The 72,089-nt window shown below is 35.1% G+C and overlaps 1 protein-coding gene and 1 long non-coding RNA gene across 2 annotated transcripts; both read left to right on the top strand.

Annotated features, from left to right (window-relative positions):
* Positions 1-40,322: 40,322 nt before the first annotated feature.
* On the top strand, positions 40,323-49,467 carry LOC107858652. Its single transcript, XR_001671171.2, has 3 exons — positions 40,323-40,473; positions 40,552-40,636; positions 49,157-49,467. It is a non-coding gene; the product is annotated as an uncharacterized LOC107858652 (long non-coding RNA).
* Positions 49,468-67,625: 18,158 nt separating this feature from the next.
* LOC107860972 (calmodulin-like protein 30) lies at positions 67,626-68,697 on the top strand. The gene has a single exon (XM_016706396.2). It carries the CDS (start codon positions 67,723-67,725, stop codon positions 68,299-68,301), a length of 579 nt encoding a protein of 192 aa, XP_016561882.2. The 5' UTR covers positions 67,626-67,722; the 3' UTR covers positions 68,302-68,697.
* Positions 68,698-72,089: the final 3,392 nt, after the last annotated feature.

Genomic DNA, 72,089 nt, shown 5'->3' with positions numbered 1-72,089 from the left:
ATTCATGAAGTGTCAAGTCTTGTCAGTTTCATGCTATCGAGTACTGGGGGTACTTGTACCCAACAATTTAGTTGTCTGCCTAGAGCTAGTGTGAGTTTTCATGATACTCCCATTCAAGCCATGATCATTAGAATTCAGTTAGTTACATGACTCAGGAATCTCAGTAATCTCAGTCAGTTATCTGATCTCAGTAGTATTCCGCTAGTCAATAGAATTTAATGAACTATATTCAAATCAGCTAAAAGATACTATCAGTAATAGTTCAGTTTAGTTTAAATCAGTTTAGTGTCTCTTCAGTTGGGAGTAGGATTCAGCACCGAGTGAACCCAAGGATGGGGACTCACCTGTTAGCCAATAGAAGGTGTGATCCTTAGAAGCAATCCTCGCATTCCAGAACTACATAGACAGCGTAGGTTGAGATGTACCCTACAAGTTTAGGGACTAGACACCTCATTTGTGTTTTCCATACTAGAAGGGGTAGACGGAAGAGCTCCCTGTCAGAGAGGGTTTACTCACAACTTGTCTTTACCCGTGGCATGGTACTGACACCTTTCCAGCTGGGTTATAGGTTGCACCCCACCAATTCAATTTCGGGGCATGTCGGTTAGATTATTACCTCCCACAGTCTTAGTTTTGGATCCAGTCTCAGTAATAGAACTCAGTTCAGTTCTACAGTTTCAAAACTGTCAGATACAGTCATTCAACTCAGTATGGAACTCAGCTAGTTCCATCAGAATTAGGACTGTCAGACACAGTCACCCAGTTAATAGTATATTAATTATATGAAATTCATATTACTAGTATTCAGAGTTTAGGTCTATCAGATACAGTCAATCAGACTAGTTCTTCATAATCAGAACTGTCAGAAATAGTCATTTCTTTATCAGTAATATGACATCAGTTCCTCAGTACTCAATAGACTTAGTCTTTGAGTATCCCAGTATTCGTACCCAGATATCAGAATTCATGAGTCAGTGTTGTCATAATCTCAAATACAGTTACCTATTCATGCATGTATTCTCACGTTCATGTTATTCAGTCAGTTAGTATTGTTCATTCATATGAACCATTACATTTAGCCTACCTCACTTGCATACCAGTATATTCCTTCATACTAACGCATTTGCGCTATGGTGTTTTATACCATAGGTTCAGAAGTACGCACTCCAGAATATCAATAGCATTCCAGTTTCAACAGTCAGAGTCAGAAGTGAGTCCTAATCATTCGAGGATGTTATTATTTAATTATTTCATTCTTTCAGTACTTAGTTTATTTTAGTAGATGGGGTTAGTTGGGGGATTGTCCCATCAACTCTTTATTTAGAAAGTTCAGTTTTAGAGGCTTTCAGACTACAACATGTTCAGACAGTTATTTCAGTTATTTTGGTATTATTATACCATATTTTTAGTTATGTATCAGTATTAAACCTTATGGAATTTTAGTTCATGTTTTTGCATTAACGATATTACCATTATTATTCAGGGCTCAGTTACAGATATCAGTCATGGGTTAGTTTGTGGTCCTTTGGAATTATGAGCACCGCGTAGCATTCTGAGTACCAGATTTGGGGCGTTACAAACTTGGTATCAGAGCCTAAGGTTCAACAACATCCTAGGAAGTCTGAAGAGCTGTATCTAGTAGAGTCTTGTTCATGAGTGTGTTGTGCACCACACTTATGTGCAGAAGGCTATGAGATATTTTAGGAATAGTTTCCCTTTTTTCAGTATTCATGTCATGCGAGTGAGCATGAGTTCCAGTCAAACTCTCAGTTTAATCCCTTTTTCTCTTCTATTTATAGAACATGCCTCCTAAAAGGGCTAACTAAAGAGGAACAGGGAATCAAACAATACCTCAGCCCATCCAGGTAGATCCTTTGGATAAGCACGTCTCTCATGAAGAATTTAGAACTGCATTCTCTAATCTAGCCAATTCAGTCACATCTTAGAATGACCAGCCAACTGTTGTTCTGGCTAACCCAGTGGCTAATTCTGTTGCAGCCAAGATTCAGGACTTCACCCGAATGAATCCTTCCCTAGTCTCCAGTTTTAAGTCGGAAGAGGATCCACAGGTGTTTTTGGACCAGGTTCAGAAAGTCACATATATTATGGGAGTACAGAGTTATCAACCTATCAGCTTCAAGATATAGCCTATATGTGGTTTAAGTAGTGGAAGGTAGACAAGGGTGTAGATACAAAGCCCATAGAATGGAAAGAGTTTGCTATGACTTTCTTTGATATGTTCTTTCCCTTAGAGCAGAAAGAATCCAAAGTGTTAGAGTTCATCAATCTTAGACAAGGTAGTATGAGAGTAAACAAATACTCCCTTAAGTTCACTCAGTTAGCCAGATACGCTCATCATGTAGTAGTAGACAGTAGATCTAGAATGACTAAGTTTGTGTCTGCGATATCAGTTAGAGTGGTTAAGGAGTGCAGAACTGCGATGCTGATTAAGGAAATGGACATATCTAGGCTTATGGTCCATGCTCAACAGATTGAGGAGCAGAAACTTAAGAAGAAGGAGAGGGAAAATAAGAGGGCCATAACTGGTAGTTATAGTTTTTCTCAGCCAGGGTCACAGGGTGGTAATCGTTCTCAACATAGACAGAATTTTTTAGCCCCAGTTCTATCTATAGCTAGTGCGCTATTACCAAAGTTCAGAAATGATAATAGAGATGGGGCACTAGACTCAAAGGCCCAGGGTAGTAAGAGCAGGGTTTTTACTCATCCACTTTGTGAAGAGTATGGTAAGAATCATAAGAATATATGTAGAGCCGGTAGTGATGTGTGTTTTGGATGTGGCGAGATAGGTCAGAAGGTTCGAGATTGTCCTAGGCCTAGCCTAGAAGTAAGCACGGTCATCCTTCAACTCAGTTCGGTCCCTCGAATCAGCAGGTTGCTTATTCCAGTGCTATCAGTGGGCAACGTCCAGACAGACTCTATGCACTTCAGTCCCGACAGGTTCAGTAAAGTCCTCCTGATGCAGCCACTAGTATGTTACAGATCCCTTATTTACATGTTTACGTTTCTTCAAATTCAGGAGCTTTCTTTTTTCTTTTGTAACTCTTTGCATCACAGTCAACTTTAAGGTCAGACCAAATGTTAACAGGACCTTTTTCCAGTCCCCACCCCAGTGAGTCAGTCTAGCACAGCCCAACAAGTATACATGAACTGTCCGATTATAAAATCTCTAAAATTTAGGCCTTCAGGTTCCAGTAGTAATACCAATATATGTAGGGAATTCATAAGGGAAGATGATTCCCGACCCATTCCTATCTCAGTCCAAAGTTTTGTACTTTAACTATCACGATACTTATACATGCTTTCCATTTCAATCCCAGGAATACAGCTTATATCCATGCGCTTTTCATTGAATGGTGTGTGCTTCAAATTCCTCGTATGAGGAGTCCAATTTCATCCAATACTGCGGATCATGTTCTATGAATTCAAAAATTCCAAACCCAGTTTGTGCAGCTCATGACTGATGCACTCATGTCATGATTTACAGTATGCTTAGCCCATACAATTCATGACTTCACTCCTAATGTTCAGTCAAACTCAAATTATACCATGTATACCCTCAGTTTAGATCCCTCAGTGAATTTTTAGTGTTAACGTTCTATCCCACAAGCCTCAGTTACAGTGTCAGTTCAGTAATCAATATTCAGTAAAGGACTCAAATAGTCCTACGGAGCCATGGCTTTCAGCTATCAGGTACTTAGCTATCAGAATTCAGTACTCCTGTACTAGTCTAACCCTCAGTTATAGAAAACCAGTATTCAGTCTTAGTTACAGTCTTAGTTATGGTTACAGTCTCAATTATCATCTTAGATACAATCTTAGTCCCAATCCTAGTTTAGTAGTCAGATCAGAAAACTCAATTCAGTTTCAAGATTACCCGACCATAGCATATGGCCATCAGTTACTCAATTATTAGAATTATAGTACCTCAGTTTATAGAATATTTTCGAATCATTATTAGACGTTTAGTCTTGTGTTCCTAAGGTAATACAGTTTTCCCTCACTCATGCTCAGTTACCTCATATTACCAAGTCAGTCATTACCTCCTATGTATAATACCCTATAGTCTCAGTCCAACTATCAAGACTAAGTACAGTTCAGCCTTACACGCCCAGTATTCAAATATAAGTTATTCAGTTAATCAAATAAAGTTAGTATATATTTATGCATTCATGCTCAGCACCCACATAAATCTTTACGGTAGTCTCAGTTGTAGTGTATAAGGTCTAATCACTTTGTCTTAGCTTTAGATCCCAGATATCCAGCCGCGATTCAGTTCGTAGATGCCTTGTGCATTGCCCTAGTTTTCCTCAGTATCTCAGCAAAATTAGTATTCTTCGAGGGACCTAGTGTCCCAAGGGAAAGATACACGATAATTTTCCAAACTCTCATGGCATAAAACATGCCATTATCTCTTTTTGTAATAAATCCAGTTTGGAGTAAGGGGTACTTATAAGTTGACCCTCAAACTCTAACCTCAGTCGTAAGACGCGTATTCATGGTACTCAGTTCAGATCATGATATCCAGATCATGTATCATATTCTAGACTCAGTTACGTTCACGTGTTTCCACTCATGCATATCTAGTAATTAATTTCAGGCTCATTAGCATTTTCAATTTCAGGAAACATTCTCCCTTGGACTTATCTAGTTTTATGCTCATATTTCCATGATAAACTTGGTATCAATTACCATTGCATATTCAGTCATGCATTCATGAACCAGTTAACCATGCATCAGATATACATATTCAGTATGATACATTCAGTTTATCGATCATGTCAGTCTTGGAATTATGTTTCGGTTGTTCATGTTTAGTATGTGCATCAGTTTATCTTTTCTTCCCTCTCAGTCAATCTTATTCAAGGATGAATGTTCTCAAAGAGGACATATTATAAGACCCCATAAAATCCTAAAGCTTAATTCAGTCCTTTAAGATTGTCAAGGGGTCCTAGACTTAGAAAATTCAAGCTAGGTTCCCAAACTTAGCCCATTATTGGCCTTAGAAAGTTGGAAATATTATTTCACCACCTTAACGTCCTTTAATGGTTCATATTTTTATTATTTCCTAATCAGAAAGGTCAATAGGAGTTCCCGAACAGGTTTTGGATTTATTGAAACACATTTAGATTATGTTCGAAGTTCCAAAATAGTGAACCAACGCGATCATGACGTGCCGCATCACCAATCGTATTGGTCAATATTTGTGCAGGCTGCCAGAGCTAAAACTTTGAGGCTCGATGTGATCATAGTGTGATGCATCGAGTATCACATCGCTGCCATCAATGCACTGCATCGCTTATCGCGTCGGCACCCAATTTTTGTCATTAAATGTTCGCATTTTTAAGGGAAAAAGGGTCAATTTCCCATCCTTATATAAACCCTATAACATGTGATTCATCCATAGTTCACCCAAAATATAGAGTTTTTCTCAAGTTTCTCTCAAGAACAAGATAGGGTTTTCAATTAAGGATTCAAATTCAACACTCAAATTCAAGAATCTCTCCGTCAATCTTTGTAAAATCAAGAACTAAGGTATGTCAAGTGTTGATTTATGGATTCCTTTCATCTATGAATTCCAAGAACCATCTTTCAAATTATAAAATATGATATTTATGTTGTGGGTTGTTTGTAACCATGTTTATCTTGTTGTGTGATTCCTAAATTGGAATCTTTATGTGTTTTCCTGAAACTACGTTAGCATGCAAGATGAAATCCATGAATTGAGTTGTTTATGATGTGTAATTTGATGATTTTACCTATGCCCTAAGTTATGCATGTAGGGTGTTTGACAAAATGGCTAGGAGGATAGAAATTGAGTATATAGCTCAATTGTGACTCAAATAATAAAAGATGCTTTACCCTTATGACCAAGACTGACTTCCATGATATTGTGTGCATTATAAGTATTTGATAGAATGTTCATGAGATTAGGTTAATGAAAGTATAATAGCTCTATATGCGATTCCATCCATGTACAGCATTATGACAACCATGTGTTTCATAAAATCCCCAACTTATTGTATTATGAATTATTGATATTGGTTATGCATTCAAGAAGTGTCAAGTCTTATTAGTTTCATGCTATCGAGTCATGGGGGTACTTGTACCTAACAATTTAGCTGTGTACCTAGAGCCAGTGTCAGCTTTCACGATACTCCAATTCAAGCCATGATCATTAGAATTCAGTCAGTTACATGACTTAGGAAAACTCAGGAATCTCAGTAATCTTAGTCAGTTATCCGATCTCAGTAGTATTCCATCCGTCAACGGAATTTAGTGAACTCTGTTCAAATTAGCTAAAAGATACTATCAGTAATAGTTTAGTTCAGTTTAAATCAATTTAGTGTCTCTTTAGTTGGGAGTAGAATTTAGCACCGAGTGAACCCAAGGATGGGGACTCACCTATTAGCCAGTAGAGGGTGTGATCCTTAGAAGAAATCCTTGTATTCCAGAACTACGTAGCCAGCATAGGTTGAGATGTAACCTACGATTTTAGGGATTAGACACCTCATTTGAGTTTTTCCTACTAGAAGGGGTTGACAAAAGAGCTCCCTCTCAGAGAGGGTTTACTCATAGCTTGTTTTTACCTGTGGCACGGTACTGATACCCTTCCAGCTAGGGTTACAGGTTGGATCCCACTAGTTTAGTTTTGGGGCTTATTGGTTAGATGATTACCTTCCACAGTCTCAGTTTCAAATCCAGTCTCAGTTATAAAACTCAGTTCAATTCTACAGTTTTAGGACTGTCAGATACAGTCACTCAGCTCAGTACGAAACTCAACTGGTTCCATCAGAATCAGGAATGTCAGACATAGTCACCCAGTTAATTGTATATTAATTATATGAAATTTATGTTACCAGTATTCAAATTTTAGGACTGTCAGATACAGTCAATCAGACCAATTCTTCATAATCAGAATTGTCTGAAACAATCATTCCTTTATCAGTAATATGACATCAGTTCCTTAGTACTTAATAGACTTAGTCTTTAAGTATCCCAGTATTAGTACCTAGATATCAATAAATCTACGCTATCAAAATTTATGAGTCAGTGTTATCATGATCTCAGATACGTTATGTATTTATACGTGTATTCTCACGTTCATATTATTCAGTCAGTTAGTATTGTTCATTCATATGAACCATTGCATTCATCCCATCTCACTTGCATACCAGTACATTCAATCATACTAATGTATTTGAGCTATGGTATTTTATACCATAGGTTCGAAGCACGCGTTCTAGAGTACCAGTAGTATTCCAGTTTCTGCAGTCAGAGTCAGCAGTAAGTCCTCATCATTCGAGGATGTTATTATTTGATTATTTCATTCTTTTAGTACTTAGTTTATTTTAGCAGATGGGGTTAGTTGGGGGATTGTCTCATCAACACTTTATTCAAACTCTTAATTTAATCCTTTCTTCTCTTTTATTTATAGAACATGCCTCCCAAAAGGGCTAACAAAAGAAGAACAGGGAATCAGTCAGAACCTCAGCCCATCCAGGCAGGTCCTCTAGATGAGCACGTCTCTCATGCAAAATTCATAACTGTATTCACTACTCTAGCCAATTTAGTCACAACTCAGAATGACCGGCCAGCTATTATTCCTACCAACCCAGTGGCCAATTCTATTGCATCCAGGATTCGGGACTTCACCCGAATGAATCCTCCTCTATTCTCCGATTCTAAGTCTGAAGAGGATACACAAGAGTTCCTCGACCAGGTTTAGAAAGTCACAGATATCATGGGAGTGACTTCTAGTGAGTATGCAGAGTTAGCCACCTATCAGCTATAAGATGTAGCCCATACGTGGTTTAAGTAGTGGAAGGTAGACAAGGGTGCAAATACAGAGCCCATAGAATGGGAAGTGTTTGCTATGGCTTTCTTAGGTAGATTCTTTCCCCTAGTCAGAAAGAAGCCAAAGTGTTAGAGTTCATAAACCTCAGACAAGGTAGTATAAGAGTAAAAGAATACTCTCTCAAGCTCACTCAGTTATCCAGATACGCTTCTCATGTAGTAGAAGACAGTAGATCTAGAATTAATAAGTTTGTGTCTGGGATAGCAGGTAGAGTGGTTAAGGAGTACAGGACTGTGATGTTGATTAAGGAGATGGACATATCTAGGCTTATGGTCCATGCTCAACAGATTGAGGAACAGAAACTTAAGAAGAAGAAGAGGGAAAATAAGAGGGCCAGAACTGGTAGTTATAGTTTTTCTCAGCCAGGGTCGCAGGGTGGTAACCGTTCTCAGCATAGATAAATTTTTTTAGCCCCAGTTCAATCTTCAGCTAGTGCACCAGTACCAAATTTCAAAAATAACCGTAGAGATGAGCTGCCACGCTCTAAGGCCTAGGGTGGTGAGAGCAGTGTTTTTACCCATCCAATTTGTGAAGAGTATGGTAAGAATCATAAGGGCATATGTAGAGCCGGTAGTGATGTGTGTTTTGGATGTGGCGAGACAGGTCACAAGGTTCGAGATTGTCCTAGGCCTGGCCCTAGAAGTAAGCATAGTCGTCCTTCAACTTAGTCCAGTCCCCCGAATCAGCAAGGTGCCAATTCTAGTGCTATTAGTGGGCAACACCCAAACAAACTCTATGCACTTTAGTCCCGACAGGATCAGAAAAGTTCTCCTGATGCAGCCACTGGTATGTTACAGATCCCTTATTTACATGTTCACGTTCTTCAAATTCAGGAGCTTCCTTTTTATTTTGTAACTCTTTGCATAATAGTCAACTTTAAGGTTATACCAAATGTTAACAGGACCTTTTTCTAGTCCCCACACTAGTGAGTCAGTCTAACACAGCTCGACAGGTATACAGGAACTGTCCGATTATGAAATCTCTTAAAGTTAGGCCTTCAGGTTCCAGTAGTAATACCAGTATGTATAGGAAATCCATAAGGGAAGATGATTCTCAACCTATTCCTATCTCAGTGCAAAGTTTTATACTTCAACCATCACGATACTTATGCATGCTTTCCATTTCAGTCCCACGAATACAGGTTATATCCATGCGCTTTTCATAGAATAGTGTATGTTTCAAGTTCCTCATATGAGGAGTCCAAGTTTATCCAATATTGAAGATCATGTTCCACGAATTTAGAAATTCCAAACCCAGTTCATGCAGCTCATGACTCATGCACTCATTTCATGCTTTACAGTATGCTTAGCCTACACGATTCATGACTTCACTCCTAGTGTTCAGTTAAACTCATATTATGCCATGTATACCCTTAGTTTAGATCCTTTGGTGAAGCTGTAGTGTTAGCATTCCATCCCACAGGCCTCAGTTACAGTGTCAATTCAGTAATTAATATTCAATAAAGGACTTAGATAGTCCTACAGAACAATGACTTTTAGCTATAAGTTACTTAGCCATCAGAATTCAGTACACCTATACCAGTCTAACCCTCAGTTATAAAAAACCAACATTCAATCTTAGTTACAGTCTTAGTTATGGTTACAGTCTCAATTATCATCTTATCTACAGTATCAGTCCCAGTCCTAGTCTAGTAGTTAGCTCAGAAAACTAATTCCAGTTTCAAGATTACCCGACCATAGCATATGGCCATCAGTTACTCAATTATTAATATTACAGTACCTCATTTTACAGAATATTTCTGAATCGTGATTAGACGCCTGTATGGTCTTGCGTTCCTAAGGTAATACAGTTTTTCCTCACTCATGCTTAGTTACCTCATGTTACCCAGTCAGTCATTACCTCATATGTATAATACCCTATAGTCTCAGTCCAACTATCTAGACTAAGTACAGTTCAGCCTTACACACCCAGTATTCAGATATAAGTTATTCAGTTAATTAGATAAAGTTAGTGTATATTTATGCATTCATGCTCAGCACCCACATAAATATTTTCAATAGTCTCAGTTGTAGTGCATAAGGTCTAATCACTTTGTCTTAGCTTCAGATCCCGAATATCCTGCCACGATTCAGTTCGTAAGTGCTTTGTACATCGCCCTAGTTTTCCTCAGTCTCTTAGAAAAATCAGTATTCTTCGAGGGACCTAGTGTCCAAGGGGGAGATACACGATAATTCCCCAAACTCTCATGACATAAAACATGCCATTATCTCTTTTTATAATGAATCTAGTTTGGAGTAAGGGGGTACTTATAAGTTGACGCTCAAACTCCAACCTCAGCCGTAACCCACGTATTCAAGGTACTTAGTTCAGATCACGCTATCCAGCTCATGTATCACGTTCCATAGTCAGTTACATTCAACGTATTTCGTCTCGTGCATATCTAGTAATTAATATCAGGATCATTAGCATTTTCAATTTTAAGAAATAGTCTCCCTTAAACTTATACAGTTTCATGCTCAGATTTCCATGATAAACTTGGTATCAATTACCATTGCATATTCAGTCATGCATTTATGAACTATTTAACCATGCATCAGATATGCATGTTCAGTATGATACAGTCAGTTTATCGGTTATATCAGTCATGGAATCATGTTCCAATTGTTCATGCCCAGTATATACGTCAGTTTATATTTTCTTCCCTCTCAGTTAGTCTCATTCGAGGATGAATGTTCTCAAGGGGGAGATATTGTAAGATCCCGTAGAATCCTAAAGCTTAATTAATTCCTTTAAGCTTGTCAAGGGGTCCCAAACTTAGAAAATTCTAGCTAGGTTCCTAGACTTAGCCTATTAATGGCCTTTGAAAGTTGGCAATCTCATTTCGCCACCTTAACATCCTTTAATGGTTTGTATTTTTATTAGTTCATGATCAAGAAGGTCAATAGGTGTTTTCGAACAAGTTTTGGATTTTTTGGAACACGTTTAGATCATGTTCGGAGTCCCAAAATAGTGAGCCAATGTGATCATGGTGCACCGCGTCGCTAATCACGTTGGTCAATATTTGAGTAGGCTTACAGAGCCAAAACTTCTGAGGCTCGACACGATTATGGCACAACGCGCCGAGTATCGCGTACAGCCATCAACGCACCGTGTCTCTTGTAGCGTCAACACCTAGTTTATTTAGTCATTAAATATCCGTATTTTAATGGCAAAAGGGTTAATTTCCTATCCTTAGATAAACCCAATAACACGTGATTCAGCCATAGATCATCCAAAATAGAGAGTTTCTCTCAAGAACAAGTTAGTATTTTCAATTAAGGATTCAAATTCAACACTCAAATTCAAGAATCTCTTCATTAATTTTTGTAAAATCAGGAACTAAGGTATGTCAAGTTTTGATTTATGGTTTTCTTTCATCCATGAAGTCCAAGAACCCTCTTTCAAATTATAAAACATGATATTTATATTGTGGGTTGTTTGTAACCATGTTTATCTTGTTGTATGATTCCCAAGTTGGAATATTTATGTATTTTCAGGACTGTCAGATACAGTCACTGAGTTAATTGTATATTAATTATACGAAATTCATGTTACCAATATTCAGATTTCAGGACTGTCAGATACAGTCAATCAGACCAGTTTTTCATAATCAGAACTGTTAGAAACAATCATTCCTTTATCAGTAATATGATATCAGTTCCTTAGTACTCAATATACTTAGTCTTTTAGTATCCCTGTATTAGTACCCAGATATCAGTAAATCCACATTATTAGAATTCATGAGTCAGTGTTATTACTATCTCAGATACAGTTACATATTCATCCATGTATTCTCACGTTCATATTATTCAATCAGCTAGTGTTGTTCATGCATATAAACCATTTCATTCAGCCTACCTCACTTGCATACCAGTACATTCAATTGTACTGACGCATTTGCGCTATGGCATTTTATACCATAGGTTTAGAAGCACGTGCTCTATAGTATCGTAGTATTCCAGTTTTAGCAGTCAGAGTCAGTAGTGAGTCATCATCATTCGAGGATATTATTATCTGATTATTTTATTCTTTTAGTACTTAGTTTATCTTAGTAGATGGGGTTAGTTGGGTGATTGTCCAATCAACTCTTTATTCACACAGTTCAGTTTTAAATGCTTTCAAACTACAATATGTTCAGACAGTTATTTTAGTTGTTTTGGTATTGTTATACCATATTTTCTGTTATGTATCAGTATTGAACCTTATGGCCTTTCAGTTCATGTTTCTGCATTTACGATATTACCATTATTATTCAGGGCTTAGTTACAGATATCTATCAGGGGTTAGCTTGTGGTTCTTTGGGATTATGAGCACCGTGTAGCGTTCCGAGTACCAGATTTGGGGCGTTACAAATAGCTTCTTCTAAGTCATACTCATCCTTCAAAGTAATCATGTTGACTTAACAATTTCCATGATTTGGTAAGGGATTATTGTTCACATTTGGAACCGCAGTATTTCATTGGATTACTCTCTTCTTGATTAGGGATTCAATTTGATTCTTCAAACCATTACACATTTTTGGGTCATGCCCCTAGACTCCTGAGTGATAAGAGCATCACTTGTTGCCATCACAGTTTCAAGAGGTTGGATCAGGGTTTTTTTTCCTTTGACTGGATATAACAATCCTATCGCCCTTAATTTTTCAAGTAGTTGGGCCAAAGGTTTGGCAATTGGTGTGTAGGTATGGGTATTTCTATCTTTAAGGTTTGGACATAGTCATAGTGCATATATTGGTCTATTTTGGTGGGATGGATCTTGGACAGGGGCATATGTCCTTGGCGGATTTTGGTATATTGGAGCTCAAGGTGGATTGTAATGGGGTTGAGTATTGTGCACTGGAACATATGCAACAATCTGAGGGTTGTTAGGGTAGCAGTAGAAAGAATTTCCAGGTTGGTAGTATTGTATGATAGTTTAGACATCTTTCTTCTTATTATTACCACCAATGTAACCAGACTGTGTGGCTTTACTCATAGCTTTCAATGCAACCATAGACAGGATCTTTCTTGACTTGATGCCTTCTTCTACGAATCTCCTATCTTGACCAATTCTAGAAGCTTTTAGCCTATCATTGACATCATCTTGTCAAAATAAACACCGTCTTGAGATGGAATAAATTATTTGGAGAGCTCACTTTGTCTAGTGAGGGTTGGATCCTAACATTCTCAATCCTCCAACGCCATGCATATTTTTCAAATAATTTTGATGGATTCTTCAAACTATTAGCCAATGAGAACCTGTTTGGGGTGATCTTGGTACCAAGCCTGAAGTGGCTCATGAAGTCTTCAGTCATTTCTTGCCACTCATGCCACTTACATAGGTCTTAGTGAGTGTACCAGGTCAGCGCTTCCCCTGACAAATTTAGAATGAACAACTTCATACTCAACTTTTCATTCCTTTCTACACCGACCAACTTGTCGCAATAAGCCATTAAATGTGCATGCCGGTCACTTTTTCTATCAAACACATCAAACTTTAATGGTTTGTACCCGACTGGTATGCCGATGTCTGGGTGAATGCACAAGTCATCATAGTCTAATCTTTCAGTTTCTCTGGTGACTTGCATATTTCTAAATTCCCTTTTTAGACTTTCGTGTTGAGATACTTGTTAAAACGTGGGGGTGCACCACCATTTTAGGGACTTGGTCCCTAAAAATACAATAAAGGCAATAAAATAGTAATGAACTAAAACCGGTAGAAAATAAAAGAACACGATGATTTACATCGAAACCCCTTGCTCAATGGAGAAAAACCACGGCTTACCCTCACAAACACTCAAACTTCACTATAATAAAAACTCATTAAGTACAGACTCCAAGAACTTAACTCTAAGTTCTACTGGTTGCAGTAGCTCAACTACAACCACCTCTACTCACTTCAACAGCCTCACAATCGACTAACTCTAATCGATTGACCTTAGATAACTCTACCTAAGCACTATACTACAAGGAGAAAGACATTACTCTTATAAGATGAGTAATTCGATTACAAAGCAAGACTTGACTCAAGAATAATTAACTTGAAGCTCACGCAGATTTGGAACTTGAGCAAGAAAGAGTTTTTGTTGTTTTGTTGATTAACCAATATTGGTAAAACTACTTAAATGAGAGGCATTCTTTTATATTTATAGTAGTGAATAAATTAGTGTTGAATTTTAATTGGACCAAGTGTGATAAGAGGTACACTGCACACCAGCCTAGTTAGTTGCACTAGCGGACAAAACTATACAGAGATGTGACAGTTGTACCACTTTATAATGATCCAAGGACCTGGTCCTTCAAATACAAATGATCATCATCAAAACATGATACATTAATGTTTCCCCTTTTTGATGATGATAAACCATAACCTTAGAGCATCAAAATTCATTCAATCAGCAGAGCACCCACTACTATCCATATGTGTTCCCCCTATCACCAAGTTTCCTCCTATTGTGTTCCCTCTGTCAATATTCCCCCTATTTCAGATAAATATCCACATCAACATCACACACACTTAGCATAGAACTTGTTACCTACCATAATGAATTCAGGATTCCTCCTTGTGGTCTCACTGAAAAGAAAGAATAATAAACCAAGAATAAAATAAGCATAAATCAATTAACTCATGGCTACTAGGGCAACACTAACATGAATGAACACTTAAGTAATGAAGACAAATGCTAAAGACAAAGAGGAATTCATTCATATTAAATAGGATTAGTAGCATTATAACATAACAAAAAACATAAAACATCTATCTTCAAAAAGCCACACAGGGAACTAGGACAAGAAACAGACACAGGAAAGAATGAAGAGTGGGATAATGGGGCTTAGGTAGATGAAGGTTTAGGGGACAGGGTTCGTAACACCCTAAAATCTTATCCCGGAGCGTCACACGGTGCTTAAGGCTACAAGTAGCCCCAAGCTAACCCTTTGAGCCTGTTACCATCTCTATCTCTTACTTTGGGATGTCAAATAAAACAATAATACCATGATATATTAACTCAAAACTGGAATAACTGGAAAACATATTCTAAAATATCAAATACTGAAAGTCTAAAACACAACTACTAGTCTAGTCTGACAAAGCCTCTACTACTCAAACTGGAGAGCCATTGGGACAGACCCCCAGCTGACTCAAAATGATATGAAAGTAATAATAACTGAAAATCTGAGAAAGTAGGTCCTCGAACCATGAGGACTCACCAATTGTAGGATGTAGGCAAAGGCACTCAGGAATCACTGTCACTACTAAGGCTGAGCACCTGAACTTACATTATAAGATAATGTAGCATACAGACGTATATGTGGATCAACACTTTGGGGATGTACTGAGTATATGGGGGTGTATACATTTACATAAAACAATATCAATACTCTTTAATAAAATTATGCATGCAAATAGGAATGACTCACAAGGCTTGAATAAGTCTAAAATATAAAACTCATAAATCATGAATAGTGAAACATGTAACACAAATCTCATGAGTCATTATCTTAACATTAAAATCTGTACTCTCCTCTTATTCTCAGTACTTGAAGGCTAAAGGAAGCTTTAAACAATACTTTCAAACTTATGATTTTATCCTGTGGAGAGTAAAACTTCTTTAAAACTTAAGGACTTATAACTTTTAGGAACTTTTAACACTTGGGAACTCTGGAACTCTTTTAGACTCGAGAGTTTCTTTTAACCTACATAAACCATGTGAGCTACATGGAGTCAAACGCCTTGCCCACATTGGGGAGAGCTGTTCTACCCTTGCCATTGGAATAGAACCTTAACTTAAGTGATCACTATCTCGGCCTCAGGCCCATAATTCTCAATCCTACGGTGGCACGTAGTTCTGGGGCATGAAACCTTAGAATCATACCCAACTCGGTGCTAAATACTACTCCCATACTCAGTTAGAACTTTTAGGAAATCCATCTCAAAATAACTCAAGGGTCAATAATGAAGACCAAAATATATTCCTCCTTGCTTTAAATCATAATCACATGTGGATTCCTGTCTTAGCTTAGACCCAAGGGGTCAAATCTTTAACTAAAATCTAAAAATAGCTTAGTTATGGGGTACTTATGACACAAACAGTCTTGAACAATAAATCTTAAAATGGGGGTCTATTAACCCAAATAGTAAATATCAAGTCAACATCTCAAAATTCATGCTTAAGAATGCAATTACTCATAAAGTATCTTAAAATCTATAAGTCTCATTAATAAACATAGAAACATATGCAAAATTATGCTATTTGAGTTTCAATTCATGGGAAGTATCAAAACCTTGCAACTAATGATAATGGGTGAAAACCCCCAGCTCAATTTCATGTAAAATCTCATAAATTGCAGAAAACTTATAATTTAAAATAAGCCTTTGGACACAAGGGTGAAAGGATTACCCTCGTTCAAACCCGACATACCTTAGATTGTGAAATTGGATGAACAAGCTTGCTTGAGACTCTTTTTTGAACTCTTGAGAGAGGGTTCTTGAAGCCTTTGACTTGGGAACCTTGAATCTTAACTCAATTTATAAAATCTATGGTGAGTTCTTGAATTTCTTGGAGGAAGATTTAGATTTGTTCTAGAGGGTTAATCTTGAGAGAAAACCCTAGTTTTTGATGTCTATGAAGAATGTGAAACTATGTGCTTCGTTTTGGCTATATCTGAGTGTAAAAAGGGTGGAAAAAGATCAAAAAGCCCTTTAAAAATGACTTAAAATCCCTGAATAGAATTGGCAAAGGTGGGTGCGATGGTCTGTCGAGGGATCGATGGTCCGTCGGCCCTGACCGTCACACCTGGGCCAGAATTGGACTTTCTGCCTTACTTGTGATGGCTGGGTCAGTGGTCCGTCGCTAGATCGATGGTCCGTTGGCCTTTTTGTCGTGCCTAACCAAAATAAGGTCTCACTGCCTTCTCTACGATGGTTTGGGTGATGGTCCATGGCTAGCTCGATGGTCCATCGACCCTCTCCATTGCAGCTGGGCAGTTTTGACTGCTTTCTGTAAAACATCCATATCTTTCTCTTCCGGTGTCGAATTTTGACGAAATGGGTATCGTTGGAAAGATAATTCAATTTTCCACACGATAAAAAGTCAAAAGTAGGAAAATTCCATATGATTTAAACACTAATCACTTTGGAATCCATAGGCTCTAATGACTTAGACTACAAGGAAACTTTGTGGGGTCTCACAATTTCTCCCCCTTGGAAATATTCATCCTCGAAAGTCGCTAGTTAGGATAAAAGTACAGAGAAATCAAGGGATGCACAGCTAAAACAAATTGCTAAACTGACTCTATATCTTTCTAAACTTTTGAATACCTTGGGAAGTGAAGAGAATACACAAGAATAGATACATAGCTGAACTTTTATTGAAAAGAAATTGAATTAAGGAAGAATAATACCTTCAGCTTAATCTGAACTCGCGGAGAAAAGGTACGGGTACTTGGCTCGCATATCTGCTTCCACTTCCTAAGTAGTGACCTCAACTAGCTGATTCTGCCATAAAACTTTGACCAAGGGAAATTCTTTGTTCCTTAGTCTACAGACCTGGTAATCTAGGATCCAACCGGAATCTCATCAAATAAAAGACTAGTTTGGATATCTGAGGTCTCTAAAGGACCTACTACAACGGAATCACCAATGTGATTCTTAAGCATGGAGACATGAAAGATAGAATGAATAGCTGACAACTCTGCGGGCAACTCAACTTCATAAGCTACTTTCCCAACATGAATCAATACTCTATAAGGTCCAATATAACGGGGAATAAGCTTCCCCTTTTTCCCAAACCTTTTCATCCCTTTCATGGGTGAAATCTTCAAGTACACCAAATCACCCACCTTAAACTCAAGATCTCTTCTCCTCACGTCGGTATGTGAATTTTGATGACTCTGAGCTATCTTCAACTTTCCCTAATCAACTTTAATTTCTTCATAGCCTCAAACACTACATCAGGACCAATCACAACAGCCTCACCCACTTCAAACCAACCTATAGGTGATCTACATCTTCTACCATACAAAGCCTCAAATGGTACCATCTTAATGCTAGCTTGGTAACTATTGTTATAGGCAAACTCAATCAATGGTAAGTACTTATCCCAACTACCTTTGAAATTAAGGGCACACGCCCTCAACATATCTTTTAAAGTTTGGATGATCCTCTCAACATGACCATCTATCTGCGGATGAAAGGCAAAACTCCAATGAACTTGGGTACCACGAACCTTCTAGAAATCTTTCCAAAACTACGAAGTGAACTGAGTACCCCTATCCGAGATGATGGACAAGGGAGCTCTATGCAACCTGACTAACTCCCGGATATACAATCTAGCATAATCCTCAGTTGTATAAGATGTATGCACTGGTAGAAAATGCATGGACTTAGTCAACCTATCTATAATAGTCCAAATAGAATCATGATGACGACGTGAAAGAGGTAAACCAGTCACGAAATCCATATTCACCTCCTCCCACTTCCAAGTGGGTATACCAAACTCTTCCAATTAACCACCAGGTCTTTAGTGCTCTACCTTAACCTATTGGCACGTTGCACACTTTTCCACAAACCCTGCTATATCCTTCTTCATGCCACTCCCCCAATAGATTTCCTGCAAGTCGCGGTATATCTTGGTAGTACCGGGATGAATTGAATACTGTGCACCATGCGCCTTAGCTATAATTCTCTTCCTTAAGTCACCAACACACGAAAAACACAATCTATTCTGATATCTCAACACACCATCTCCCCCTTGGGAAAAAAACTCTACCTTTTATTCTTTAACTAACTCCTTCAGTCTGACCAAACTAGCATCTAAGTCCTGCTTCTCCTTCACTTCCAAAACTAAAGAGGATTTAGAACTACTCTGCACCAAAATATTCCCTTCAACAGAATCAAGCAACCTAATACCCAATCTAGCCAGACGATGAACATCACGAGCTGACTCTTTCTTATCTTTCTCCACATGAGCCACATTGCCCATAGACATCCTACTAAGGGCATCTGCCGCTACATTGGCCTTGCCCGGATGATATAGCACACTCATATCATAATCTGTTAGCAACTCTAACCATCTCCTCTATCTAAGATTCAACTCCCTCTGAGTAAACATATACTGCAGGCTTCTGTCATTAGTAAACATATCAACATGAACACCATACAGATAGTGTCTCCATATTTTCAAAATAAAGACCATAGTAGCTAATTCAAGATCATGGGTTGGGTAATTCTTTTCATATGGTTTTAACTGTCTAGAGGCACAGGCTATAACCTTACCTCTCTGCATCAACACACAACCTAAGACAACCCTAGAGGCATCATAATACACCACAAAACCATCCATACCATCAGGAAAAGTCAACATAGAGGTTAAGGTGAGTCAAGTCTTCAACTCCTGAAAACTCTTCTCACAGGAATCTAACCAAAAGAACTTTTTGTTTTGGGTCAAACGGGTCATGGGAGACGCAATAGAAGAGAAACCTTCAACAAAATGGTGGTAGTAGCCAGCTAGACCCAAGAAACTTCTAATGTCAAATGGAGAAATAGGTTTAGGCTAATTTTTTATAGCTTTTGTCTTTTGGGGATCGACCCTAATGCCTTTGGCTGAAATAATATAACCCAAAAAGGCTACTGATCCTAGATAAAATTCACACTTATGGAATTTAGTGAAAAACTGGTGATCTCTAAGAGTCTATAGGACAATTCTAAGATGATCCGCATGGTCATTCTCAGTACGGAAGTAAACAAGGATATCATCTATGAACACTATGACAAACATATCAAGATACTGGTTGAACAATCGATTCATGAGGTCCATGAAAGCCGCTGGAGCATTGGTTAGCCCAAAAAACATGACTAGAAACTCAAAGTGACCATAATAGGTTTGAAAAGCTATCTTTGGGATATCACACTCCCGTACTTTAAGTTGATGATAGCTGGATCTAAGGTCTATCTTGGAGAAATAACTTGCACCTTGCAACTGATCAAACAGGTCATCAATTATTGAAAGAGGATACTTATTCTTAATTGTTACCTTGTTAAGCTTACGATAGTCAATGCACATACGCAAAGAACCATCTTTATTTTGCATAAATAGGACGGGTGCGCCCCTAGGAGAGATACTGGGCTGTATAAAACCTTTATCTAAAAGATCTTTGAGTTTCTCTTGCAACTCCTTAAGCTCTGCAGGTGCCATATGGAAGGAGAAATGGAAATAGGTTGAGTGTCGGGAAAAAGGTCAATCCTAAATTCTATCTCTTTATCGGGCAGTACCCCTGGGAGATTTTCCAAAAAAAATCAGAAAACTCATTCACAATATTGACTGACTGAATAGTTGGAGCCTCGAACTTAGTGCCTTTAACTCTAACTAGGTGATAGATTCACCCTTTGGATATTGGCTTTTTGGCTTTGAGATAGGAGATAAAATGACTCTTGGGAGATATAGAACTCCCGGACCACTCAAAAACTTGTTCATCAGGAAACTGAAACTTGACCACACGTGTACGACAGTCTAAAGATGCACAACAAGAATGAAGACAATCCATACCCAGAATAAGATCAAAATCCACCATGTTCAACTCTATCAAATCAGCAAGTATGACTCTATGAAGAATAATAGCTGGGCAATTTTTATACACTTGCTTATCAACAACTGACTTCCTTACTGGAGTAGAAACTAGGAAAGGCTCAAGAATCTTTTTGGGACTTATTTTGAAACTCACAGCTACAAGTGGGGTTTTATAAGAGAAACTTGAACCGGGGTCTAACAGTACATAAACATCAAAGTGAAAAAGCGGAGCATACCAGTAACAACGTCGAGAGAGTCCTTCTACTCCTGGCAGGATGATAAGGCATAGAATTTATTCTAGCACTGACCGCCAGTAGTGCTAGAAGAAGTACCCTGAGGAGAGGCTGGACGGGCTACAGAAGCTGATGCACTGGTGGCCTGTGTCTAAGGTCGGGCATCTCTGTTCCCCTGCCTGGCATGCGGGTACTCTCTAAGTCTTTGGCCTATCTTACCATAACCAAAACAGCCTTACTGCTCTGCCAAACACTCGGTTGGATGGGTCCTGCCACACTTAGCACAAGGAGGATAGTTAGGCCTATTACTCATGTTGTTCTGTGACCTAGACATAGAAGGCCAATTCCCTTGATCTTGCCTATTTTAGGCGTTGGAGCACTAGCTGATGAAGGCGCTGGTATAGATGAACGGCTCTGGAACTAAGAGCGGTTCCCTCTATGGGATCTATCCTGACCATACTCATGTTGCTTGGATCTATCCCTCTTGTTTCCCTTCACTCTATCTCTTTCTCTTATCTTATCTACCTCTATCTGTTGTGCATGCATCATCAGTCTAGACAGATTCATATTCCTATTTAGCATTGCAGTCCTACACTTTTTCAGCACTAACCCAGATACACCTGTCACAAACTTGCTCATACTAGTTCAGGTGTCAGCCATCAAATCAGGAGCATATTTGGCTAACTGGCTGAACTTCAAGCAGTAATCCGTAACAGTCAAGGAGCCCTGTCTTAAGTCAAAAGCTTCTCTATTTTCATTTCCCTCATCTCTAATGGGAAGAACTTATCCAAGAACGCATATTGGAACACCTGCCAAGTAATAAGGGCAACATATTCCCCCCTATTCTTCCTCCATACAACAACCCAGTCATAAGCAATGTCTTTCAAATAATAAGATGCCAGCTCTACACTCTTTTCCTCAGAAATATGAATGACTTAGGTGATCTTTCTCACCTCCTCAAGATATAACTATGATTCCTTACTAGCCTTAGACCCATACAACTCTAGTGGATTTATCCCTATGAAATCATGAATCCTAACAGTAACTAAGTCACCTCTCTGCTGATGTGGAACTGTGGCCTAGTTATTGACCTGAACATTCATTGTGACTGCTTGGGCTAATGCCTGAAAGCCCGCCCAAAACTCAGCATGAGACACATTCTCATTCAAGGGATCAACACGTAGAAGTTGCTCATTATTGTTTCTACGAGCATTCTCTCTTCGGGGAGGCATTTTATGAAATAAAAGAGCATGAATTATTAGATAAGAGGGACAACTGTAGACATGATAGAATCTGAAAGAAAGAAACAACTTTTTCCTAAAATGTCTTGTAGCCTCTTACTCATAGATATGGTGCGATACACACCGATGATCAAGACTCTACTTAATGCGGCTTCTCAAACTCCCTAGGACTCCTTAAACCTTAGGCTCTGATACCAAGTTTGAAACACCACGAAAGCTCATCTCGGAGCATCATACATTGATTAAGGCTACAAGTAGCCCCAAGCTAACCCTTTGAGCCTGTTACCATCTCTATTTCTCACTTTGGGATGTGAAACAAAAAAATAATACCATGATATATTAAATTAAAACTAGAATAACTAGAAAACATATTCTGAAATATCAAATACTAAAAGTCTAAAATACAACTGCTAGTCTAATCTGACAAAGCCTCTACTAGTCAAACTGGAGATCCATTAGGACAGATCCCCAACTGACTCGAAATGATATGAAAGTAATAACAACTAAAAATCTGAGAAAGTAGGTCCTCAAACCTTGAGGACTCATCAACTGTGGGATTTAGGCAAAGGCACTCGAGAATCACAGTCACTGCTAAGGCTGGGCACCTAAACCTACATTATAAGACAATATAGCACATAGACGTATATGCGGATCAACACTTTGGGGATGTACTGAGTATATGGGCGTGTATGCATTTACATAAAAAAATATCAATACTCTTTAATAAAATCATGCATGTAAATAGGAATGACTCACGTGGCTTGAATAAGTCTAAAATATAAAACTCATAAATAATGAATAATGAAACATGTGACACAAATCTCGTGAGTCATTATACTTAACTTTAAAATCTATACTCTCCTCTTATTCTCAGTACTTAAAGGCTAAAAGAAGCTTTAAACAATATTTTTAAACTCATGCTTTTATCTTGTGGAGAGTAAAACTTCTTTAAAACTTAAGGACTTAGAACTTTTAGGAACTTTTAACACTTAGGAACTCTGGAACTCTTTTAGGCTCGGGAGTTTCTTCTAACCGGCATAAATCATGTGAGGTACATGGAGTCCAATGTCTTACCCACGTTGGGGAGAGTTGTTCTACCCTTGCCATCGGAATAGAACATTAACTTAAGTGATCACTATCTCGTCCTCAGGCCCATAAATCTCAATCCTACGATGGCACGTAGTTCTAGGACATAAAACCTTAGAATCATACCCAACTCGGTGCTAAATACTACTCCCATACTCAGTTCAAAACTTTTAGGAAATCCATCTCAAAATAACTCAAGGGTCAATAATGAAGACCAAAATATATTCCTCTTTGCTTTAAATCATAATCAAATGTGGATTATTATCTTAGCTTAGACCCAAGGGGTCAAATCCTTAACTAAAATCTAAAACTAGCTTAGTTATGGAGTACTCATGACACAAACAGTCTTGAACAATAAATCTTAAAATGGGGGTCTATTGACCCAAACAGTAAATCTCAAGTCAATATCTCAAACTTCATGCTTAAGAATCCAATTACTCATAAGGTATCTTAAAATCTGTAAGTCTCATCAATAAGCATAGAAACATATGCAAAATTATGCTATTTGAGTTTCAATTCATGGGAAGTATCAAAACCTTGCAACTAATAATAATGGGTGAAACCCCCCAGCTCAATTTCATGTAAAATCTCATAAATTGCAGAAAACTTGTAATTTAAAATAAGCCTTTGGGCACAAAGGTGAAAGGATTACCCTTGTTCAAACCCCACATATCTTAGATTGTGAAATTGGATGAACAAGCTTGCTTGAGACTCTTTTTGGAACTCTTGAGAGAGGGTTCTTGAAGCCTTTGACTTGGGAACCTTGAATCTTAACTTAATTTGTAAAATCTATGGTGAGTTCTTGAATTTCTTGGAGGAAGATTTGGATTTTTTCTAGAGGGCTAATCTTGAGAGAAAACCCTAGTTTTTTATATCTATAAAGAATGTGAAACTATGTGCTTCATTTTGGCTATATCTGAGTGTAAAAAGGGTGGAAAAAAACCAAAAAGCCCTTTTAAAAAGGACTTAAAATCACTGAACGGATAGGCGACAGTGGGTGCGATGGTCTATCGAGGGTTCGACGGTCTGTAAGCCCTGACCATCGCACCTGGGCCAGAATTGGACTTTTTGCCTTGCCTGCGATGGCTAGGTCGATAGTCCATCGCTAGATCGACAGTCCGTTGGCCTTACCATCATGCGTAAATGGAATGAGTCTCACTGCCTATTCTACGATGGTTTGGACGATGGTACATTGCTAGCTCGATGGTCCTTCGGCCGTCTCCATCACACCTGGGCAATTTTGACTACTTTCTTTAAAACATCCATATTTTTCTCTTTTGGTGTCGAATTTTGGAAAAATGGGTATCGTTGGAAAGATAATTCAATTTCCCACGCAATAAAAAGTCAAAATTAGGAAAATTCCATATGTTTTAAACACTAATCACTTTGGAAACCATTCCTTAGTCTTTTAAGAGAGAAATTAGGCTTCACTTGATAGACTCTAATGACTTAGACTATGAGGGAACTTTACGGGGTCTCACACTGGGTCTTTAGAAACATCTCCATTTAGGCACTTGTAGTAACATGATAATCCAACATCTTCTTTGTTAGGTCCGTCACTTTAACATTCAAACTCTGAACCTCATTAGTAAGTGGTGAAAACTTCTTTTTCAGATCTGTATTTTCTATACTAAGTGCTTCATTGGCACCTGGTCCCTCTGATGACAGTTTCTGATTTTTTAACTTCATTGAAAGGATTTCTGCATCCTTAGCAGCCATAGCAAATCTCATCTGCTCTAACTTCTTACTCAAACTCTCTTGAACTGCCAACAATTCTAACATCTGGGACATGGTCCCAACCTACCCTTCAACATACTTGTTTTCAACCAAAGTAGTCAAGGTGAACATTTACTTTGCTATTCCAAGAGATCCTTTTTCACAAACTATCCCAAAATAATAAAACACCCAATTCAGAAAGTATCCATAAAGCATACTATGCCTTCCATCTTTTTCATCGATTACTTTGTACATATGTTGAATCATTAGGGCAAGGATACTTACAAACTCACATTTACTAAGGCACTCCATCACATCCAAATCTACACCTGATGCAATAGTTCTTTTCTCAGATCTTGGCAGCACTACTTTGTTAACAAACTCAAACACTTATTGAAACTCACCCTTGAGAAACTTCTTTCTTACGCCAGCCATAGAAGTTTCTCCCACTTTTGAAGCATAAACCATAGATTCAGTTGAGGATTGTTGTTTTGAGACAATCCTCACATCCATAATAGGAACATCCAAAATTTTCCCTAGAGTTTATTCATCCAACTTTATTTTCTTTCCTTATACTAGTGTTGTCAGTCTCTCTCCATCTTCAGAGAATTTCACAGTATAGAATAATTGTCTAACTTTTCCTTCATAGACAGTGGTAACTGGTCCCTCTACTATATGCAACTATGTTGGGTGTCGCACATACTCTACAAGCTTAACTATTCCAGGCTTTTCAAGGATCCAGGAGTCAAATTCTCTTCCAGTCACCACTTTTTGAGATTTCAGCATTTCATTTCTCTCTTCTCTAGCCATAAAATTTTCTTTCTCATCTTTTTTTCTTCTTTTAGAACCACTACTTGGTTCTTTTTCTGTAGCTTTTCTCTTCTTGGGACTAGGTCCCTCAGAGACTTTCTTTTTCTTCTTAACTACAATGTGTTTCTATTCCATTTCAAAAGGTCTTCTAGACTTTGAAGTGAAGGACCTGGTCCTTCATTCAATATGAATTTCTTTTCTTCTTTTTTCTGTTACAGTAACAACATCAGGATCAATATCCTCACTCTCTCAAACGTCTATAACTTCCATATTTTCATCGCCCACTACACTTTCTTTCTTTAATTGTCTTCTCTTAGTAGTAGATGACTTGATAGCCTTCATGGTATCCCCTAGCAACTTCTTTTTAGATTCTCTAGTTAAGTATGTCCTAGTAACCTTTTCACCATTTCCCCCAACCTTCTCTTTACCTTTACTTTCCCTTTGTTTCTACACTAACCACTTCAGTGGTAATTCATTATTATCTGCCTCATCCTCTTTATTTGGATGTTATACAAACTCATCACCTTCAGTATTGTCTTCTTTAGGAGAGGAATCTACTATATTTTCACTACCCATTTGCTCTTTCAACCCAAAGAAACCTTCTCTAGGATCATTAGTAAGCAGAATCAAGTTCTCAGCCAACCAGTTCTCACTACTAGAAAGACTAGACTTTTTTACAAGGATTTCTTCATAAAAAATTTGAGCAAATATGGGGTTTAATTCAGGAGCAGAGGAACTAGGTATAGTTAGGGTTTGAGGTTCAGATCTTTCAGGTTCTTTTGAGAAAAGAGGAATTTGTGAAACTTTGAATCCAATAGGTGAACTAAAGGCCTAATTTTGGTCTATCACCATGGCCGAATTAATAGTGGTTTCCATGGTATTTGAATTTTCTTCTAAAATGGGTTCATTTAGAGGATCAAGAATTTCAAGGGAAGATATAGAGGGTGGAACGACCTCTAAGTCTTAAGAAAGATTAGAAGAAGAATCTTCTACTATTTTGGATGAAGTGGTATCAAGATTTTTTATTTTAGGGTTTTCAGATAGAGGTGACGAGGTTTGAACATTTTTTATTCCTTAGAGAGGCTTGAGAGAGTAGAAATTTTTGCCATTTGGAACTTTTATGAGAGTAAAAACAACTTTTTCTGAAAGGCCAATTTTAAAGAAGGTGATTAGAGAGTTAATTTGAGAGAAAATAGGAGAGACAAGTTTTGATTTTGAATCTGAAAGGATCTAACCATTGTTATTTTAGGAACCTTTTAGAGAAAATGATGTGCTTAGTTCTAATAGGTGCAACCCTTTACCTTTCTAGGGATTTAACAGCTTTTACTCAGAAAGGAATATGGCTTTTTAGACAGTCTCTTATGCTTTTAAAGTACACAATTTTGGTACTAACCTGAGAGAGGGGACCAGGTCCCTCTCTTTCTTGAGTGAATTTTTAGGGTTATGTCTGTCTCATTTGTTCTCCTATAAAGTATCTACATGTATACCTGCAAAGGTATGGTACTGAGTTAGACCAATAAGTGCATACCTTATCAAGGATACCTGTCTCCTGATCATAACCAATTTATGGAGGAAAACTGAACCATTAAGTAGGTTAATTCATTTTTATCAGTCCCAGCCTCAACCTATTTTGCACAAATTGCTCTTTATGAAGACCCTTTGTAAGGATTTCTGTTATCTGGTCCTCAATCGTGCAAAACTTTATGAAAAAAACCCTTTTCACTATATTATCTCTTATAAAATGATTTGTTACATCAATATTATTGGTCCTCTTATATTTCACGGGATTTTTTGCCATGTTAAGAGCATTTGTATTGTCATACATCAAGGGGGTGGTGTCTAAAACAATCCTAAAGTCTTTTAGTTACTGTTTGATCCACAGTAATTGAGCATAACATGAGGCAGCAACCACATATTCATCTTCAGCAATAGTTAGAGCAACTGAGTTCTGCTTTTAGAGCCCCAGGAAATTAGAGAAGAACCAAGAAGATGAGCCATTCATGAGGTGCTCTACCAATCCACTAAATATATAATAAAGTCAACATTAGCATAGACTATTAGATCAAAACTATCTCCAAATGGATAGTATAAGACCAGGTCCTTTTTACCCTTCAGATACCTAAAAATTCTTTTTGTAGCTTTCAAATTAGACTCCTTTGGACAAGCCTAAAATCTTGCACACATTCCCATACTGAATACAATATATAGCCTACTTGTAGTGATATATAGTAAGAATCCGATAATCCCTCTATACATGGTCTCATTTACTAAGGGACCAGGTTCAACATCATCTATCTTTGAACCGGTTCTAATTGGAGTATCAATTAGCCAGGTTTCTCCCATATTATATTTCTTCAGCAGCTCCTTGATGTATTTTTCTTGCTAAATCATTGTCCCTTGAGAGGTTTGATAGATCTATAGGCCAAGAAAGAAACTCAATTCATCAATCATTCTCATTTTAAATTCACTCCCCATTAGTTTTGCAAACTCTTCATAAGGGGATTAAGAGATGGCTTTAAAAATTATGTCATTAACATACATCAGGACATTATCAAGTTGCTACCTCTTGACTTCAAAAAGAGAGTATTGTCAATTTTTCCTTTTTTAAAGATATTTTCTAGATGAAACATTAAATGTCTCTCATACCAAGGTCTAGGTTCTTGTTTCAACCTATAGAGAGTTTTATCCAATTTGAGCACATGATGAGGACAGTCTACATCCTCAAAACATGGTGGTTGTATAACAAAAACTTCTTTCTTTAGATTCCCATTCAGAAAGGCAATTTTAACATCCATTTGGAAGAGTTTAAAACCCATATTGGTAGAAAATGCAATAAGAATCCAGATACCTTCTATCCTTGCAACTGGAGCAAATGTCTCATCATAATTAATCCCTTCCTCCTGATTATTACCTTGAACAACCAGCCATACTTTATTTCTGTTGATAGTTCCATGCTCATCTTGCTTGTTTCTATACACCTATTTAGTCCTAATAATTTCTCTATCAACAGGCCCGGGGACCAGGTGCCAGAATTTGCTTCTTTTAAATTGATGAAGCTCCCCCTACATTGTATTTATCCAATCAGTATCTTTTAGAGCTTCTATCATATTTTTTTGGCTTAATTTGTGACAACAAGGCTGAGAAGGCTATGAAATTTTTAGCTTGAGCTCTTTTTTGGATTCTGGATTCCAAAGAAAATATTAGATTTTCAAGAGGGTGAGAGGATTTATGCTTTAAATTTATCATTCTAAGTTGAGTTCTACTGGGACCAGGTCCCTAGAGATTTTGAATAGACCCTTCTTGTTCTTCTTCTTGGAGCTGGAGTCTGTAATTGAGATCCTGAATCACCATTGCCTTCATTATTTTCAACTGTATCACTTTGTCCTAGGTCATTATCTTCAACTATATCATCCCTTTGAATAAGAATGAGTTCTTCTATATGAGAGTCTTTATTTCTACCAGAATTTTTTAGATTTTCTGACTTATAAAGGACTACATGCACACTTTCTTCCACACACAGAGTTCTTTTGTTGAAGACTCTATATGGTTTGCTTGTTAAGGAGAATCCAACAAATGTTGCTTCATCACTTTTGGAGTCAAACTTTCCTAGCTAATTCTTTCTATTATTTAGAATAAAACATTTGCATCTAAATGGTCTGAGGTAGTCAAGCTTAGGCTTTTTGTTGAACACAATCTCATATGGGGTCTTTTTCAAGAGAGATCTGATTAAACATCTATTAGTCACATAACAGGCAGTATTAACATCTTTAACCCAAAAACTTTTGGAAATCCATTGTCAATTAACATGGTCGTGGCAATTTCTATGAGAGTCCAATTCTTTCTCTCAACAACCCCATTCTTTTAAGGAGTCCTAGGAGTAGAGAAATTATGACTAATTCTATTTACAATATAGAATTATGCAACTAGGGAGTTTTTAAACTCAATTCTATGATCAGATCTGAATCCAGCAATTTTGTAGTTCAACTTCATCTGAACTTGCTTGGCAAATGTCATTAGAAACTCATAGGTTTCATTATTGGTTCTCAAGAATATTGTCTAGGTGAACCTAGAGTAGTCATCCATAATAACAAAAACATACCTTTTTCCATCTCTACTTTGGACTCTAACAGGTCCACACAAATCCATATGTAGTAACTCAAGTAGTTTAGAGGTACTAACCTACTTTTTCTGCATAAAGAAGGATCTGGTTTTATTTTCTTTGACATAAACATCATAAACCTTGTTTTGTTTGAAAATTGCATCTTTGGCATACCACAGACTAGGTCCTTTGAAATTAATTTTTTCAGCAAAGAGGAACTTACATGTCCCAGCCTTCTGAGCGAAAGATCAGGCATTTTCACCTTGGGCACTCAAGTAGATTAACTCATAGTTATCTAAAGAATCTAGATTAGCCACATATATATTTTTGCATTTTTTAACTCTGAGAATGACCTTTCCAGACTTCAAGCTTGACAAAGTACATCCATCAAACAGGAACTTCACCTCATTACTATTTTCAAATGAGACACCTCCACTCTTAAGTGTCTTGAGAGAAAGAAAATAGTTGGTCCTCCCAGTCATATGCTTTGCACATCCACTATCCATGAACCAGTTCTAACAACATTCCCTTTCTCCTACCTGCAAAATAATCATTTGTTAGCTTTGGGAACCCACTAGAGATTGAGTTCTAAAAAAGAAGATAAAGGTGAGATTAAATATTTCTTATACCATCTAGGCAATGGATTTCTCTTTAGATTTTTAAGGGTTTGGCACCCTTAGTACAAGATCTCTCTTGCTGGATATACCTAGCACTGTTCATTTTAGCTCTAAGCTAACTTTGATAGTTTTTTATATTAGAATAATCATGGATATAGACTTATGAGAGTGCGTGTTGGACCTGCCTTGGTGTGTGCAATTGAAGTGAAAAAGAGGCCCAAAAGGCACACTAAAACTACCCAAAACTACACTTGATGGGTGCCCCTTAGTGGAGGGGACGTTTGGTTATTTTAGTTTCTATTATGTAATACACTATATAAATAACAAAGTAGGATTTCATTAGTTAGATTTTGATAATGTTTTAAGTCATAAGAACACAATTCCTCTCCCTTTGTAGGCACCAAAACCGAAACTAGGTCAAGAGATAGTGTGGAATCACTAGTAATTGAGTATTGCTTGGAAACATTAGTACTTGAGTGGTGTACTTCTCTCTTGTGTCATTGTAAGAGAGAGGTGATTATAGTGTGTAGTGTTAAGTATCCAAGAGTATAACATGTTTTTGGGTTCTTAAGATTACATCTTTATTTGTCTATCTATCTATCCTCTTTGTTTTATTATAATCGTGTAGTGTTGTTCTTGTGCTCTTGTAGCCGTGTGTTTGTTGTTCTTATAATATTGTTGTTCATCTTTTGTTCATAATCTTATTGTTGTTAACTTAGTTTGGGTTGGTTGCAAAAAGGTGTCAAACACCTATATATATTGTCATTCTTACATTGTATTCTTGAATTCGAGTGTGGTCTCCATTTGGTCCACGATTTGTTGTGATTTTGTGGATTGTTTGGAGTGTCTTTTTATTCCTTCCCTGTTTGTAGTGTATCATTTGGTATCATATCATGGCTTGATCTTATTCCCACAAGATCAATCTTGGGCTCGTAAACTTGAAAATAAAAAAAAATTGTTGAAAACTGAAAATTTCAAAAAAAATAGCAATCTGTCCATTTTTGTGTTCTTGGCCGAAAGTGTGTTCTGGTGGTGTTTTTGGCCGATATTTTTTCTTGAGTCTAGGTCTAGGAGTCTTTTTACTTGTCTTGTGTGTTTGTAGTGTTAGTTTTGTTCTTTACTAACACTTTGAGTCGATCTAAACTTGAGCTTATAATATTGACATTGTTGATGTGAACATGAAGTTGGTCGTGTGGTGATATTGTTGTAGACTTGGAGTTGGACAATGGTGTTGTTGTTGTGTTCTTGTTGTTCATCACAACCTTCATCTCTTTTTAAAACCGAAATAAAACACCAAAGGGTCTTGGCCGTGAGTTGTTGGCCTTGCTGTTGTGGAATTATTGTTCTTCTTGGAGATTGTTGTTGGTTGTTCTGGTTGTGATTGTTGTGTTCTTGAAGTTCTTCACCAAATTTCATCACCTTGTTAACATTAAAGTGAACTTTAGATCTTAGAAATGTGAAAGACAAGGTATAGTACTTGTTAAGTCTTGAAAGACCCCAACCACCAAAGGACTTTAAATCACATCTCAACCACATTCCATAAAAACAAGGGTCCATGTTTTAAGGAGAAGTACAAGTCTAGTCAAAGACTATTGAGTCTTGAAATTTGAATTAAAAAAGAAGCTCCAAAGACTGGTTTGTATTTCCCTCCATTGAACAATTTCCACCAAAGTCCAAATTGTGAATTGTGAATTAAAATTTGTCAAGAACCGAACCACTAGTGGACTACCACATCGAACTGCCACATCACTAATTAATATTCACACGATAAATTTTAAGCTCAAATTTTGATCTTCTAGTTTTCATTTGTTGTTCTTTAATCTTGTTTGTTGATTCCATTACTAACTTACAAGCTAGTACTAGATTGTAAGTCAGTTTTGAAATCATTTTTCGTGTTAACTTTCCTTTGTGTGTCTTAATTATTTTGATTCCTTGTAATACTTACTTGTGTTTTCCTTACTCTTTGGAGTCATTATAAATGTTGGATTTACCTCTCAACACTTCTCAGAGTACAAGCAAGCTTACAATACTTATGAGATTAAGTGAGAGGATCCGAGAGACAAGAAATAAAAAGAGAGAGTGAGGATATTTTTGTACAACTAACATGTTTTTTTGTTTTGTAGGTAACTTCTTGTCCATAATGGAAACCATTTTGTCCCACCTTGATGCTATTTCCTGAGACATGGCTAGGGCGAATGCAGGTCTTGAAAACTTAGGCTCGGATATGTCTACTATACTTAAGAGGTTGGATCAAGTGGAGAGTTGAAGGAACTTTCATGTTTCTACTCCTGAAACTTTACCTTAATCAATCAGTCCTCCAAGACCACACCCCAAATGACATAGACATAAGCCAAGCCACAAAATGTCCTCCAACCCAAGACCTAAATAAGTCACTTCCCCCTCAATTCAATCAAGTCCAACAAGAAGGACTTGGAAGCCAATTTTCTCCCATCCAAGATCCATAACCGAAGCTCTACCATACTAAATCATTCCTCTCAACCAAAACTCAACTTCACCAAAACCAATATATCCATGTAGAGGAGTTTGGTAGAAAGGAACATAAAATACATGGAGTCTACAACAATGCTTATACGATGGAAGATAAGTTGTGGGGAGCGTAGAGATCCATAAGGAACCCCCCACCAAGAGAAGAGGTGGGATGTGTTTCGGATTAGATTGAAGACAAGGCTCAACATGGAGAGAAAGTTGAGATTCAAAATCAAAATGTTGGTTGATACTTGTGTTATTGAGCTCTTGGGTTCCTCATTTTTTTTGTAGACTGTTTGTGCCATCTCATGTTTTGTGGGTTGTTTGAGTGATTTCCTTTGAAGTGGCCGATTGAATGAGGTGAAGTCATGAATTTGTGAAAAAATTCCTCTCAAGATGGAGAGGATGATATGAGAATAATCAAAGATATGGACTTATGAGAGTGCATTTTGGACCCGAGCCTTGGTGTGTGCAATTGAAGTATAAAAGAGGCCCAAAAGGCACACTAAAACTGTCCAACACTACACTTAATCTAGACTTGATGGGCTCCCCTTAGTGGAGGGGCCTTTTGGTCATTTTAGTTTGTATTATGTAATACACTATATAAAGAACAATGTAGGGTTTCATTAGTTAAATTTTGATAATGTTGTAAGTCATAAGAACACAAGTCCTCTCCCTTTGGAGGCACCAAAACCAAAACTAGGTCAAAAGCTAGTGTGGATCACTAGTGATTGAGTATTGCTTATAAACATTGGTTCTTGAGTGGTGGACTCATCTCTTATGTCATTGTAAGATATAGATGATTGTAGTGTATGTATAACATGTCCTTGAATTCTTAAGATTACATCTTCATTTGTCTATCTATCTATCCCCTTTGTTTCATTGTAATCATGTAGTGTTGTTCTTGTGTTCTTATAGCTATGTATTTGTTGTTCTTATAAAATTATTGTTCATCTTGTGTTCATCATCTTATTGTTGTTAACTTAGTTTGGGTTGGCTACAAAAAGGTGTCAAACACCTAGATCTATTGTCATTCGTGCATTGTATTCTTGATTCTGAGTGTGGTCTCCATTTGGTCCATGGGTTGTTGTGATTTTGTGGACTGTTTGGAGTGTGATTTCGTGCCTTCCTTGCTTGTAGTATATCAGTTTACTTTCAAGTGCCCATCTATTCCACAATGAGTACATAGAGGTTTGTGGACCTTGTTTTTAACACCATGAGCAGCCTTTCCTAGAGACCTAAGTAAGTGGGTTCTATATAGTTATCCAAGGCATTTACTGTTATTGACTCTCTACATTAAATTAGAAAGGATTTGTGATGATGTGGTCCATCTTAGGGACTTGTTAATATCTTTTCTTATATGGACCAGGTCTCTTTCTAATTCCTCATTCTTATGGAATGCAATCATGAGGTTCTTTTAAGAATCCCTCAATTTATATTCAAGATCAATTTGAATCCTTGAGGCTTCTTTCTTTTCTTTACCATCAGAATCATTTACTTTCTCTAGTTGACTCATTAAACTCAGATTTTCAAATTTCAATTTTGTGGCAGTTCCTCAGTTTCAAATAATTGAAGAGTTAAAGCAATTAATTCAAGCTCTTGATTTTCTACTTTCTCTTCTAGAGCATTTTTCTTAGTTGTCAATTCACACATAGAATTAATCAATACATTTGCAAGCTTCTTTATCTTTCTTGCAGAGTAAGTATCTAAATTTTCCTTGATATCAGAGAGAGTTACCTTATTTTCTTATTCATCTTTTATGTTTACCATAAGAGAAAATAAGGAATCATAGGCGAATTTACTGTCCCCCGTATCCAGCATAGACATATCTTTAGGTCTTTCATCTTCAATAGATTCACTGGAGGAATCTCCCCAGACTGCTAAAACCCGTTTCACTACATAATCAACTACATCTATTCTTCTTGACTTATCAGGGACCTGGACATTGTTCCTTCCTTTATTAGCTCTTGACTTTAGATATTCTTGGTAGCCCATTTTATTTTGTGGAAAATCTTTGATGAAATGCTCAGGACTTCCACATTTATGGCAAACTTCAACAGTACCTCCCTTTTTGTTGTTGCTTCCTTTTCTTTGAAATAGTTGCTCTCACAATTCTTTTGGACAAGTAGTACTCCTCGCTTTATTCAGACTTTGATGCTTTCAATGCCCATGACTTTTCCCTTTTTACCTCTTTCTTCTCTTACCCTAGCTGCTTCTTCAGTTCAAAAGTCCTTAGATTACCAATAAGTTCATACATAGTGAGGGTTTTCAGGTTTCTTTCCTCTGTAATAATATCTACTTTGCTTTCCCAGGATTTAGGAATAACTCCTAAAATTTTTCTCACTTGTTTATACAAAGTAATTACTTCTCCTAGACAGTGTAACTCATTTTTCATTGAAGTGAATTTAGCGTGCATCTCCCGAATTGTTTCTCCTTCCTTCATAGAAAAAGTTTCATACTGAGTAGTTACCATGTCAACTTTTGAATTCTTCACATTAGTTGTTCCTTCATGAGCAGTTTTTAAGCAATCTCGGATTTCCTTAGCATTTTCACTATAGAAAATTCTATTATATTCATCTGGTCCTATACCACACATAAGCAATTTCTTAACCTTGTAATTCTTCTCAACTTTCTGATGATCTTTATCATTAAATTCTCTTTTGGTTTTGACAATCATTCTTGTTATGTCTCTTTTTAAACCACTCTAAAAGGCATATGAGGACTATCAAGTATATATCCATCATCTCATTGTCCTTGACTATAATGAAGTGATACATCCTAATTTTCACCACCTATAATACTGCCCTTTAAAGCTGGGTAGTCTAGTGGTAGATTGCCCTTCTTCCAGATTAGGTGGAGCAGTCATGATCAAGAAATCACTCTGGGTGTAAAATTTTTAAAGTATCTTATCTCTGATACCAATTGTTGAAATATGAGGGTGCACCACCGTTCTAGGAACCTGGTCCCTAAGACTATGATAAAGGCAATAAAATAGTAATGAACTAAAGCTGGCAGGAAATAAAAGAACACGGTGATTTAAATGAAAACCTCCTTGCTCAAGGGAGGAAAACTATGGCTTTCCCTCATAAGAACTCAAACTTCACTATAATCAAAACTCATTAATTACAGACTCTAAGAACTTAACTCTAAGTTCTATTGGTTGCAATAGCTTTACTACAACCACCTCTACTTACTTCAGTAGCCTCATAATCCACTAACTCTAATCTACTGACCTTAAGTAACTCTACCTAAGCACTCAACTGCCAAGAGAAAGACATTACTCTTATAATATGAGTAGTTCAAGCACAAATTAAGACTTGACTCAAGAATAATTAACTTGAAGAACACACTGATTTGGAACTTGAGCAAAAGAGAGTTTTGTCATTTTATAGATTCACCAATAATGCAAAAACCACTTGAATGAGAGGCATATTTTTTTGATTTACAGTAGTGAATAAATCAGGGTTGAAATTTGATTGGACTAGGTGTCACAATGGGTACACTGCACTCCTGCACAGTTAGTTGCATTAGTGGACAAAACTGTGTAGAGATGTGACAGTTGTACCACTTTATGATGATCTATAGACCTGGTCCTTCAAAGAAAACTGATCATCATCAAAATATGAGATATCACTACTATTGACCCTTCTTCATTCGATTGGGCATCCTTCTCTAATCCCGTATACTGATCGATACCATATGAAACTCTAACAGATGCAAATGTTACAAAAGTAGGAGCTTTAATAACATATATCGGTGGCATAAGTATCTCGCAAACAACATGTGCCTCGGTTATATGTTGCATTACTAGATGGACTGATATAGTAAAGTTCTAAGTAGGAAGTGGAATATCAGGCGTAGACTTGGTGGTAGGTTAAGGAGCAAATGGGGCTTGAGCATATGAAGTGGACTTGTTGGGTTAGTGGGAGTGATCGGGGGTAATTTAACATTTGGAGCAAGCCACTATAATTTTTGTCAACTCTCACATTTAACGTAGCTCTTCTTTTTGGGATTTTGATTTCTTATGTCATGTTTGCCATTTGTTCATCATTCTGGGTATCTGATAGCTTTTGGAAACTTTTGGCGTCATTAGGATCATCACAGCTTTGTTGTATTGGTCCTTGTTAGTCATTTTTCCTTTGAACCGGAGGTTATATTGTGATTTTTCTAGTCTATGAGTTGACATAAGTCAACTTTAATTTGGGGATTAACAAACAAAAAGAAAAAAAAAGAAAACCATGTTAGTTTGGGAGATATAAAAAATGTAACAAGTATGTAACACATATATACGCCAAGTTGGTGACATCCAAAATGCATCCTAATATGGAGCCTCATTTCGATAGAGGTAGGCCTACGTTGCAATCAGATTGATGATAAAAAATCCATTTAAACATATTTTATTTGGGGATTAACATGACTTTTATTAAGCAAAAGGGGATTCAAGAGGTTACACCAAAATAAAGTAAGGGAAACTTAGAAAGAAAGTGCATGGATGGTCGCAAAGGCATACAATAAGGTTACCCATGCGACCTTTTAGGGAATGTGAAGAAAAGAGAAAGTGCAACAAGGAAAGGAAATTTAGGGCCATGTGACACTGTTGTCATAATCATCATCTAGACGCAGATACAATTCCAAGTGGTGTTCTAGAAAATCTCCTTCATTTATCAACCATTCTAGGTAGTCTGGATTATCTTCATTCTTGGATTGATCTCTAAGTTCCTCGTTTGCGCCTTCCCTTACGTCATTATCATTGTCTGGAGGTATCTTGTCATTAACTGATCCTAGAATAACCTGTCGATACATGGGGGTGGTGAGATATATGTGAGTTAGTATTTCACTCGCTATCTGACACACCGTAGTCCACCATCCCAGGGATGCTTTCCTAGATAAGTCGCATTATGGGTCCTCTTTCTACTTTCCATGCATAATACCCTAATGTGCACCAACTTGTTTGGATGAATTTGGCTGAAAGTATGTTCATCTATGTTTCCTGTAGTCTTCTGATTCAGGAACAAGGTACTTGTCTTCCATAAGTGACTTTTGTTGGAGTCATGTGCGACCATAAAGGGATTTTTGTTCTATGTTGAATTGGTGTAGGACTCCAAGTGGAGCATACAGTTGGATTCCTTTCAACTCGTTCACTTCAATAAAATAACTAGTGTACCTCCTTAGCAATCTTCTTCTTGTGATCTAAGAAAGCCTCTATTGGATGACATCTCCTGTGACGTACGTCAGATAAGCTCGCCATTCTTCCAGTCCTAGTGGTGATTCCCAAAGTCTCAACCTTTGTTCATAGCTTTGTATCCTGTTGAGGATATCTTTGAGTTGTCCTTGATCGTCACTCTTTGATAAAAATATTCCACGAACACAAATTGAAGCATATGTTATATCCACTAAAGAAATCATCCCTTCTAGAGCAAGCAGACAAATATCTGAATAATTCTGCCAGCAGTATTGGTACTAATGTCATTCTATCACAGCTAGTAAACATAGTAAAGACCAAGGGCATCAAGTTGAATTTGATGTGACCCTTTCTTCTAAGGAAAACCATAATCTTTAGGAACGCGAGTATGAAGGCCATAGGGAGAACATTCTCTCACCTTGCTTTGTTATAGGCAAACTCCTTTCAGTGATTGTCATAGCTCATTTGACATCCAAATCTATGAAATAGGTAGCTCATGTTAACCTAACCATGTATGATAATCCTCGGGGCGTGGGCTGCACTTAAACCCAAAGCATGTAAAAAGTCATTACTGGTCATGACCGATGAGGCCAACGGTATTCTTCCTTCAAGAGGAAATTCTATGAGGCTAATGATGTCTTCTAAAGTTGGGTGATTTTGAAATCTATAAAATGAAACGTCACGGTGGTCGGGTCCCAAAACTCAACCAATAGCTTTATGAGCATCTCGTTGGCCTAAATATCCATGAATGACATCAAAGAACCTAAGTGTTCTCTAACCTCAGCTTCATGCATTGTCAGAATGTTTCACCACCAATTTTTTTAGGCTTTGGGGGGGAGCTGAGACAATAATTTGGACATTTGGTAGGATTTGGTTGGAATTCATCTGAAAGAAGGGGGAAAGGATATGGTAAGTCATTTATCTCAAATCCATTATGTGTTTTAGTTTGGATGGTTCATATCAATCTTCACATAAAAACATGTCATTAGGTTTGTAAACTTTGACAAGAGGGTGGCTTCCTAATTGCAGTGATGATTCCTTGGACCATCTCGCCTAAGGTGTATGCAATATGATCTACTTTGAGAGTAAGAGATTTTCCTAAATGTTTGAGAGTAGGACTGAATAGATACGGGAAGGTACACTAACCTTATTGCACCAACTATGAAACTAAGGAATTCAAAAAAGGTTTGGAGGAGTGTGAGACACCCCCGTGTGAACCACAGTATGTGAATTGTGTACGGCCAAAGATTTAATAGAAAAAACACAAGCGATAAAGCAGTAACAACTAGTGTTTTCAAAAAAACAAGGAACGCAAGTTTGAATTTTGTTTGCATTTTTTCAAACAAAGTAGTGTATATTTCTAACATGTATATATTATAGAAAATAATAAAAATAGATAAATATTCTCAAATATAATTCTTCAACTAAGTTTACTAAGATCAAAATCTAAGTATATCCCCAGCAGAGCCGCCTGTTATCGCGTCCTTTTTTAAATCGATCAAAATAGCTTACAGAATGTCGTGGTAGTCGTGTCTTTTGAATTTTGAAAATTCATTTTAGAGTCACCACCTAAATTTTTTAGGAAAATTAGGACCATTTTTGTATGTAAAACTATGTTTGGTCTTCCGAAAATGTTTTGAGATTTTGCGTAAGCGTTTTGATTATTCAAGGGAAAGGTGTTAGGAATCCCTTAGAGCCTATCTGAAGATAGTTTATAGAATCAGTTTAAGGAAATGTTTGAAAAATATTTGCTTCGTTATTTACTAAAAATTGTGGTAAGAAAATCTTTGTTACATTTTAGAAAAGAAACTCAAGGTATATAAAAATGTAACACCACCATATACAAGGAAATGATATAGCTATTGCAAAGTATATATGTACTTTCAAATATATATAAAAAAAAAAAGGAAAAGTAATATAATTACTGCAATAATACATGTATTAGAAAGTAGAGTGTTATAACTTTACAAAAATATTTAAAAACATACGGAGTTAAGTGCATAACAAAAATCTTTATAGAGCAAATAAAAATATTTCTTTAATGTGTGTGGGCATTTATTTACAAAAATAGGTATACTCAAGAAGATGTGAAAATTTACTATTTTATTTGTGAAATTCTCGTGGTCAACAACTAATATAAAAATAAAATACAATATATATGTATATATATCATAGAAGTGAAATAACGTGTAAGTAGTAGTAGTAGTAGTAGTAATTAAAAAAAATAGTAATTGTATTATAATAAAAATAATAATAGTAGTAAAATATACCTTATATATATAAATATATATATATATATACACACACACAACATCAAATATCCCTATACACCATCCAACATAAGAACACAAACAGCCCAATCCGATAGAAAGATCCGGCCCAAATATATATATATATATATATATATATATATAAATTGAGTAGGGTTTTTAAAAAGGGATCTTCAGCTCTTAATCTTTCTTGCCTTCCGCCTCCTTTGTTATGGCTTTATTCACCAATACTCAGTTCACTATGTTGCTTCTTTGGATCATAAATACTTTGCCATGGTTTCTCAGCTTCAGCTCCGAGTCCAGCTTGCAAGAGTAAGTTCAGCTTCTCCTTTTCTGTATTTGTTTTGGTTTTGAGCTTACCTGTTAATACAAACTCCATTTCTTCGTCAGCTGCGATCTCCAGTGATGATGTATGAGATAGATTTTAGTACTAAACCGACGAGTCTAGTCCACTGAGAGTTGGTATTCAATCTTGGTAAGTAAATTCTACTTTTGTGTTTGCTTCTTCTTTCTGATCTGTATGTAAAGAAGCTCCTCTTTGTACAATTAAATAAGGGAGAGAGATTGTATAGAGCTTGAACCCACTATTAACCTGATGGTATCAATATTCTCAGCTGCTCTGAATGCAAATCTGACCTCTAGACCCCCCAATCTACTGAGAGTCCTTTTTCTGTTGACTGGTGTAGTTAGGCTAAGTAGTTTTCCTCCTTTTGAATGCCCTATAAGGTTGTAAATATAATGCATGTGCATAAATTTGTTGTAGCCTTCTAGTCTGTCTGTCATTTTGCTACTGCTAGCCTTAGGTATGAACCTTGGTATTTATCACTGTTTAGGATCTTTGTACCCTTTCTTGGTAGATGCTGAAATGTTGTATATGTAAAGGACTCTTCTTCCAATGCTAAATTAGCCAAGTAGTCTACTAGTTGATTACCTTCTATGTATATATGCACTATGTGAATTTGCTTGGTATCCAGTAACTGTCATATCTGTCAGATTGTGTCTTCTAGCTTCCATGGTATCTCTCATTCCCTTATTAACAACTTTTGCATCATCAATTAATATGTCTGTATGATGACTTTATCATGCTTTGTTGAATTACAATGTCTTGCTGCATTTAGAATAGCCATAGCCTTTGATTCCATGTTGTTAGTACCCTCCATTGAAGATCCTTCTACATGAATTAAATCTCCCAAATATTCCTTAAGCAAAAGGCCCAAGAATGCCCCCCTGAATTACCTTTTGAAGCCCCATCAGTGTTATATTTGACCCAACCATTGTTAGGTGGTTCCCATACTACTGCTATTGCATGAATTTTAGGCTTCAATTGACCAAGCTACTTTAAAATTAGAGGTCATTCACACGAGAACTCTACATTTGGTTTTCTAACCTTCAGTAGCATTCCCAAGTGTCTGGTGACATTAAAGATCAGCCTGTGCAATGATATTCCTTTCCCTTCATGTTTCAAAGCATTTATTCTTCTCCATAACTCCCACATAATCATTCCTGGAATGGTTTTGAAATAAGTTCTCTCCCTTGGTTTAACCTGTGCATTCCACCAAGCATATCTAGTGTTCCTCAGACTCAATCCTTGAATGTTTATACCTGCAAAAGAAGAGAAAAAAGACCCTATCCTATTAGCATAGTACAACCTTAACAACACATGAGACACAGTCTCTTGTGTGGAATTCTAACAACACCAACATTTGGAAGGTCCCTCTACACCCTATCTTCTAATAGTAGCATCCACTGAGATCTTCTCTCTCCACATTCTCCACATAAAAAAAATCATCTTAAAAGGTAAATCTTTTATCCATAAATATTTGTAGAACTAATTAGTGTCTTCTCTATGCCTGACATAGGAAAACTCAAACAAATATTGAAAATTAAAATATTAGAATTATTCAACTTGTAGAAATAAATTGACGAATAAGCTTTTTCAAAAAATCTAAGCTTTTAGCGATTTGCTTTACTATTAAATTAATTTTGAAATTTCATTTATTTTTTTAGAAAGACATGGAGATTACTACGTTTATTTTCACTAAAAATATTTTTGAGGCAAGAGTTAGTTTTCAAAAGAATTAACCTAGTGTTTAAATGATAAAGCCCCTTTAAAGCGAAATCTATATTTTTTATGAGTTAATTAATCATGTGCTATTTTTAAAAAAGGGTGAGAGTATTAATCTACCTTAAGAAAATTCATAAACGCTAAAGCAACGCCATAAACAAATATATAAACCTAATACAACAATAACAATACCATTTTGAATTTCAATAACATAATAAGGGTAATGAAGTAAAGAAAACGGCTAAGAGATACTAGACTCCTAATGGAGTTTGAACTCGTACTTTTACGCGACTCCGAGGCCATGCGATCCTAGTCGAGGTTGACCTGAAATTTGAGTAGAAATGGAGTTTCATTGGAATTCCAAATCCCGAGTTCACATGAAATAACAAAAAAGATAAGAAGTAGTAACCTAAACAAACATTATATATATATACACACATATATATACACATACACACACACACACACATATATATATATATATTCGTCAAGACATGAGAACATAACATAAATAACAACAAACAAAGAAAGTAATCCGAGAATGATTCTGGAATTGGAGGTTAAAAGCAAATATAATACCTTATATTCTAAGGTAGCTTCTAAGTTAAATTATACAAATTTATTTTTTAAAGCATAGGAAACACCATAATCATAAGTGGTGCACTAAATAATGCAGGAGAAGCACCACTGACTTCATGCTCAATTTATTAGAAGGGAAAAGGCATCGTTTCCACCTCAAACTATACCTGAAAAGTTGAAGCCACACCAAAACTATATTAGTGACCTATTACACACCTAAACTATAAAAAAGTGAAACTATTTACACCCTGTCAGGCTACCACCACTCATATGTGGTGTAGTGTTTTACACGCGCTGCCACGTCAGTACCACGTCAGTAAAAAGTATTACTTTTTGATAGTTAAGGTGTGTAATAGGTCACTTATATAGTTTAGGTGTGGATTCGACTTTTTGACTATAGTTTGGGGTGAAAACGATGCCTTTTTCCTTAATGTTTTTAGCCATTTACTTTTGTTATTTAATAGGCTGGACGCGCCTAAAATAAGTGTAACACACGGGCCTTAGAATGGGGGTCGTGGGGAGGTAATAATATCACTTTTATATAGTTAAGGTGTGTAATAGATCACTTATATAATTTAGGTGTGGCTTAGACTTTTCTTTTATAGTATGGGGTGAAAATGATGTCTTTTTCCTTATTACAAGTACTAATTTGTTATAAAAAAAAAAAAAGTAAGCCATAGATTATTTTTGCATAGTAAACCATGATGATCCATTTTCCAGCAGAACCAAATGCAAAATAATAGTGCCTTAGATTACAAGTATCATTCAAACAAATAAATTTGTAATCAGACAGTGAGATTAAATAAACAAAGCTGAATAGATCAAGTTGTGAAGCCATTATTTAGCTATAACATAATAACGAAAAAAAACAAAGCTCAATGAATGAGAACCTCCTAACTTATGCCAAGTAGGCCGGGAACTATCTTTAGCATAATAATACTAACGCTTTTATGACCACGGGCAAATTTCTTATGATGAATACATGACCTTTTATAACCACTTTGATCAAGTCAATAATCACGCTTATAAAATAGGATAAACACATCATCATTAATAGTCTTATATTTGACCTTACAAACAGATAATAAAGGTAAACAATTTCCACACAACCATATTAATAACGACATAACATACACTACATAGCAATAAAACTAAGGGTGAACTTTCCACAATTAGGACTCAAAAGGGTCGTATGTTGAAACGAACTAAGACGAAACCATTATTTTAAAACTCTATTTAAACAAGAACAAACGACAGTACCACAACTGAACTTGAAATAAAAAATATACAATACATTCACATACAACTCTGTTTTAAATTCGACAACGACAAAATACCCTTGACGAAATTCAAATATATCCCCATCTTTAGAGTCAACACAAACTTGCTTGGAAACCATCCAGGAATCCATTTTCAAAAATGTCAACATAAGAACTTGACCGAATTTAAAACTAAAATAACATATTTACAAAACTGGACAAGATGAGGGAAAGGGAGATAGAATGAGACGAGAAGGGGATTCACATCTTTTTTGGGGAAGCAAAACTGAGGCTCTGGTGTCGGAGATTTTTCAGTTGCTAAACTCAAAGGTTAGACCAAAATCAAGGAAAAAACTAGCAAAAGGTTAGACCGAAATCAAGAAAAAAACTATCTTTACGACCCTTTACCTGTGGAGTTATCAAAAGTTAAACTGGTTTTTCACTCTTTTTCCACTATTTTTTTTTTCACTTTTTCACTGATTTTTTGCACTCTTTTCTCGGCTTTTCTTCAATCTCCAACCCTTTTAATTTTTTTTCACCTTTTCTTTGACTCATTTTCCTGACCCTTTCAAACTTTATACTTTTCTTAATGTTTACGTTGTACTCACTTTAATTTTTTGACTCTCTCGCCAATGATTTCATGGGGATGTGAATTCAATTATTTATAGCCGAAATTTGAACTTCAAAGTCCGAATTTAAGACAAGAACTTAAAAAACGCGAAAGAAAAGGGTATTTGAAATTCAAATTCAAATTACTAGAGTGAATCTCTTCGATTTTCAGCTTTTTCATGCCATTATAGCTGATTTGACACCGAGAATGAGTTGTTATACCATTTTGGGTTTGTTTGTTCTACTTTCTTTAGGTTTCATCGGTAGAGGAATGATAAACTAGGAGGAATCTCGCATAGGGTGACAGCCATGGCACAGCTATGGTTGTCATTTTTGGGAGGTGGAATAGAAAGGGAGAAGAGGGAAGGGGAGATGGACAGTTATTTTTTGTGCTTTTGGGGTAATCAAATTTATGGAGCGATTTTTGGGAAAGAGAGAAAGGATCACGCGTGATTTGATTAGAGAGATGAAAAGGCCGTCTTAGTTTTTTTTTTTTTTTTTTCTAATTTTGATCTGTCCGATCAAAAGATCAGACGATTTAAAATTAAAATAGATAAAATGAAGATATATATATATATATATATATATATATATAAAGTTGATTTAAAAATTACCTTCGGATTAGAAAGAGATCAATGGATCAGATTAGTCTGTGCTTGTAGGGTGAATTTTGTGTTTCTATGCTGACGTGTCAGTGCGTGATCGGTGGATATTGTATCGGGTAGATTGATGAAGTGGATATGGATATTGGGTCAGGTTTTTGGCATCTTTGGCTGAAATTTATGAATAACAATTGGGTTTAGAAAAAATAAAGTTGAAATTGAATTAATGTTGGTCCAAATACACTTTTTTCTACCGAAATTAATTTTATCGATGCTTCTTACTATCCTAAAATTATTTTTAGTATATACATATATGAATTATATAAATAATTTAGTATACGCACTTAATTTAATAATTATGTAACTTAATATATACGATATTAATAAGAATCTATACATATAGACACAATATATAGTCCAAAAAATAAACTTAGAGAAAAAATACAAATGCGATTACAAAAATATTTTGTGTTATTTTTGATATTGTGCGATTTATTATATTTAAGTTAAAAACATGATAAGAAAAATTATTTAGGACCAAAAAGCATCGAAAAGTAATTTAAAGAAAAAGGGTGAGTCAACATTGGGCGTCAACATTGGTGGAATGGAATTAAGAGAGATATGGAAGACTTTATAGCCGTTGCCAATGCTATCAGCAGGTGAGGGCCAAGAACCAGCGACCTGGTGGACTAATTCAGAGGTTTCCCATTCTCGAGTGGAAGTGGAAATGGATTACCATGAATTTTGTTAGTTTGCCTCGGACTTTCCGTGGTTCCGATGGCATTTGAATCATCGTGAATTAATTGACCAAGTAAGCACATTTCATTCCTATTCATATGTCCTTCAGTGCCGAAAGGTTAGCCCGTATCTATGTTCGTGAGATAGTCCATCTACATGGTGTTCCTATATCTATCACTTTAGACCAGAGTTTCATGTTCACTTCCAGATTTTGGAGAGCTTTTCAGGAGGAGTTCGGTACTCAGGAAAATCTTACTACAACTTTCCATCCTTACATAGATGGACAGTCGAAGCGAACTATTTAGGTACTTAAGGATATGCTCCGAGACTGTGTTATGGATTTTGGAGGTCAGTGGGAGGAGTACTTAGCCTTGGCAGAGTTCGCATGTAATAATAGTTATTTTTGAGTATTGAGATGGTGTCTTTTGAGGCTTTGTATGATAAGTAGGTGTTGTTCTCCAATTGTATGGTTTAAGACTTTCGAGGTTAGACCTCGTGGTACTGATTTGCTTCCGGAGTCATTGGATAGGATCAGGATAATTCAGGATAGGTTAAGAGCATCACAGAGTAGACAAAAGTCCTATACAGACTGTAGACTTTATGCATTGATATTTGGAGTTAGTGATCGAGTATTCATATGTGTTTCACCCATAAAGGGCATGATGAAGTTCGAGAGAAAAGGCAAGCTCATCCCTAGATATATTAGACCCTCAAGATTTTTCGTACAGTTGGTGAGATGTCCTATGAGTTAGCCTTACCTCTATATTTTGTTGTTGTCTATCCAATTTTCCATGTTTTTATATTGCGGCAATACATTTCTGATCCATCTCATGTGCTTAGATGCAACTCAGTCTAGGTGGATAAGCTGTTGACCTTTGTAAAGGAGCCTGTGCTTATTTGGCTAGCGATGTCAGGCAATAGTGCACTAGAGAGATTCTGATAGTTAAGGCTCAGTGGAGGCACTGCCCAGTAGAGGAGGCTACTTGAGAGATTGAGAGCGAGATGCAGATGCAGTATCCTCACCTGTTCGAGGCTTCAAGTACATCCTAATCCTTTACTTTCACGGATGAAAGTTCCTTAGTAGTGGATATTGTAATGACCCCCTTCTAGTCATTTTTGGTATTTTTACCGTTAGAACTTTCCTATAGCTGACCCAAGTCATTTATAACTTGTTGGGACTGATAGTTTGATTACCGGGTATTTCGTTTGGCTTTTAGAGTCAATCCCTTATTTTGAAATCTTTATTGATTCCAAATGGCCACTGGAAAAACACTTCAGTCAAACAATCTTGTTTGCAAATTTTGATTGTGCCAACAGATTTAAAAAGTCTATTTTAGGCTAGGTGGACCTTTTTTTAGGGTCCCGAGGCACTCGAGCTCATTTCGACCTATTGGTCGAAAGTTAAGAAAATAAAAATTAATTTGGGACCCACTTTTGTTAAAATAAGCTTGGATGAAAATTTTAACACGTCATCGAGCACGAAATATCAAATTTGATAGTGTGGCATAGTTCGTTTGCGTATGCAGGATTCTAAATGAATCTCGAGCTCAGCTATTTTGGTGCACCCGCGATCGCGAGCCATTGATAGTGAATAACGATCTGGCAATACCAGCAGGTGTCGCGAACGCGAAATATTTGTCACAATAGCGACTCTTGTTCACAACCTCAAGGTATCATGATCGCAAGGCCTTATGTCGCGTACATGATAGCCTTGATAGGCAGCTAATGCCGCGATCGCATGGGTCAAGTCATAATAGCAATACCCGCGTGTCTAGGAATAGTATAATATCTCATTTTAGCCCAATTTTCCCATTCTTTCATCCATTTTCAAAAGGCTAAAACCCTAAAAGAGTGGAAAGCTTAGGATTGGAGATTGTGGGTAATGTAGGGAGCTTTGTTAATGAAGATTTCATGATTCTCCTTTGATTTATGGTAAGATTTCACCCTTTCTCATTATTGATTTTTCCCTTTTCCTTCCTAAAACTCCTAAACCTTGATGATGTGATTTTAACATCAATATAGCTCAAATTTCATCCATTTTGAGGGTAATTACTCTTTGAGCATATGGAAATATTGGGTTGGCTTCGGAAATGCAATTTTCGTAATTTAGGCTCAATTGACTTAGATGTTCATGTTTTAGGTAAAATTCTTAATTTAGGATTTATTATGGCTTAGTTAACATCTAAAAGTGGATTTAGATACTTTAGCCTAGTTCGAGGTAGAATTTGCCTTAGAATGTATTTTGGAGATTAGAAATGGGTCCATCGACCCACCTTAGGGCAAGATTGGTGTTAGTTCTTGAAAATCTTATTAAGCTTGTTATATGCCTTGAAATTCTTACTAAAGTGACATCAAGGAACTTTGGCACTTGATGGTTATGATGGGTTGACTTTAAGGGTTGATGCCTATTTATTATGCTATTGATTATACTATTAATTATGCTATTGATTATACTATTGAGTATAATATATAATATATATTCGATTTAAGTTCGGAAGATGATTACAATATTGATGATATGATTTTCAGTTTAAGTCCGAATATTTATTATGGCATTGATGATTTGATTATCGATTAAGTCTGGATATTGATTATGACATTGATTTAATGATTACTGATTCAAGTCTGAGTATTGATTATGGCATTAATAATATGATTATCGATTCAAGTCAGGATATTGATTATGGCATTGATGATATTATCACCGTTTTGAGTCCGGATATTAAGTATGAGACTACTCATAATATTGATAATATTGGTGCTTATGGTATTGGCCATATAGGGACTAGGTTGAGCCCATCTTGGGGGTGTTATTTGACAATAGAGAATATAGCTAAGTCAAAAAAAATGTGAAATTGTCATAATGAGGGATGACATGAATGGATTCTAGTTATATCATGGAAGTTAGTAAATGATAGTGGGTTGGAATGTATTATCTTGTTTGTACCCTCCAGGCCTATGGGACACTGTGTTGGGTTATTTACTTTTCCGCACTTATTTACTTATGGGGCTAATTTTGTAGTTATAGTTGCACGTGTTTGATTCTTTACGTTACTTTATTATTTCGGATGTTCACTTATTTATGCCTACTGAGTACTCATATTTTGATACTCATACTATACTTTTGTACCTTTTTGGTACAGATCCGAGTGTTAGTTACGGTCGCTGATTCATTGATCATGTTGTGTTGGATTTTGGAGATAGGGTGCGGTCATGGAGTCGGAGTCGTTCATTTCCTTATATCTTATTTATGTCTAGTCTTTTATTTTGGGTCGGATTGTATTGACTATTTTAGACACTTGGATTGTATAGGTAGAAGCTCTTCTACTGGCTCTATCAGGTCGTGGGATGGATTTCTGTATTGTTGGTTATCCTTGTCTACATCTATTGCCTTGCTTATTTACAAGTTGCATTTGTTGTTTTTTGCTCTTTTGGGTATTTTTCATCAAGTTAACCCATTGTGTTAGCTATGGATTATGGTTTGGCTTACCTACTGGCGGGATAGAGTAGGTGCCATTACGACTCGTAAGAGGGGTCGTGACAATTTTACAACGTATGCAAAGATTCAAAAGAATTGTGGGATGCTTTGAATAAGAAATTCAAGACCAAGAATTCTAGACTAAAGAAATCCGTGACAATCAATTTTTTTAAAATTTAAGATTATTGACAACAAGATTGCTATGTCTCATGTCCAAGAATTGCAACTCATTATCCGTGATCCACTTATCGGAGGTATGATCTATATCAATATTTTTGTTAAAAGAAATTATTATGTTATTAATAATTATTTTATTATTATTAAAGGTATGATCATTAATGAAACATTGCAAGTAGCACATTTATTGAAGAATTGCCTCATTTAGGAGGGACTATAAGAACTACTTAAAGTAGGAAAAATAAGTTTCACTTGTGACATTCAAAGTTAATTGTCTCCTTCCCACCCGCCCGACTCCCCTAACCCCCACCCTTTTTCCATCCCACCCTACCACCCCCATAGTATTTTGATAGAATACATAAAAATGTTCTTGGGATACATTTTTGGGCTTTCTTATAGAACATTAAAAATATAAAAAGGATAATTAAAAGAATTGGCCACTTGGCCATTTTATTTACGAAAAAGTTAATTGAACTTAATTAAAATTACTCGATTTGGTCCAGTTGGTACATATTTGATAATTACGACACAATAATTGATAAGTAGTCTGTCACCAGTTGGTCTTCACTTTCATTTTCTGTCACATCACGTGACTTATATGATATTCAATCAAAATTCTTGCAATTGTATCTCCATTCTTCATTGATAACAAGAAAATGCAACAGAAAAATATCCATCCTTGATGGCTCACCATTATCAATCAGTAATTCACTGATTTTTCTCCACCATTAAACCACTGCAACAAAACTGAATAGAATGAAGAATCCTCAATTACTTTCTCAAAGGCACTTTTCTGAACTTGATGGTCTAGAAAGAAGAAATTTTTTGTCTAATTTTCGTCAAGTTTCATCTAAGTTTTTTGCTTCAACAGAACTTTTTATCAAAATTTTCTGCAACAAAACTCGATAGAATTTTTCTGCTTCTTTTGTACTTCTTATCGGTATTTTTGCCACCGTTTTGGATCTCTGCTATAAAATTCATCTGTATTTTAGAAAAATTTAATCAAAGTTTGATTTTCATAGCTTCTCAAAAAGTTCTTCGAATTTCAATTTGTTGGACTCTTCATTATAATTTTTAGATATTCTTCATAGTTTTCTTCTTTTAGATTTTCTCTATAACTTGTTCTGTTCTTACAAATTACTACGAAAATTTTATGCAATTTACCATTTGAGTTTTTTTCTCTCACACTTTTGGAATATAATTTTTTGATTTCCTTGTTTTGATTTCTAAAGTTGTCATGAATTTTAAGAAAGATGGGTCTAACGTTTATGTAAAATGTTCGATAGGAGATTCTTTTTGTTTATTCCGATAAACTACTGTAATGTAAAATTTTTGTATATGTAGTATATATGATGTATATATATTTCACGACCCAAATTCATCATGAGTGGCACCAACACTACTCACCTTGTGGGAAAATCATTTATCCTAAAATACCAACTCATAATCAACATTTAGAAGATTCACAGAACTAATCTATCTATAAATAAATTTAAAACCAACACAAAACATAAGTATAACTATATGTGGAATAATGTGCTTAACCATAACCATTCCTAGGAATCGAAAGTCATCCATACCAAAACTACTGAAGATTGTCAAGAAGGGGATGCAACCCCAAAACTAAAAAGAAAACATAAGTCCAGAAATAAGAACTATGTCGTAAAGGAAAGATATCATGGTAGCCCAGATATGTCGTTCACCCTGATATTTGAAGTTAGTTGTAGGAATCATAAGTAAGGTTTTGTAGGAGCCTTTGCAATATACGTTGCATTCACAAAAGTAAAAGCAGGTGTAGTGTCAGTACACAAGAAAATAACAATATTTGATGAGGTCATTTGACCAATCCAAATGATAATATGAACATATAACCAAATTATAGTACAAGAAGTTAATCCATGCTCAAACAAATATACATTTAGCATAACAAACAACAAAAATGTAGTTTAAACTTAAAACTAGCAAGTCAACAAAATTTTCAAGTCATGTTCAGCCAAGCCAAGTCAAGAAATGTAAATAATTATCAAGCATAAAATATATTCCCTGTTTCACTGGTGGAACTGTCAAACTTATCTGACCCTCGTACATACACACTATGGGTAAAATGTCCACCCTCTAGCCATGACCTACAAGAGATAATTTTCGTCCATATACTAAATCTGGATACAAGTATTTGCCAACTTTATTTCACTAATAACTTGTGAAAATGTTCGAAATATCAAAATATTTCACATTTAACAATGAGGTAGGTCAAAATTATACAACAAAATAAAATTATATGCATTGATCACACCGAATAACATGCACTAACAAAACACACTAACTAATTGCTAACGTGCGCATAGAATGCAAATTCAATTTACACTACAATATCGTCACCTACCTCAAACCAAGCTTGCACAACTCCTCTAAGCTAGAACTTTGTCCTTCCATGAAATTTTTTCTTACTCTTGGTTGAGAATATGCATATAAACACACAATTAATTAAATGACTTGTCATGTTGTAAATTATACTCACACTGACCCCTAAGGTCAAGTTCATGATCATTTTCTACCCGTTATAGGGTTGTCCTACGGTAATTTATCTAAGACTGCCAATTTCACGGATAAATTAGTGATTTAACAAAATGCAAGAGTAAATTAATAATTAACAATAAAAACTCATTAACTTGTTACATAGTTCTCTCCCTTCCACCAAAATAACTAAAACTAACCCTAAAACTCTTTCCAAACTTCATAAATTAGCAATTGTAAGGCTTAATTATCAATTACCAATGAGAAAATACCCAATTACCCCCTGAACTATATCCAAAAAAGGCTATGACCTACCTCAACTTAAAGGAGGTCCTATTACCCCTCTAAACTAATTAAAAGTATAATTTTTACATCCTTAGTGCCTATGTGGCACATAAGTGGAAAACACGTGTGCCTATGTGGACACTTCAGTATGTTGTGCCATGTATGTGCCACGTAGGCACCAAGGGTGTCAAAAAGTTTAGGGGGGTAATAGGACCCCTTTTAAGTTGAGGTGTGTCATAACCTTTTTGGGTATAGTTCAGGGGGTAATTGGGTATTATCTCATTACTAATTAATTACTAAGTTTTTAATTTTTGCCGCTATAGCGCGCGTTGACCAAGTTTGATCGTCACTATACCAAAATTTTCTCCATTATAATGATACAATGCAATAGCAATGTCCATGCTTCCATAGCAGTATCGATGGGAAAGAATGTCCAGTTTCGCTCAAAATCTCAATTTTTACGACACACCTTAAATCTGAGACATTCCAAATAATTCCCTTTACACTAAAATTAATTTTGGTAGTTCTACTTATCCAAATTCAATTATAGAAATTTCTACAGATTCTTTGTCATCTTAACTAATTATAAATCAAACAAACACCACAAAACTTGTCAAAATCATTCTTGAATTTTTCTAGATCATGGCTCACTTCGATTTCGCTCGAAACTAGCGTAGCATGAAACTTATAACTTTAAATCCTAATAGAATTTTAACATGGGAAGTTTATACATAATGATAGAAATGGTCATTACAACAGATATAGATTTACGTATCATTTGTCCTCGAATGATCAAACAAAAAATAGGCTAAAAAAAGAAGAAAAAAGAGTACATGTATCCTCAAATAATTTAGGGTACTTATCCTGCATCTCTTAACGATTTATCAAGTGGCTTCCTTAATTGAAAGATGCTTTCATCAAACCTTAACCAAACAAATTTACTTCATCCACAATTTTTGAACATCCCAATCTCAAATCGCTACTGGTTCCTCCTCGTAAGCCAAGTCTTTATCTAAAAGAACTGAGTCCCACTTTATGATGTAGTCCTCATTCCTATGGTACCTCTTGAGTATAGAGACATAAAATACCGATGGACTCCCGACAATCCCAACAGTAGAGCTAAACTGTACCAACTGAACCCATCTCTTCAAAAACCTCGAAGGGACTAATATATCGAGTTTTGAACTTAACCTTATTTTCGAACCTCATGATTTCATTCATGGGAGAAACCTTACACAAAACTTGATCCCCAACCTTAAAGTCTATATCTCTTACCTGACGGTCTGCATGCTCTTTCTGCCTACTTTGAGCAACCAACAACATAGTTTTAATGAAACTTACTTTCTCTTAAACCTCCTTTACCAAACAAGTGCCCAAATATTTAACATCATTAGCATCAAACCACCCAATAGGTGACCTACACTTTCTTTCATAAAGTGCCTTAGATAGTGCCATATCAATGTTAGAGTGATAACTATTATTGTATGAAAACTCACACAATAGAATAAATTTGTCCCAATGACCATAAAAATCAATCACGCAAATCCTCAACATATCCTCTAGAACCCGAATTGCCCTCTCTGATTACCAATCAGTTTGAGGGTTAAAAGTCGTGCTAAATGTAAGCTTGGTGCACAATTCCTTCTCTATCAGAAATAATGAGAAGTGGCACTTCATAAAGTTTCATAACCTAGTTAACATAGATTTTAGCTAACTATTGAGGGTTGTAGTCAACTCAAATCGGTAAAAAGTAAGTTGATTTCTTCAATCGATACATTATCATCCAAATGGAGTCATATTTTCCAAGGTCTTAAGAATACCCACTACAAAATTCATAATAATATGCTACCATTTCCATATAGGTATAGACATCCTCTGAAATAACCCCAAATGCCTTTGGTATTTATACTTCACCTGCTAACAATTTTGACACATGGGCACACAATTCCCTATGTTCCTTTTATCTTGGGCCACCAATAAAGTTGCCTTAAATCATGGTACATCATGGTCAATGAATAGAATAATGAAAACCATGGGCCTTCGAAAGTACATCATAAATCAAATCACAAACCCAAGGAACACATGTTCTTTCCTTAAACCAAAATGCCCCACCAGCGTTGAGAGTGGCGTGTGCCGCCTCTTCACACAAAACTTTATTTCAGAGAACATTCAGTTTCTTATTCTTAGATTGTTTAACCGTAGATAGCTCTATAAATATTGAATTTACCTGCACACTAGCCAATATGCCACCTCTGTCTAAGACCTCAAATTGCATTCTCAGAGATGCAAGAGTTTGAAACTCTCTAGTTAAAGGTTGCCTAGACACCCTCGAGAATGAAAAACTACCCATACTTACAACCTTTTTGGCTTAATGCATCTCCCACAATATTGGCATTACCCGAATGATACAGAATAGTTACATCATAATACTTCAATAATTCCATCCATCTCCGCTGCCATAGATTCAAATCCCTTTAAGTAAATACATGTTGCAGGCTATGATAGTCTATGAAGACCACATATTTGACACCATAAAGATAGTGTCTCCAACTCTTTAATGTAAATACCACCGATGCCAACTCTAAGTTATGTATCATGTAGTTCCCTTCATGAGGCTTCAACTAACTTGAAGCATAAACAGTGACATTTCTATCATGTATCAATACACCATCCAAGATCAAAAGTAAAGCATAAAAAAATACTATAAATTCCTTACCTTCAATCAGTAGTAAAAGGATAGGCGTTGTAGTCAAGAGTGTCTAAAGCTATTGAAAGCTCTCCTCACATTGATCCGACCAAACAAATAACACTTTCTTCTGAGTCAACCTTGTCAAGTGTGTTGCAATAGATGCAAAGTTCTGACAAACCTATGGCAACAATTAGCAAGACCCATAAAGCTCCTTACCTTAATCACTGAACTAGGCCGAGTCCAATTTTTAGTTGCCTCAATCTTCTGGGGGTCCACTATCACTCCTTTTTTGGAAAATACTAGGCCCAATAAGGCAATTGACGACAAGCAAAATTCACACTTTGAAAACTTCGTAAATAGTTATTTCTCCCTTAGATTCCCTAAAACTATACGAAGGTGACCTACATGCTCCTTACTTTTGAAGTAGACTTGAATATCATCAATAAACACAATAAGAGAATAATACGTGAATGATTTAAAGATACCATTCATCAGGCTCATAAAGACTACAGGTGCATTAGTTAGCCCAAAAGAGATCACCAGAAACTCATAATGATCGTATCAAGTTTTAAAAGTCATCTTTGGTATATCCTTAAATTTTTTAAATTGATGATAAACCAACCGCAAATTAATATTTAAGAATACTAATGCACCATTTAACTGGTCAAATATATCATCTATGTGAGGCAAGTGATATTTATTTTTTATAATAACCTTATTCAGCTATCTATAATCAATGCACATCCTCAAACTACCATCCTTTTTCTTAACAAATAGGACTGGAGCACCCCAAGGTGAAGCACTTGGACAAATAAAACCCATGTCAAGCAGTTCCTTCAATTGAGTTTTAAGTTCCCTCAACTTTTCTGGAGTCATTCTATAAGGAAGGATTGATATAGGGTGGATGCTTGGCTCTAAGTCAATACAAAAATCTGTATCTCTATTTAGAGGCATCCCCGATAGATCTGAAGGAAACATAACTTAGAATTTGAAAACTACCAAAACTTACTCTATAGAAGGGATCCCCCATTGACATCCCAAAGAAAAACTAAAAACACTGAATACCCCTTCTTTACTAACTTTTTGGCCCGGATAAAAGATATAATTTTCATCTATTTGGCTTTGTACTCTCCCTTCCATTCTAGTTTACCAGTTCCAGGCATAGAGTCATTGTCTTACCATTATGGTTTAAAATAGTATGATAGGGAGATAATCAAGTCATATCCAGAATTATATCAAACCATCATGTACAGAATAATCAAGTTTACCCTAGTCTGAAAACCCACAAATAATACAGAATAGAAATAGTAAACATGGGTTACTACCAAAGACACATCAACTGTAGTAGACACATAAATGAGGTAATCGAGTACAACATAAACCATATCTAAACCTACCGCAAACTAGACAGATACATAAGAATAAGTAGACCCCGAATTAAATAAAACAAAATTTATCTGATCATAAACAAAGATAATACCTGTGAACACCGCATCAAAAGCCCCAGCATTAATCTTTTCTAAAAATGCATAACAGTGTGCCCGATCATCAATTTGAACTAAGTTTTTCTCGAGTTGCGCTCCTCCTACTATGTCGCTATTTTATAAACCACTCTGTCCACTTGTCTAATTTCTCTATCCATCATGTGGATTATCCTTGCCATTACTTCCTCCCTTTTTAACACTGGAACTATAGCCCAAGTCTACTGTTGTTCCTGGTCATTTGCTTGTCTCATAGGACATTTCCTATTAAAGTAACCAATACCACCACAATAGTAACATCCTTTCTCAAGAGAAGGCCGACTAGTAAAAGAGTAAGAAGCCCCTTGGACCCTAATCGTGTTGCTGAGAAACCTTAGTTAGAAATACAATAGAAGTTAGCAAGGCGAACTAAATAGGATGGGCCAAATATTCCTATTGATCGTGGCTCTCAGAGTAAGGCCAAGTGAAATTCCTAACACTACGGGATATTTTGGCTAACATCTTAGCCTAACCAGCTACTAACATCTTAGCTTGACCGATTTGTGTTACCTTCTCTACCTTCTTCACATAGTCTGAAACTTTAGTGAACCCCTTTGCAACAGAACTCATATGCACAGACAAAACCTGAAGATCATAATTCAAATCCTTAATGTACAGGTGAATCCTCTCCTTTTCAGTAGTCAAAAGATGAGTAGTATAGCGAACAAGGCATGAAACATAGACTCATAAGCTGCAACAAACATATCACCTTACTCCAATGAAAAAAACTAATCCTTCTTAAGGCCCCAGTGGGCCCATGATACATAATTCTCTAGGAATAAGGCATGAAACTACTCCCAAGTCAATGGAGGTAAAATCGGTGATAAACATTTAATATACGCCATCCATCATTGCTAGCATCTTTCTCTAATAGAAAAGTCATAAACTTAACTCTACTTAGCTTCACAATACCCATCTTATGCAACCTCATAACAGATAAACTCAAAATCATCCTCAAACTTAGTACCCTAGAATATTAGAGCTTTTATCTTCAAAATAAATTCAGTAGCTGATGTTTTGCACCAGTCATCGTTGAATTTAAAACTAAACAATAAAAAACATCAATCCCTGAAGCTTCATCTATTCTAGGAGCCATAGCAATAGTAGGTTCAACAATCGAAGCCTGAAAAAGGGTACCACAGGTGTGGCTTTAGTCCTCGCCAATCCACTCAGAAAACTAACACCTACTGAACAACCTCAACAAACATAAGGGGTAGTGCTGCAACCCTAGCTGGTGCCTCTACCTCGGGCCTCATGCCCTATTCCTCGATTGCTTACATCTCCTCCAGATGATACTAAAGTGATGGAGGTAACACTGACCTTTAAAAAGTCTAATTAATTGCTACTTGAGCTTCACCCCTGGCGGGTGTGGCTAATCCTCTCTTTCCCCTACCTCTCCCTTTCACTCGTTTTCTTTCCCTTATGGTTCGCAGCTGAAGCGATTAGTGATTAGGATGTTGGTCGGGTTTCATTTGATCTAGCAATCAGCATCTACGGATAAAAAAATGAAGAAAATTAGATATTAATTTGGATCGCCAGATATCAATTGAAATCAAGTTATAGCACGAAAGAAACAAAAATGACAGATTTCTAAGGCCCTATAGCCTCCCTAAGAAAAGTACAAATATCTATGTACCGTTCTACGAGACTCTACTGGACTCATTTTGGTACAACAAGATCGATAAACTTAGGCTCTAATACCAACTTTATCATGACCCAAACCTGTCTTGGCACCCATACTACTCACCTGGGGGAGAACCATCTACCCCTAAAATACCAACGCATAATCAACACTTAGAAGAGTTAAAGAACTAATCCAACAATAAATAAATTCAAAACCATCCCAAAACATAAGTACAGCTAAATACGGAATAGCGTACTTAACCATAGCCATCTCTAAGAACCAAAGTCATCCATTAAAAACTATTAAAGATTGTCAAAAAGGGAATGAATTCCAAATCTAAAAGAAAAGTATAAATCCAGAAATAAGAACTATCTTAGAAAAGAAAGATTTCATGGTAGGCTGAATATGCCGCTCACCCTAAAATCTGAAATCAGTCACTGAAATCACAAGTGAGGTCTCGTAAAAGCCGCGAAAATATGTGTTGCACTCACAAAAGTAAGAATAGGTGTAGTATCAGCACATAAGAAAACAACAGTGTACTGGTAGGAGCATTTGGCCCAACCCAAGATGAGAATATGAACATAGTCAACTTATAGTGAAATAAGGTAATCCATGCTCAAACTACTATACACTTAGCATAACAAACAACAAATAAGTAGTTTAAGGTTAAATCAACAAGTCAACAAAATATCACCAAGCCACATTCAGCTAAGACATGTAAATAATTATCAAGTGTAAAATATATTTTTTGATTCGCTCATGGAACCGTCAAACTCACCTAACCCTCATAGATACACGCTATGGGTAAAATATCCACCCTCTAGCCATGACCTACTAGGGACAATTTTCATCCATGTACTATGTCTTAGAAACAAATGTCTGTCATGTTGTTACGCTAATAATATATGAGAATGTTCTAAATACCAAAAGATTCCACGTTTTGTAATGAGGTATGTCAAAATCAAACAACAACATAAATCATTAGCATTGATCAAACCAAACATCATGCACTAACAAGTCATACTACATAATATTTAACATGAACCTATAGAAAAAATCGGATTTACACTACAATTTATCACTTACCTCGAACAAAGAATGTACAACTTCTCTAAGTCAAAGTTTTGCCCTTCCGTGTAATTTTTATTTGCTCTTAGTCTAGAACATGCATATAAGCTCATAATTAATGAAATGACATATCATGCTGGAAATTATAAATTACCCCTAAGATCAAGTTCATGATTATTTCCTTCTTGTTCTAGGGTTGTCCTACCGTAATTCACCTAAAACTATCAATTTTAGGAATAAACTAGTGAACTAATGAAATGCAAGGGTGAATTAATCGTTAATAATTAAAACCTATTAAATTATTACTTAATTCTCTCCTTTGCACCAGAAAACAACTGAAATCATCCCTAAAACCCTCTCCAAACTTCATAAGTTAGCAATTCTATGGCTTAATTATCAATTACTAGTTAACGGGGAAGAAATCTTTACCTTAACAAAGTCAACTGATGGAAATCTAGTGGGAATTGACAAAAATAGCTCCTCATTTTTCCAAGATAAATTTTAGAAAAATAAACTATTTTGTGGGAATAATTAATTAAATCGGCAACTTTCGCCGCTATAGCAGTCATTGACCAGGTCTAACTGTCGCTATGCGAAAATTTCTCCACTTTAGTGACATATTGCTATAGCAACGTTGATGAGACAAAATATCCAATTTCTCCCAAAAATTCCAATTTTTGCAACAGACTTTAAATCCGAGAAATTTCAAACAATGTCATTTACGCTAAGATCAATTTCGAGAGTTCTACTTATCCAAATTCGATTCCATAAATTTCTATGGGTTTCCTATCACCTTAGCTAATTAGAAATCAAATCAAACACCAACAAAATTTTCCAAATAATTTTTGAATTTTTTTAGGTCATACCTCGCTCTGATTTCGCGCGAAACTTGCCTAGCCTGAAATTTATAACTTCAAATTCAGGTAGAATTTAACATTAAATTTTCAATGAAAGGTTTGACATAACGATATAAATGATCGTTAAAATACATCTCCTATACATAGCTATGCATGATTTTACACTATTTATACAATATCGGTACATTAGATAACTATTTATATGGATGAATATACATCTCACGTACATAGTTATATATCATATATACACTATTTATACAATAACGATACATTATATAACTATTTATGTAGTGTTGATACATTGCATATATATTATATATACAACGTCCCATTTTGTACTTGAAATTATCACTTATTATTACACTGATATTTTTTGATGACATGTGGCAGGTGATCAACTATTTATTTGTGACGTGGTGGGAAGATGAATATAGCCAAATCAGATGAGACAGTTACACGAAATGCTAATGTGTTTTCATGCCCCTACAAGTATGGATATATTTGTCCTTTTGCCCTTTATGGCCATGTTTTTTTTTCATAAATAATGATGTCCACCTCCATTTTAAGCTATTGAAAGTTTTTATCTTGAATTTATTCATCTGAGTGAAGTTGTGTTGAAGAGGTCCACAACAATGTTTAAAAATGAAAAAATTATAGAAACTAGCATCCCTAATATTATAATTACAGTAAATATCAACACTTTTTTAAAATTTCAACTTATAGCAAAAGTAATAATATTTTACTCACTTTTTAGAGAGGAGCGTGTGTTTCTCCCATCAGTTTACCCTTTTCTTTTTTTCACGCAATATTCACTTCTCTCTCTCCAATTAACCGCATCTTCTATTTTTTTTTTAATTTTCACTTTTATCTCTCAATCTATTAATAAACATTGTGCTCCATAGTATTTGGATCTCATCTTTTCATATAATTTATATGTTTTTATTTTTTCGTAATGCTTTCTTTTTTGGTTTTTTTTTTGTTTTAGTGTTTTGTGATTTTTTGGTGTTTTTCCATCCAAGGAATGCCGTTTTCGGCGATGGGTGGGCTGGTGGTTTTGATTGACCTCACCAATTTCAGCGTTTCATTGTGGATTTTCGACGGAAGGAGGGTCTATCCGGAGGATTTTACCGTGACGGTGACCGGCAGCGACAGTAATGGTGTTTTACCAGCGAGTATTAGCCGGAACAGATCACAGGGGGTGAATTTTAGTCGGTGATTTGCTGGTTTTGCAGATCCGATGAGGGATGGGGTTGGCCATCATTTTTATGGGTTTTTCGATGATGTGATAGCGGCGAATCAATATATTCGAGGGAGTTTTCTATAAAATGTAATTTTTACAGTATAGATATGTATTTGTATTTGGTAATGATAAGATTTGTATTTATATTTGGCACTGATAAGATTTGTATTTATTACAGTGTAGATATGTATTTGTATTTGGTATTGTAAGATTTGTATTTGTTACAGTATAGATATGTATTTTTTTTATTTGTAATATTATATTTTATGGACAATATGTTCATATATGTATTTTTGTCTTTATAATGTGAAGATATGTATCTGTTAAATTTAAGATATGTATTTGTATTTTAGGGATTATATAAGATGTATTTGTTACAGTACAGATACATATTTGTATTTGCAGGGATTGTGGTTTATATATAATGACATATGCTCGGTGCCTTACTTTTGGTGAATGTGTTCCGAATGTTGACTTTGATTTAGATCTTCTTCGCACGAGATATGCTTCAATCTTGTGGCATTATGGTTCGAGGAAAGAAGAAGAAAAGACACAAAGTGATGATGAAGCACCAATGAGGCTTCCTATGGAAATTGGGATAACTGATGATCATGAAGTGCATGATATTTGATGTTTATTTTGAATTTATTGTATTTGACAACAGTAAACTTTAGGTGGACTAACATTTAGTTGAATATTTCTTAGGTTTCATATGTTACTTTAATTTTGAAAGTCGATATTTTAATGTTTATTTGATGTGATATTTAGATTTTTGATGTTTAAACTATAAAATAGAATTTTTCGCAGTTCATTTATGTTACTGTTATGCATATGTCGATATGAATATGTGGTTTCCAGTTTTAAATATATTTTTGAGTAATTAATATGTATATTCTAGTTACTATATGTATTTTTCATATATGCATTTGTATATTCCATTTTACGCATATGTATTTTGAGTAATGCATGTGTTTTTTTTCAGTTATGCATATGTATTTATGCATAATGCATATGCATATATTATTAACGCATGTGTATTTATCATAATGCATATGTATATATGAATATTGCATTTGTTTTTTACAAGTCTGAATATATATTTTTTGTTATGGATATTTATATATATATATATATATATATATGTTTGAATATATATTTGTCTGGATAATGCTACATCATGAACATATCAACATTTAAACTACAACAATATTATTGTACATTTCCCCATAGACGCCACATACATGCATAATATGGTGTATCATTGTACACACCTCCAACAACTTTTATGATGCTTGCATTACGATCAGAAACTACACACATATGTTATCTTTCACCATATGCTTCCTTTAAATTCTCAAAGAACCAAGTCCAAGATGCATCATTTTCAGAATCAAGTACACTACATGTCAAAGAAAATATGTGTCCTGCATATTAAAAAATACATATAAGAATACATGATTTTTACACATAAAATACTGCATATGTATATTATAAATACATACAGCTGGAAACATATGATACTTTCAGTGAACACATAAACGTACTGCATATGTATATTATAAATACATATAACTGAAAACATATGTAATCTTCATATTGTTGTTCATATGTCCATCTACAAGAGTGTTTAACAAGAACAGAGATTGTTTCCCATTCTCAATCTCCAGAACACAAAAAATCAGTAAAATAAAAATTAAATATCAAATACGTACTATATACAACAAATAATTTGTATATACAAAAATACAAAACAAATTCCAACGAAAAAAAATCTTTTATTTGAATACTAGTTATCATCGACTAAAATTTAAATTTAACGTATAACAATTGTATCTCAATTTTCACATTACATAACGACACAGATAACTTTGAATTTTGAAAAAATAATTTCAATAAAATTATTTTTAAAAAAAAATTGATAAAATTCATATACGATCTCAGATTTTTTAATTTCGCGACTATTACGCAATTTTATTACAAGTTTTTCAGTAATTTTCATAATTTTATTTTATGAAAATCACAAATAGAATCAAGTTTGTTTATCGATACCTGTAATTGGACCATCGTATTTTCAATCTTTTCTTCTATTTAGATGATCAGCAAAACAAATAACATGAAGAAAAATGTTTTTGAATTTGAATCTGTATTTTGAATTTGATTTGAGTTACTGATTATAGAAAATATTTTTTGAATTTTAATTAGTAGTTGTAATTTAACGGTTGTTGTAAAAAAGAGTTTTATAAGGTAAAGAAATCTGTAAATTAACTGTGTCATAAATTAAGAAACAGTTTTTTCCCTTATTTAACACAAACAGATTAGCATTAAATTAGGAAGGAAATCTCTGATTGTATATGTATTTAAATAGCAACAGTTTACTGAAATACAAAATACATATTGCTATTTTTTTATAATTTTGAAACTATTGCTATAAAAGTTACAATTAAGGCTCTATAGTTGCTATTTCTGAAATTTTCTCTTTAAAAATTCTTCATTCTTCCTTCCGTATTGATGTTGTATTTTTCCTTTTGGGCTATTCTTTATCTATAATATATTAAAAGTGTGAATGACCTTAGAAATATCTTTTGAATTTTTTTCCCTTCATTAATGTAGTTTGAACTTTTTATCCTTCATTAAAAGTCGTTGTTTTAGACAAAATGTCTTTTCACTATTTTTTTCTAATATTTAAGAGTTGAAAATTAATTAAATTTATTTATGATAGAACTTTTCCTTATTAGAAGTCATCAGAATTGATGACAAATAATACTTTTTTCATTAGTTTAAGAATTCTAAATCAACTAAATTTGATTTTAAGAAGATTTAAAAAATCTATAAATCTATATCTACATTTACATCTACATCAAAATCTACATCTACAATATACTTAAAATGTGAAGACCATTAGAAAAGTAATAGTTTAAAACCAACTAAAATTTGAATTTTACAAAGTTGCCCAACTATTAGTATAGTACATAATTGTTTTTCCTTGGTATAGAATTAGGAATTGATTTATTTATTTTAAAATCAACTAAATTTGATTTTAAGAAGATTTAAAAAATTTATAAATCTACATTTATATTTACATCTACATCAACATCTACATCTACTTCTACAATATATTAAAAATAGACCATTAGAAAAATAATAGTTTAAAACCAACTAAAATTTGATTTTCATAAAGTTGCCCAAATATTAGTATATTACGTAATTGTTTTTGCTTTGTATAGAACTAGGACTTGATTTACTTATTTTATAAAACTACTTTTTAGGTCTTCTTTTTTTGGATTTTTGTAAAATACCAAGTTTGGTTTGGGATTATTGTTTTTAAATAAGTTAATATTATACATTATTTAGGTTGGGAATTTCTTAAGAAAAATAAGTTAATTATACATTATTTAGATTTTTGAAATTAATTAAAGTCCTTATTTCATCTAGATAAGAAATTATAATATTTAATACTTCTAAATCAATTAAAATTTCACCTTATATAAAAAGAACTTTTATAACTTTATTTAAGTAATACTTTCAATCAAATTTTACAAGATACATAAACTTAACTTATTCTATTTTTAGTTTTCTTCTTATTTTGATTTTTATTTGAGTCATATTATTGTGTTCATTGTCATCGTCTTCTTTGTCTTTCTTTATTAGATTTTCAGTTCACTTACTTGTTCCTTTTGTCTTTACTTTTGTAGGTTTCAAAATGTACATAGGAGAAAAACCAATTTATGTATAGAATTTTCTTATTCAATAAAATCTTGATAGTATCTATGATTAAGACGATAAATTTGTTTATGATTTGAGATTAGTTTTTTAAAATTTTAGTATATTTTTTAAGTTTACGATAAACAAATTATCAGCTATTCTTGATAGACAACTGTTAATTGAGAAGTTAATAATTATCATGTATTCTTGATCGATAAATGTTAATTGACAAATATTTTGTGATTTTTATTTTTAATGAATCATATGCAATTAATAATTTAAAACTAACTTATTTGCAATTTTAAAGTCCTAAAATGTATAGTAAAAAAAGAAAATATTATCAATAGTGGAGGTAAATTATATGTGGAAAAAGGACTCATAATTTATTGTTTTATACGGACTCTATGTGTACGTTGCATATGTGTGCATTTGTTGTTATAATGTTTTACATTTCACATTAATTGATTTATCAAATTTACTTGAAAATTACATAATAAAATGATACTAGCATATATATTTTTTTCGATAATTAACTTTTATGGCAAAAGAATGACAGTAGTATATAAGCTGCCACGAACCCACCATGGTAATTTGATACGTATTTATATTTATATTTATCTATATCTATAATCTATAATATATAAATATCTATAATATATTAAAAGTGTGAAGGGCCGTAAAAATATTATTTGACATTTTTCCCTTCACTAAAAGCATCTACTTTAAACAAAATCGTCTTTTCACTATTTTTCTAATATTTAAGAGTTTGAAGATTAATTAAATAATTGTAGTGAATTTTTCGTTATTAGAATTCATCAGAATTAGTGATAATTAATACCATTTTCATTAGTTTAAGAATTCTAAATCAACTAAAGTTGATTTTAAGAAGATTTGAAAAACTTAGAAATAAATATAAAAGTATTAGAATAAGAAAAATATAAGAAATACCAAATTTGTAAAAAATTTAAGTAGGTAATCAAAGTTTTTCTAAAGATTTAACTTTAAAAATAAAAAAAGATTTTAAATATAGAAAAAATTAGTTGTACTACAAATATGGTTCAAATCGATGCGTCTCTCTTAACCTCTAGCAGCAAAGAGAAGAGATACTGCATGACAAACACAAAAGTGACGATCCATTAACCACTTGAAACTTCTGGTGGTAAATATATACTCGTGCTTACAATAAAACATATGTTTTGAACTTTTTGCATTTCATTAAAAACTTTCGTAAAAGACAAAATCGTCTAATTTTAAATAATCAAAAGTTACACGTGTGAGGCATGTGCGACTAAACTAGTATAAACAAAAATATAACTATATTTGTTGTAAACTAATTACCTTATTGTATATATTTGAAATTATTCCATATGAAAATTCACTTATTTTTACAAAAATATTTTCCTTCTTACCAAACACTCTTAAACAAGATATAATTGAATATTACTGTAAAATTTGAATTATCATAGGGCATCTAAGGGGAGGAATACACTTAATAAATCTCATGTCTCTCCATTCCCCGTAGAAAAAAAAAAAAAAAAAACACAAATATTGGTCAAATTAGTAAAAGCAATTTTTCTTTTTACATTAGTATCTTTTGCCTATCCCTCAATTAGACAGATAAGGAGCTTTTTGGCCGGCTAATAAGAAGATGTGTTTTTTCGTTCCAACTATAAGAAAGATATTTTGGAAGTTTAATGGAGAAGGGCATCCAGGAAAAGGAGTGGTGTTATTTTTTATTCTCGAATCCCTTTAGGTTCGTCTTAGAAGTAGTAAAATTGAAGTCTTCTAGTAGAAGAAATGCAAAGGTTTGTCGTAGTTTTCTGGTTGTTAGCCCACTACAAACAACTACTTGTAATAACGTAATTTACCTTATTTTAGGGACATGTAGTGTCAATATTACAAAAATTGAACTTGGAAAATAAGGTAACTAACTTGTTATAACATGTTAATTATTATTGTTAGCATATAACTTGTTTGCAATATCATCATATGTAAGTTAAATCGCTTGAGTTAATAATTAGATCATATATGTTATGAACCTTGTTTTTGACTTAACCTATTGGGTTCAAAATCCATTTAGCATGATATTAAAGTCAGGTTGGGCTCGTGATAGATTGTTCACTCTCCAATTGGGATGTTTGGGCATCAGGGCATGCCGGGGTGATGGAATCCCACCTCGGAGATGGATGAGTTCCTTGGACTCTTTATATGGCTTAGGATAATTCTCACTCTTTGCGCTACATTTTAAGGTTGAGTTAAGCTCAAGCTCCATGAGTATAGTTAAAAGTTGCACTTTACAATTCTTGCTCCAATTAATGTGGCCACAGATTTTTTTTTTTCCAATGGGGGCAGGATTTTGGTCATATTGTATGGTGAACTGGGAATAAATTAAAGAACATCAAAAGCTTTCTGGTTCAAAGATATCTCTGAGCGCGCCAGCTCCTTATGTTGCACAAATAAAGTCATATGCTATGCACCTAATTTTAAGGGCTATATATATTCAGTTAGTTTACAAGTTTTAATATCAAAGTTACAACATTAATTCACCATAAAACATGTCGAATAGTACTACAAGTTTCCTTTATTTTCGTTACAATAATTTTAGAACATCGTTGTCGAAATCTAGGCGATCATTTAACCTGTCGAAGTTAAAGCAAACGCCAAGCCCGACGTCCTTGGCTCATTTCCATCCAAAATTGGAGGAAATGAAAAAGGTATTTGACAAATTTGACACTAACAAGGATGGAAAAATCACGAAAGAAGAATACAAATCGGCGATGAAGATGATGGGCAGTGGGGGGGGAAATAGGAAATCTTATGAAGTTGGTGATGCATTTCAGGCTGCAGATACTAATGGGGATGGATTCATTAGCTTTGAGGAGTTCATGAGAGCGCAGAATCTTGAAGGTGGTGTGAATTTGACCGACATTAAAAGTGCTTTCATGGCGTTTGATTTGGATGGTGATGGCAAAATTAGCGCGGAGGAATTGTTGCATGTTCAACAAATGCTGGGAGAAAAATGTAGCTTGGAGAGTTGCAAGAAAATGGTCAGAGGTGTTGATGCTAATGGGGATGGACTTATAGACATGGACGAATTTGTGACCATGATGACGCGCACCATGAAGCTCGTCTGAGAGTCCAAGTATACGAACCCATGGGAGGACAATCCTTTCACTGGTAGTTGGGTAATTCCATCCAAGAAACAATGTAGTAATGTCATAAAATAGCTTCCAAAAACTTATATATACAGAGTCTCGACCTGTTTTCTTTCCTCTTCAGAACATGTTTAGAATCGACATCAATCAATTTATATTGAAAAAGGCCCAACCAATCTGCACATCTGGGAATGCTGATGAACCAACCAGTAAACGTGATTCCTAAGGGACGGTTGTGTAAATTGATTTACCTTCTTTCCTATTGCTTTTTTTGAAGCAAAAGTATCCTGTTTCTGTATTCGAGTTTGTTATGCTAAATTGAATTTTGAAATGGACTCCGGAAAAAGATAAAAGAGTTACAATTCTAGCACTACATATAGTAATAATTTATGTAATATTTCGATTTTGTTCTGAGACTGATCGCGATCTGTTTGACTTGCGAAAATTGATAACACATCCGCCAGTATATCAGGCGCGATTGTGAGAAACCAAAAACATTGTGTCAGATCAGGAGTCATAACAATCTGGCAGAGGGTATACCAAATTCAAGCATAGATAGATTATGAATGTCATGCCAATGGTAAGGGAGGTACATGGTTACTCCCAGTTTGTGTTTCTATGATTTTGCCTTTTGTGATCAAGATCCAATACATTGGCAATTCATGGCAATGCGTTGAGCCCTTGTTTGAAGGGAATTATTTATGAAAGAGGTAACTAGGTGCTGTTTTTAGAATCTCACAGCGGTTTGTGAAATTACTTACTATCTCCTTAAAAGGTTTTATGAAATTCTCACTTCATGGTCTAACTTTTTCGGCTGAATTTTGCTAAAATTCATTTCATCACATCACAAATGGAGGGGCATGAGTCATACCCATCCATATTTTCTAGTTACCAAATGACAGATCCCCAAGTGTTGTACTGCTACGAGCTACCCTACACAAATGTCCAGGTTTGGCGTGCGGTGATTGCTAGAGTCTCACGTTTTCCTTCTAATGCAAATAGAGCTGAGCTATAGCCACTAATGAAGGATATGAATAAGCAGGACTTGATTCTAGTTAGATCAAGTTGCACTAATTGTGGTAAAATGGAAGTCTATTCAAGAATCTGTGTCATTGTTCATATTTCAAAAAAGTTTTCTAGAAAGATATTATTGTCACTTTTCTCTCCACAATTTGAGTTGGAATAAAGTTGCTAGAATCAGCATCACTTCAAAGCCACTAATGGAGAATAATTCATATTATTAGAGTGAATTGAATCAATTCATTTTGAACAAAAATTTAAAAGTAAAAGATGCCCATCAAATAGATTCCCTAGCACTTGAAAAAAGTTGTGCAAATTTAACAACCAACCAATATACAAAGGAAGTTTCAACAGGAGGGCATCACATCCCCAGTAAAGGCAGTGTTCTCTTTGCTAAGTAAAGGTGAAGAAAGAGATGGCAATAATGAGTTGTTTCGAGCTTCCAGTGCAGCAGCCGGATAGGGATATGTCAGTGCAGGAATTCAAGGTGTGGATTAAGCAATTCGATATGGATCATGACAAGCGCATTAGCCCTGAAGAACTAACAGAAGCCCTTGAGAGTCTACACATGTGGTTCAGCTCGTGGAAGGCTCGTGGAGTCATGAAGGATGCTGATACTGATCATACTGGTTTCATTGATAACAAGAAAGAAGTAGAGAAACTAGTTAAGTATGCCCAACAACGTTTGCACATGAAAATCCATCAAAGTTAATCCCTTGCCGACAAGAGTTCAAGTATTCAATCAAGTGAACTGCTAAGATCCTCGAGTGGGAACTTAAGGGGGTTGTTTTTTCCTGCCTTTTCTCTAAGCATTCGGTATGGAAATCCACTTGCTAATTAATGAAAGTTCCTGCCGAATGGACTTATCAATGGTATAAGTGTTTCTAACCAAAAAGTCCTTTATTTTCGTTTTGTACATCAATAAAGTGTGGCAAATTATACTTCATTAACTGACAATTATTGCCATAACCATTAGAAGTAATGGTTAAAGTTGATCGTCTCAAATCTTTTTTATCCATTTTTAGAGGAATCGATTAAAAATAAGAAATATTTCAATGAGATTTGTTTGCTGGTTTTCTTTTCTAGCTGTATTTCTCTCGATTCACTGAAAATAAAAGTTACCTAACAAGTAACAAGAAGTACACATAATTTACAAGTAGGATCGAACATTGATATAAACAAAATTACATAGATAGAAACTACATCACCAAATTGAGGAGCAATAAGTCTTGGACAGTAGATACAATCACCGAGGAGTATATTTTGCAGTAGTAAAGAATGTTATCTGGTTTTCCAAAAAGAATGAATTTGTATAATAGATGAAACACTTAAAAACAGTACTAAATACATAAATTTAATCTTTAAAATCATCACAATATATACTTATTGAAAAAGGGTCAAAAATATCCTTGAACTATCCCAAATAGAATAAAAATACCTCCGTTAGTTTTTTGGCTCAAAAATACTGCTTCATTAAATTTTTTGGCTCAAAAATACCCTTCTCTCTAACGGAATGACACCAAACACGCCATGGACAGAAAATGCCACATGGGTAGTCCACGTCACCATCAGCGTGTAAATTTTTTTAAAAAAATGAATTTAACTTACGATGCTTCAAACAACCAAAGCTGTAATTGGTCGAAAATGTAAAAGCTAAAAAAAAAAATAAAAAAAATTGAAACAATCACATCGAATAACTGAACAAACACAAAATGAATTCACAATTGATTCTGTATACATACTTGAAACAATCACATCTCGAATAATTAACAATAAGCATTGAAGCTTTGTCAGTTTTTTTTCTTTTGATTTATAATTTCTTTTTTACAAATTAGAATAATTGAAACTTAAAAAAAAAAAAAATTGTTGACTTCTCCGTATATATAGCAGGAGTTTAGTGCACTGAACGGTGCTTTATAATACTTGAAACTTAAACGCTATGAACATTTCCAACAGTAGAAACAGAAGAGTCACCACGGAAATTTATCATGGTCAACCAATCTTGAATTTCATTGAAACCAATCAATTGATCCCAAATTTCACTTTCAAAATGAGATTTTCCTTGCTGCATATATATATACTATTTTATGGGGCTGTTATGGGCTTATGGTTAAATGGTATTAAATGAGGTGATTTTCCATGTAGATTGGCCATGTAGCATTTTTAATTTATATGGCGTGTTTGGTGTCATTTCGTTAGAAAAAAGGTATTTTTTAGCCAAAAATTTACGGAGGGTATTTTTGAGCAAAAAACTAAAGGTGAGGTATTTTTGCTCAATTTCAGTTAGTTCAAGGATATTTTTGGCCCTTTTCCGTTAACTTATTAAAGGAACGAAAATCTTAAGATTCAGCCTTTTTAGTGCTGGTTATCCAAAATTACAGAAGCTACCCCATCGACTTCACCTTTCGCGTCTCTAAAATTGTAGTTATGATAAAATTATTGTTTATTTAATCATCATGGACTCCAAGCACACGAGTTTCAATAGTATAAAATGACTTATATACTTGTGTCAGCTAAAGAGTATAAAACGTATTTTAACTACAAATCTTAATGGGTATTCACGGCGAAGCAAAACGCCCATCAATTGAAAATCCGTTAGGATATGTAGTCGAAATAACGAATTGTCATAACTTGGGTAGAATTCCTCATTTTTATTTTTTTTTGCTTTTTTGAAATCTCAGTGATTATTAAGGATTTCGCTACCTAATGTTGGTTGTTAATCTAATTTTCACAAACTTCTCTTAATG

The sequence above is a fragment of the Capsicum annuum genome, chromosome 2 (genome assembly GCF_002878395.1).
Source record: "Capsicum annuum cultivar UCD-10X-F1 chromosome 2, UCD10Xv1.1, whole genome shotgun sequence".
NCBI classification, from domain to species: domain Eukaryota; kingdom Viridiplantae; phylum Streptophyta; class Magnoliopsida; order Solanales; family Solanaceae; genus Capsicum; species Capsicum annuum.
This window is presented reverse-complemented; position numbering and strand designations above follow the sequence as displayed.

Coding starts and splice junctions, on each gene's coding strand:
- LOC107860972 (XM_016706396.2), top strand. CDS start 67,723: ATGTCGAATAGTACTACAAGTTTCCTTTATTTTCGTTACAATAATTTT.